The 72,089-nt window shown below is 35.5% G+C and overlaps 4 protein-coding genes and 2 pseudogenes across 6 annotated transcripts; 2 read left to right on the forward strand and 4 right to left on the reverse strand.

Moving 5' to 3' along the window:
• The first annotated feature begins 2,433 nt into the window (after positions 1-2,433).
• LOC309605389 (olfactory receptor 10AG1-like) lies at positions 2,434-20,919 on the forward strand. The gene is made up of 3 exons (XM_082341237.1): positions 2,434-7,278; positions 10,496-10,671; positions 12,017-20,919. The coding sequence occupies exon 3, from the start codon at positions 12,017-12,019 to the stop codon at positions 12,953-12,955; it is 939 nt and encodes a 312-aa protein (XP_082197363.1). The 5' UTR covers positions 2,434-7,278; positions 10,496-10,671; the 3' UTR covers positions 12,956-20,919.
• A 1,107-nt stretch (positions 20,920-22,026) lies between these two features.
• On the forward strand, positions 22,027-27,601 carry LOC309605387 (olfactory receptor 10AG1-like; annotated as a pseudogene). The gene has a single exon. The product of its transcript is annotated as an olfactory receptor 10AG1-like (transcript).
• On the reverse strand, positions 27,595-36,147 carry LOC309605893 (olfactory receptor 5D13-like; annotated as a pseudogene). Its single transcript has 2 exons — positions 36,127-36,147; positions 27,595-34,991 (listed from the first exon to the last, which is right to left on the reverse strand). The product of its transcript is annotated as an olfactory receptor 5D13-like (transcript).
• On the reverse strand, positions 34,971-40,110 carry LOC309605439 (olfactory receptor 5D13-like). The gene is given in 2 exon segments (XM_082341309.1): positions 34,971-37,918; positions 37,922-40,110. Coding segments are annotated over 2 exon segments (735 nt in total). The 5' UTR covers positions 38,288-40,110; the 3' UTR covers positions 34,971-37,549.
• On the reverse strand, positions 40,102-53,416 carry LOC309605421 (olfactory receptor 1165-like). Its single transcript, XM_082341270.1, has one exon. The coding sequence runs from the start codon at positions 46,374-46,376 to the stop codon at positions 45,468-45,470; it is 909 nt and encodes a 302-aa protein (XP_082197396.1). The 5' UTR covers positions 46,377-53,416; the 3' UTR covers positions 40,102-45,467.
• Positions 53,417-57,286: 3,870 nt separating this feature from the next.
• On the reverse strand, positions 57,287-59,018 carry LOC309605403 (olfactory receptor 1165-like). The gene is given in 2 exon segments (XM_082341253.1): positions 57,287-58,270; positions 58,272-59,018. Coding segments are annotated over 2 exon segments (942 nt in total). The 5' UTR covers positions 58,301-59,018; the 3' UTR covers positions 57,287-57,357.
• Between the last annotated feature and the right edge of the window lie 13,071 nt (positions 59,019-72,089).

Genomic DNA, 72,089 nt, shown 5'->3' on the forward strand with positions numbered 1-72,089 from the left:
GTAGTTTTCTGGCAGCATCTTTAGGATTCTCTATGTATAGTATCATGCAAACAGTGACAGCTTTACTTCTTTTTTTCTAATTTGGATTCCTTTTATTTCTTTTTCTTCTCTGATTGCTGTGGCTGAAGCTTCCAAAACTATGTTGAATAATAGTGGTGAGAGTGGGCAACCTTGTCTTGTTCCTGATCTTAGAGGAAATTTTTTCAGTTTTTCACTATTGAGAGCGATGTTGGCTGTGGGTTTGTCATATATGGCCTTTATTATGTTGAGGTAAGTTCCCTCTATGCTTACTTTTTGGAGGGTTTTTATCATAAATGGATGTTAAATTTTGTCAAAAACTTTTTCCGCCTCTATTGAGATGATCATATCGTTTTTCTCCTTCAGTTTGTGGATATGGTGTATCACATTGGTTGATTTGCGTATATTGAAGAATCCTTGCATTCCTGGGATAAAACCCACTTGATCATGGTGTATCATCCTTTTAAAGCACTGTTGGATTCTGTTTGCTAGTATTTTGTTGAGGATTTTTGCATCTATGTTCATCAGTGATATTGGCCTGTAGTTTTCTTTCTTTGTGACATCTTTGTCTGGTTTTGGTATCAGGGTGATGGTGGCCTCGTAGAATGAGTTTGGGAGTGTTCCTCCCTTTGCTATATTTTGGAAGAGTTTGAGGATAGATGTTAGCACTTCTCTAAATGTTTGGCAGAATTCTCCCGTGAAGCCATCTGGTCCTGGGCTTTCGTTTGTTGGAAGATTTTTAATTACAGTTTCAATTTCAGTGCTTTTGATTGGTCTGTTTATATTTTCTATTTCTTCCTGCTTCAGTCTCAGAAGGTTGTGCTTTTCTAAGAACTTGTCCATTTCTTCCAGGTTGTCCGTTTTATTGGCATATAGTTGCTTGTAGTAATCTCTCATGATCCTTTGTATTTCTGCAGTGTCAGTTGTTACTTCTCCTTTTTCATTTCTAATTCTATTGATTTGAGTCTTCTCCCTTTTTTTCTTCTTGAGTCTGGCTAATGGTTTATCAATTTTATTTATCTCCTCAAAAACCAGCTTTTAGTTTTATTGATCTTTGCTATCATTCCCTTCATTTCTTTTTCATTTATTTCTTATCTGATCTTTATGATTTCTTTCCTTCTGCTAACTTTGCGGGTTTTTTGTTCTTTCTCTAATTGCTTTAGGTGTAAGGTTAAGTTGTTTATTTGAGATGTTTCTTGTTTCTTGAGGTAAGAATGTATTCCTATAAACTTCCCTCTTAGAACTGCTTTTGCTGAATCCCATAGGTTTTGGGTCGTCGTGTTTTCATTGTCATTTGTTTCTAGGTATTTTTTGATTTCCTCTTTGATTACTTCAGTGATCTCTTGGTTATTAAGTAGTGTATTGTTTAGCCTCTATGTGTTTGTATTTTTTACAGGTTTTTTCCTGTAATTGATATCTAGTCTCATAGCATTGCTGTCGGAAAATATACTTGATACAGTTTCAATTTTCTTAAATTTACCAAGGCTTGATTTGTGACCCAAGGTAGGATCTACCCTGGAGAATGTTCCATGAGACCTTGAGAAGAAAGTGTATTCTGTTGTTTTTGGATGGAATGCCTTATAAATATCAATTAAGTCCTTCTTGTTTAATGTATCATTTAAAGCTTGTGTTTCTTTATTTATTGTCATTTTGGATGATCTGTCCATTGGTGAAAGTGGGGTGTTAAAGTCACCTACTATTATTGTGTTACTGTCAATTTCACCTTTTATGGCTCCTTTCATTTGCCTTATGTATTGAGGTGCTCCTATGTTGGGCGCATAAATATTTACAATTGTTATATCTTCTTCTTGGATTGATCCCTTCATCATTATGTAGTGTCCTTCTTTGTGTCTTGTAACTTTATTTTAAGGTCTATTTTGTCTGATATGAGAATTGCTACTCCAGTTTTCTTTTGATTTCCATTTGCATGGAATATCTCTTTCCATCACCTCACTTTCAGTCTGTATGTGTCCCTAGGTCTGAAGTGTGTCTCTTGTACACAGCATATATACAGGTCTTGTTTGTGTATCCATTCAGCCAGTCTATGTCTTTTGGTTGGAGCATTTCATCCATTTACATTTAAGATAATTATCGACATGTATGTTCCTATTACCATTTTCTTAATTGTTGTGGGTTTGTTATTGTAGCCCTTTTCCTTCTCTTGTGTTTCCTGACTAGAGAAGTTCCTTTGTCGTATAGCTGGTTTGGTGGTGTTGAATTCTCTTTGCTTTTGCTTATCTGTAAAGGTTTTAATTTCTCCATCAAACGGAATGAGATCCTTGCTGGGTAGAGTAATCTTGGTTGTAAGTTTTTAACTTTCATCACTTTAAATATGTCTTGCCTCTCCCTTCTGGCTTGCAGAGTTTCTGCTGAAAGATCAGCTGTTAACCTTATGGGTTTTCCCTTGTATGTTATTTGTTGCTTTTCCCTTGCTACTTTTAATATTTTTTCTTTGTATTTTATTTTTGATAGTTTGATTAATATGTGTCTTGGCACGTTTCTCCTTGGATTTATCCTGTATGGGACTTTCTGCACTTCCTGGACTTGCTTGACTATTTCCTTTCCCATATTAAGGAAGTTTTCAACTATAATCTCTTCAAATATTTTCTCAGTCCCTTTCTTTTTCTCTTCTTCTTCTGGGACCCCTATCATTCGAATGTTGGTGTGTTTAATGTTGTCCCAGAAGTCTCTGAGACTGTCCTCAATTCTTTTCATTCTTTTTTCTTTATTCTGCTCTGCAGTAGTTATTTCCACTATTTTATCTTCCAGGTCACTTATCCGTTCTTCTGCTTCAGTTATTCTGCTATTGATTCCTTCTAGAGAATTTTAAATTTCATTTATTGTGTTGTTCATCATTGTTGGTTTGCTCTTTAGTTCTTCTAGGTCCTTGCTAAACGTTTCTTATATTTTCTCCATTCTATTTCCAGGATTTTGGATCATCTTCACTATCATTTCTCTGAATTCTTTTTCTGGTAGACTGCTTATTTCCTCTTCAGTTGTTTGGTCTGGTGGGTTTTTACCTTGCTCCTTCATCTGCTGTGTGTTTCTGTGTCTTCTCATTTTGCTTAACTTACTGTGTTTGGGGTCTCCTTTTCACAGGCTGCAAGTTTGTAGTTCCCGCTTTTTTTGGTGTCTGCCCCCAGTGGCTAAGGTTGGTTCAGTGAGTTGTGTAGGCTTCCTGGTGCAGGGGACTAGTGCTGTTTTCTGATGGATGAGGCTGCATCTTGTCTTTCTGGCGGGCAAGACCGCATCCAGTGGTGTGTTTTGGGGTGTCTGTGACCTTATTATGATTTTAGGCAACCTCTCTGCTAATGGTAGGGGTTGTGTTCCTGTCTTGCTAGTTGTTTGGCATAGGATGTCCAGCACTGTAGCTTACTGGTTTTTGAGTGGAGCTGGGTCTTAGCGTTGAGATGGAGATCTCTGGGATACCTTTCGCCATTTGATATTATGTGGAGCCGGGAGGTCTCTGGTGGACCAAGGTCCTGAACTCAGCTCTCCCATGTCAGAGGCACAGGCCTGACACCCGGCTGGAGCACCAAGACCCTGTCAGCCACATGGCTCAGAAGAAAAGGAGAAAAAAAGAAAGAAAGAAAGAAAGAAAGAAAGAAAGAAAGAAAGAAAATAAAAAGAAATAATGTGGGGCTTCCCTGGTGGCGCAGTGGTTGAGGGTCTGCCTGCCAATGCAGGGGACACGGGTTCGGGCCCTGGTCTGGGAGGATCCCACATGCTGTGGAGTGACTGGGCCCATGGGCCACAACTACTGAGCCTGCACGTCTGGAGCCTGTGCTCTGCAACAAGAGAGGCCGCGATAATGAGAGGCCCGCACACCGCGATGAAGAGTGGCCCCCACTTGCCACAACTAGAGAAAGCCCTCACACAGAAACGAAGACCCAACACAGCCAAAAATAAATAAATAAATAAATAAATAAATAAATAAATAAATAAATAAATAAAATTAAAAGAAAAAGAAATAGTTATTAAAGTAAAAAAAATTATTAAAAATAAAAAATTTAAATAGTAATAAAAAGAAAGAAAGAAAGAAAGAAGAGAGTACCCCAACCAGAAAACAAATCCACCAATGATAACAAGCACTAAAAACTATACTGAAAATAAATAACTAAATAACGGACACACAGAACCCAGGACAAATGGTAAAAGTAAAACTATACAGACAAAATCACGCAAAGAATCATACACATACACACTCACAAAAAGAGAAAAAAGAAATATATATATATATATATATATATATATATAAGGAAGGGAGCAACCAAATCGATAAACAAATCTACCAATGATAATAAACTCTAAATACTAAACTAATATAAACTTAGAACCAGATCCAGTCAGTCGCATCCAGCAAACCTCAAGTCTACACCTGCTCCCAAAGTCCACCACCTCAATTTTGGGATGATTCGTTGTCTATTCAGGTATTCCACAGATTCCGGGTACTTCAAGTTGATTGTGGAGATTAACCCACTGCTCCTGAGGCTGCTGGGAGAAATTCCTCTTTCTCTTCTTTGTTCACACAGCTCCTGGAGTTCAGCTTTGGATTAGTCCTGCCTCTGTGTGTAGGTCGCCTGAGGGCATCTTTTCCTTTTGGGAAGTCTGAGGTCTTCTGCCAGCGTTCAGTAGGTGTTCTGTAGGAGTTGTTCCACATGTAGATGTATTTCTGATGTATTTGTGGAGAGGAAGGTGATCTCCACATCTTACTCCTCTGCCATCTTGAAGGTCTCCACCATAAACTTTTCTATAGGACATAATATTTGAATCAAACAAAACTATGCCTAAAAAAGATGAAAGAAATATATCAAAATGTCACACTTGAGAGAAAGATTTGTTGTTTTCGTTTTCCCTCTACTGTCTAAATTTTCTTTAATGAATACACCATATTTATAATGAAACCAAAAACCTAATGCTCTTTCTTTTGATGACATGCTTCTATTTTAGCCTGCAGCCAAATTGGTCAAATCAATTGCCCTTTTCTTCAAAACAAACAAACAGATAATCGACTAATAAAATCCATTTGCCAGCACTGGCGATGCTGTTGATAAATAAATGAAACCTTTTATAAATGGAGATATTTAAAAATAAGCTGAATATAATTAGGAACATTAAAAATATCAAGAAATAACTTCCATTTCTGGTTGTGATGTACAGGGTCACAGCAAGCCAGTCTACCTTCTGAAACCACTAGACAAATTTGGCTAAATTATAAAACTCCTATTTTGAAGGAATCAGATAACTGTGGGAGAAAAATAAAAAGTAGATGACAACATCAAAATGAAGGCTCATTAAGTCAGAGAGAGAGATGGTCCACATGATCATTCACACATGGGTGACATCACCTTTCAGAAGTACAAACAATGCTGACAAATGTGAAACTGCATAAAATCATACCCATGCATGTTTATTGATTCAAGGAATAGGTGAAGGTGCCCAATTCTTCTCCATGGGTTTGGGCATTTGCATTCTCACAAGTGTATAAAATGTGTTTTCGTAAGAGATTGCTTGAGAAAGTGTCTTAGACTGTTTTACAAACTACATCCATGCTGTACAAATTTTCATTCCTTTTTCTTGAATGTAACTGAGTGTTCCTCCATATGTTTAAAGGATGATTTTCCTCCCTTTCCTGTGAACTGTTCCTTAATCTGTTTGTCTCATTTTTCTAATTTTATTTTAGATTTTCCTTCATAGTTAAAAAACATCTTATTCATAATGTAAAATAACAGGTTAGCTGAGATATGACATATTTTTTCCAGCTTCATCAATGCTAGTTTAACTTTACCTTTTATGCATGTTCACTAAGTAGAATTACCTATTTTTATGTAGTTGATTTTTTTAATTTTTGTATCCTCAATTCTAATTTTGAGGCAAAGTTAATCTTTCCTTGTTTCAAAATTATACAAACTAATTTAGAATGCTTTCATTATTTCACTTTGAATACAATATTTAAACCTATGCATCATTTGAAATTTTCCTGTTTTAGTGTGAAATGAAATATTAATAGAAATATATAATTTTTACTCAAAGGGTACTGTGCAATGCCAATAACAATAATTTAAAGTCTATGTTTTGCAAACTTGTTATGCTATCTTGGTATTGGATGATACATTTGAGTCTTTTTTTCTGAATTTTCTATCCTATGGTATCAGAATATCTCTCTATTCATGCATAATACTACACTGGGCTAATTATGAGGCTTTAGAACTCCTTCCCAGCATAGCTACATTTTGGATGTGCATCTGCAGTAGCTCAGGCCTGGCGGGCTTCTCTCATGACCCACTCCTCACTCACCTTCCATGATCTCTGCCATGTGTCCCCTGATACTTTGTAATTACTTTGAGTCACTCTCTCTTATCACACTACCATCGGAGTTCCTTCTCTTGGAAATATTTTCTCTTTGTAATCATAAACCCTTAGAAGCCACTGTTTACAAAATAACAGGAAGCAAATCCTATTTTTGACAGAAGGAACTGGATCTAAGCCAACATTCTTAAACTAAATGCTGGAAATAATTGTCTTTCCCAGAATTGAAGCCCAGAAGACACAGACTATGTTGCTGGCATCTTTCCCATTATCTCATTTGGGAAATTCAAGTATTTTATTTTGTTCTACATGAAGTTTGATATTATTTTCTCTTAACACTGCATACACACTAGAAATGAAATTGAGAAAAGGTAATAAAATCCTGCATTAAAAAGAAAACTCTTTCTCCTATTAATATTAACAGGGGTTCTAAAATTAATTTTTTATTTCCCTGGTGCCCATATAGGAATCAATAACATAAGATTTAGAGATTAAAATTGTACTTATTATCAGGGCATTTACAACTATTACATGTGCAGAACACTGAATACTGATTAAGAAATCTATTTTAGAGGAGAATATAAGAAAAGCATGCTCAGGAAATTGTGATGCAAGCTCAGTTTAATTGAATAGAGGCTCACTATGGTGTGTTCATAATAGAACATGAATTGGGTGTGTGTCAGTTTTGGATGATCTCCAGTTATGTTGCTCAGCGTCCTATTCAAGTCTAAGAAATAAAAATGTGCTGTGCACTCTATCCATGGAGAGGCTGAAGTGAAAGTATTATAGGTAGAGTGAGAGCTAGCTGGGAAAAATAAAATAAAACAAACCATAGAGTGCCAAATGATGCTTTTAATTGGAAATGCAATGTTATCTGGTCGAAGAGATCCCATGGTGTAGAGAAACTATAAAGGAGCCCTTCATTTCTGGAAAGAACAGACTATTTTAAAGGTAAGTTGAATGTCTTTGATTAAATAAGTGATTTCAGCTAAAGTATTATAAATATTTAAACCCTCTTCAGTGAGAAAATAATCAGCATGAACTCAAATAAGTATGGTAAATATGAACTATTTTATACTCTTATAAGCTTCAGTTCATTAATTTTTATTAAAATTAGTATTTAATATATAATAGCAAATGTGTCATGTTAAAGCATCTCCATATATTTCTGATTCAATTAAATATAATTTATATTTAAATAAAATATTAAATAATGATATTAAATTATTTTGAAATACAAAAACTTGAATCTGATATATTTTGTGTAAGTATAATAAATAATAATGGAGATAAGCTTGGTTTTGAGCCAAGATATTATAAAGAGCATTTTTAAATTAATTATAGCCCTGATGATATTTTTAAAAATAGATTTAATATAAAATGATCTAGTTAATACAATTCCAACTTTTGGGGAATTCAAGGAACATTTATTTTAAAGGTAAAAATAAATGTTTTTAAATTTAAAATGTATGAAATAATGAAATAATTTTCAGTTCAATAGTGATTTCTAAATTAATTACAGAGTTTAATTTGCTAATTTATACTAAATATACAGACATAGCTGAAATACATAGAGCTGTTGATATGACCAACATCAAACTGATTTGGAATATTTTCATATATCCCCTTAATCATTTGGATTTTTCCAGGGAATGGAGACTTGAGTTTAAAAATAGCAATATTAGAACACTAAGATTTATTTTCTTTAATTAATAAGTACTTAAACATTTATAAGAAAGATGTATAATAAAGACAATTTAGTGAGAGCACAGAGTAAATATTTGCCTTTTCTACTTTGTCCGCTACTGAGAATAACATACACAAATCTTACGTGTTTCATGGTGTACGTTGATAATTTAAGTATCAAAAAGTTGGACTTGTACAATTAGAAATTATAATTTATTTAGCACTGTAAGCGAGTATACTCATGTAATAAGAACAAAATTATTTAAATTAAATGTAGCCATTCTTAAAAGTGATACATAAAGATTGGATTTTTTTATTCTCTCATGTATTAATTCTTTTCTCCCTTTTAAGAGTGATGATTTCATTTAAACACTGTCTACTGCTTTAGTTCTTCAAAGCATCAAATACTAAGTACCATATTAAGTGTACCGTAATTTTCTTGGGTCTATATTGATCCCAAATAGGAAAATAGTCACTGCCCTTACCCCTCAAGTAACTTAGTGCCAGTAAAAAAAAAAAGTGAACAAAATGAATTGGCCAAATTGCAACACTAAAGCCTTAATGGTGATGCATACTATAGGTATTAGATTTCCGAGTAAAGATAATATTACAAAAAAATTTTTGTCAAAAAATTCATGGAGAATTTGCAACTTGAGAGTTGAATTGTTTGGGAATTTCATAACACTTGATGATTGCATTAAATCACACTCCATTCCCTAGTAATCACATGATACAAAGAAAAGCTAATTACAGAGTATTGTTTCAAGTTGTGTAGAACTCTGATTAAAATTCAGAAGAATAAAACTTAGTTTTTCATTGTAATAATAATAACTAGCACTTCCATAGACCTTTATAAGTGCCAGAGCTTCTACAAGTTGTTTCACATACATTAAATGATTTAGTTCACAGAAAAACCCGGGTGTTGGAACAACAGCTGGCTCATGTTTAGCTGCGAGGACTGTGGTCCTGAGAGATTGTGTACCTTGCAGGAACTCACACAACTAGCAGATGATAATTCAAGTCAGTCCATCCAGGGGAGACTGTGCTCCTTACTCATGATTCTCTACCTATGCTAAATTTGGTGGACAATGTGCATTCCCACCAGGATGCAGAGATAAAGACAGGCTGGGGCAAGTGGTAAGACAAGAGATGCCCAGGGTGAAATACGGAAGGGAAGACCCACATGAAAATCCGTGCAAGTGCAGGATCAGCCCTGAGTAGGACTGAGAGCCTCTGAAATTTTCCTAAGAGCTTCACTCTCCTAACTCTAGACCTGGCCCTGATGAAAGGGAAGAATGGAAAATAATGACTACCAACATGTGACCCAATAATCCTATTAAATACAGTTTTGCTAGGTTATGTGCTATAAACCTGGAGAGTACAAAGAATGTAATATAATTGTAGTTATAATTATATAACCTAACTAATAAATAATGTTTAAATTTGATAGGTCCTACTTTTATCAATATTATCTCATTCAATGCTCACAAATGAGCAAGTAACTCTAATTGCTTAATATCACATGAATAAACTATCAAGGAAATAGAATTTGAACCTAAGGGGAAAAAAAGCCCTGGCTTCCAATCACAAAACTATGTGCAATTGGTCAAATTATCCACCTTCAGTGAGTCTCAATATCCTTATCTCTAAAGACGAGTGAGGTTAGAAATGGTTAATAAAGAATCTTTTTTTGAGGATCAACAAATGTAGTGGTGGTGCACACAGCACACAGGGTAATACGAAATAGCCAGCATCTTTTGTCCCTCTGTCCACACACACACAAAGGTAATGAACACCTTCCATGCTGTCCCTATTTCCCCAGGTTTAAACACTTTTAGTGTTTCTATCTGTGTCTATGTTCTCATGTTAATTTTTCTGAATAAAACCCTCTTATGCTTTCCACTTATTACTCTATCAAAATATATTTAATTCTCAAGAGGACAATAATCATACTAACAATATTTTAACTGTCTAATAGTATGAACTGAAAAATAGGAACACGTATGCTCAAGATCAAGTGATGAGAGGAGAATGAAGGATTCAAGTAGGTAGTTGAAAACGTGTGAGAAAAGACACTTTATGATATAGAGATACTGAGTGGGAAATGTATAGAGAAGTATGATAGGATTGTCTAGAAGTGAAATTAATTAAATGTATGATCATAAGGCAAAGCTCTGGGTCTTCTTCACATTTGTCAATGATGTTCTAGTGACTGTGCTGAGTAGGGAAAAAATTGTTTATCCTGGGCTGTATTCAGAAAGTATGTGGAATGGCTCTAAAGGAAATTTCAGTGGAGATTTTACAGTGATAACGTATGGGGTCTAAACTGGAAGGTGGGAAATACATATATAGTAACATTCTTAAATCAGAAATAATTGCAGTGATCATGAAAGCCAGTCTAGTCATCCTGAGACAAACTGAAGAACAAGAAATGTTGGGGAAGGAAAAGTGAAAGCACAGGCTAAATTTCCTCTTTCTACAGATAAAGCACCAAAAAAAAAAAAAAAAAAAGCAAGAAAGAAAGAAAAAAGAAAACAACAGCAACAACAACAAAAACACCAGAAGAAAATCTAACTGGATTGATGGAATTTCTTCTCTTGGACTTTGCTGATGTTCCGCATCTCCAGTGGTTTCTATTTGGATTGTCCTTAGTCACAGGTATCATTATGCTGATGGGCAATAGCACCATAATTCTAATAACAAAAGTGGGTCTTGACCCCCAGATCCCCATGTATTCTTTCCTTGGCAATTTTTCCCTCTGGGAAATCACTATGGATTCGTTACCTTTCTCACAATGCTCATGAATCCTGGGAGTCAAAGCAAACTTTTTTTCTTTTTTTTAGTTTAGTCATGTAAACCTTTGAACCCTAGTTTCTTCATCTATAATATAGCATGAGGACATCAACACAATTCAAGAATATGTTATTGCAAGCAGTTTACTAACACAAGTGTAGCTTGGTTAGAATGATTTTTGTTTTCCATTTCCCCAGATATTATTTAAAGCTGTAATATGCTAATCACCTTTCTTTTTAAATTCCAATAGTTTCCAAGTATATCTCAATACAGGAGAAAGTTGAGTCTCTGTATGTCTCATTAATTACAGACTAAAATGTACTTGCTTACATGCCCTCTAGCTAAAATATATATTCTCTGCTTTTGATATTTTTGACAACTGTCTATTAACCATATTTTAAATAATTTATAGTTTTCAATTTTGATTTTCATGTGTTTCAATTTAGATATATTATTAAATTAATAATTTTTAAATGCAAATGACCAATGGCACATAGCAAGACATTTGAGAATAGATTTACTTGGCAGAGTTTCAGAAATCATATCATCAATGTATTTCCTTCAAGTTTGTCATTATTAATTAAACAACCAATAGGTCAAAAAACATTGTCAAACCTAAGTTTCAAGTTTGCATAAGATAAATAAAAGTTCGTATTTTATAATGCCTGATGGCCATGATGTTTATTTTGATAGATAAATGCAATCAGAATGGTCTCAAATAAAGTGTATGCACAAACAGTTAAGAATTATAGCTGCATGATATGGAAGGGAAGGCATGCTTTTTTCTTGGGAAAGGTCTAATGGAAGAGTTGAGAAATTCCTGAAAACTACATTACAGAGTTTGGCGGTGCCCTACCACTGAGAAAGTGGGATGCAAATGTTTCTGCCTCAGAATTCTGTTTGTTAATATGAGGAGTAAAATGGATTGATTTTGTTCTGCCCACAAGCAGATCAAAAATGAAAACGCATAATTCTCAAACACATCACTTTCATTTAAAGTTAAACCTAGAATTAGATATTATGTTTTTATATTTAGAATTTAGCGTACATATTCTCCATTAGACTTCAGTTGTGTTGAGTCCAGTATATAAAATGCTAAACATTAATAGAGAATAGAAATCTTATGTACTACTTCCCCCAAATCCCTTTAACTAATAGAATTACAAAACAAGCCCCAAAACAGAAATGTCTAATTGTACTATTTTCACAGATGGAACCCCCAAAAGACCAAGTGGATGTGAATTTCACTTCAGTGATGGAGTTTGTTCTTTTGGGATTTTCTGATTTTCCCAATCTCCAGATGTTTCTTTTTGTGATGTTTCTGTTTATCTATGTGGTAACTCTGATGGGAAATGGCATCATCATTCTCATAACCAGGACCGACCAGACTCTCCAGACTCCCATGTATTTTTTCCTCAGTAATTTTTCCTTCTTGGAAATCTGTTATGTGTCTGTCACTCTTCCTAGAATGCTCATAAACCTTTGGACTCAGAAAAGGCACATTTCCTTGTCTGCTTGTGCAACACAAATGAGTTGTGCCCTTATGTTTGGAAACATAGAGTGCCTGCTTCTTACAGTGATGGCCTATGACCGCTACATGGCCATTTGTAACCCTCTGCACTATCCTCTAGTCATGAACTACAAGGTATGTGTCCAGCTGGTGTCTGCCTGCTGGGTCACTGGAGTTCCAGTTGAGATAGGGCAAACGTGCCAGATTTTCTCTCTGCCCTTTTGTAGGTCCAACCAGATCAATCACTACTTCTGTGACATCCCCCCAATACTAAAGCTGGCCTGTGGGGACATTTTTCTGAATGAGATGATGGTCTTCACCGTTGCTGTGCTGTTTGTCATGATCCCTTTTCTGTTGATTCTTGGCTCCTACATTAAAATCACCTCCACCATCCTGAAGTTGCCACTGGCAACAGGAAGAGCAAAGGCCTTCTCCACCTGCTCCTCTCATGTCATGGTTGTGACTTTATTTTTTGGATCTGGAATCATTACATATTTACGACCTAAATCCAAAAATTCCTCCAGAACAGACAAGTTTTTCTCTCTTTTCTATACCATTGTCACCCCGATGTTTAACCCCCTGATATACACTCTGAGGAATAAGGATGTCCTGATGGCGTTGAGAAAATTGTTACCTTGAGGTAAAGCATTAGCTGCTTGATTTGAACTCATTTACTGTTTTCCTATTTAATTCTGCCATTGTATAATCAGATATGAATGTTTAGTTTGTTTTTTCTACATTACTATAGATTTATTATATTTATTCATACCTGAGCTTATTGTTTTATGCTGGATTTTCTGATGTCAGGAAATCCACAGGGTGTCTTGCTGATAAGAAACTATGTATTTAGCCAATCTCATATTCAGTTCAAAAATTTACTGGAGATTTGAGACTTTTTATGGGAAAATACATCATCACTTACCTAGTAATTGATATAATATACCTTTTCTCCTCAACCCATAATGAATATTTTTTTTACTTTCCTCTTTAGATAACTGTCATTCACTTTTTTTTCTTTTCATAATGTATTTAGATAATAAAGATGGTAAGCCTTTGGAGACCTTTTGTTAAATATCTCTGTGCTTATAATTTTAGATATTTTACCTTTCAGCAAACTCAATTTGATTCTTTATGAGTTACAGAACACCTAAGTAAAGATTAGAAACAGAAATTCTGCATAACAACACTTCAAATTTGGCTGTGTGGCAATAAATTTTTTACCCTCTGCTTCTCTCTGAATTATTCTTTGTAGACATGCTTTGTTGATATAACCAAATCATGCTACTGGCATCTCAATAATTTGTTACTTTAGTCTTTACTAATGTGAAAAATATGAATTCATGTTTGCTTTTCAGAGATACAATATGTATGGGATTGAACTATTTTGTCCCCATATAGATTCACCCATTCTTTAAGATTTCTTGACTTATTTTTTATTCTTTTGGTTTGAGCATGTAGTTGAAATTAAAATTAAAATGCTTGGGGTATTTATTTGCCCAAGTTTTCCTGGTTATAAAGGATGATACCTGAGAAGACAGACTCATTCTATTAAATGAAAAAAAGTTATTATTAAAAAAACAAGAGCCTTCTATTTCTTCCGAAGTTTCCAAATAAAATACAGGCAATCCTTCATATTCACAGGGAGATTCTGGTGCCCCAGGTGTTAAAGGCTACCGGCCTTCATCACAGCCCCCTCCCCAAGGCTGATTTTAGCCCAGGGGTCTGGGCCAGAAAAAACTCTACATGTCAGAACTTTGTGATGCACTTGATGGTCCCTCTCTCTAATCCTGAGTGTTCTCTCCAACTGAGTTACGTGCCTGCCTCATCTGCCCCCAGGAAGGGCTCCTTCTCCAGCCCCATCCATTCTTAGGGGGCTATCAGGTGGTCTTCACTCCTTATGGTCATGGCTGCGGGGTCAGGCTCTGTGAGTTTCATTGTCATCCATTCTGGGAGGTTCCTTGGTCCCACATGTACATAAACCCCTCTGAGTCTATTCCATCAGCTGTCCAGATATCTCTGGACATGACTGAATTTGCAACGAGGACCTAACTTAGTCCTGGACTCTGAGATTCCCCTCCAGCGGGTCCCCAGTGCTCATAGAATCAGGCCCAGAGTCCTCAGTGTCACATTCCAGGCATCTACAGTGGGTGGCAGCTAGTCTCCTGGCATTGTGCCTGTACACTTCCTGGCACTGGGCCTGTGTCCAGCACACCCAACCTCTGATTCTTCCTCAGATGTGATGTGCTTTCAAGCCTTCAGACCTTTGCCTCCAAAATCATCTGGCTCCTCCTTCTGGAATAAATGTGCCTTTGCTGCCTGTCCCAGCTCAAACACCATCTTCTGCATAAGCTGTCCATAGATTCTTACCAGCCTGGGTTTTGAAGTCAGAGAGACTTGCGTTCAAATTCCAGATCTGCCTCTTCCTTACCATGTGACCTTGCATTTCTCATTTAACCCTTCTGTGGTTTAACCCTTTCCCATCTGCAAAACAGGGCAATGCTTCCTACCTTGGAAGGAAGTTGTCAAAAATCAAGGCAATGGTGTCTTCAGGTCAAGTGCTTTGCACAGATAATCTGCCTAATGCATCACTCCCCCACCTCCGCTCCTTCCTTTCTCTGATTCCTTCAGCATGCTGATTTTACTTCTGTATTGGCTCTAATTTAATTTTTATTGATATGCAAATTCATCTTCTGCATTAAGCTGTGAAGTTTATAAGATCAGGAAACAAGTTTCTTCATCTCCTGATTCCCCTCTGTGCCTGGTTTAGAGCAGGTGCTCGGTAGATATCTGTTTAGAGAAACTGGAATTTCTCTTGTGATATTTTTTATGTATATTATATATGTGTGTCTTTTATGAATTCACCTTGGAAAGCAATAAACATGAATACAGAAGAGGGAGTTGCTGTTTCAGTTAAAGGCATGATATAGCTAGTATCACAAGCTCTAACTTTTTAAGTGTGCATGGCACCATGTAGGGAAAGAGGAAGTGAAACCGCTTCCTGCCCCACAGGAGCAAAACCGAAAATGAGGCGGCAAGATGGACAGGGCACGCTGGAGGAAAAAAAGCATGTTCTTCAGAAACCTCGCACCTCAAACTATCTCTGCAAAATATCAGCGCTGCTCTGGGCAAGGAAAAGACAAGGGTGCCAAGTGGAAACACCACTCTTGCAAGCTTATCTCAGATATTAGAGGGTCTCAAGGAAAACACACACACACACACACACACACAACTACTGTTCTCTCTTGCAAGACTAGCGACGCTTTGCCCAATGCCTGATTTCCCCAACCATGCTCCTGCGCAATGATCCTCGGCCACACACAAGACTGTCACTGTATATTCATTCATGAGAGATAATGATTTTGAGTTTGTGTACCCATTGACCTGTGGACAGATGGCTAGCATGAATGCCACATTTACCTGGACACCGGCTCAGCTCCAGCAGTCCTCCGACCGGTCCGATCACCCAGTGGCCGCTGAATCGCCAGCCTCCTCTTTTCTCCTCTCCTCCAGGGGGGCTGCTTGACGGGGTTGTCCCAAGTGATAAACTTATGCAGAAACGGGCCTTTTAGTCACGACCGATTTTGCTTTCTTTTCATAACCACCCGATAAATGTCAGGACTGCTTAGAGCTAATCATTTCAGATTGGAATAAAAACAATTTGAAGTTCTAAATAAATAAATAAATAAAATACAGGCACTCCACTGGATCCATTTTCAGTCAGACTGGTTGGGAAATGATGCAATCTGGGTAAGGTTTTTTTTCTTTTAATTTTTTTAAAATCTATATTTCCTTTACCATAATACGTGTTTAAATAATTTATTTTCCATAAAGCCATAATTTATCCACCAGCGAATTCTCTTGTTTAAGTAGGTATCATGGTAGCAGGAAAGACATCTAAAAAACACACAAAAAATTAAGGCAATCATTTCAGAGGAGATAATGTTCAGATGACAGTGACAGATGACAGTTGTGTCTGTAGCATATTATCCGTCTAGAGGAATCATGGAAGAAAGGTAAGGAAGTTGGTTTTGTAACCATTTTGAAGTGCCCTGTGTCAGTTTTCCGGTGCTCGCTAACAAATTATATCCAATGTTTGTGGCTTAGTACAACACTTCTTTATCACATCCCATACACTGTTAGGGATTGAGGCAGGGATCAACTGCATGATTACTCTCTTCCATGTAGCATTGACTATAGTCACTAAAGAGTATTGATGTGGTGACTGGTTTGGTTTTAATGTCTAAAATAGTTTTGTATTACTATATCATGTAGTTACAGTGATGCATTACAGAGAAGAAAAATCCAGTTCTCATGTAATTTGCATACTCTTGGGGGGAAAACTGTTAAATTACTAGATAGATAAATTAATAAAGTAGTTTAGCATAAAATTATAAAATAAATCATATACAGTAAAGTGATCCACATTGAATTTGTAATACTAGAATGGTGCTTAAGTTAGTTTGGGTAATAAGAGGTTAAAGAACATTTTCTGTCAAGGATGACACTAAAGTACCTTCTTTATCTCACCAATATGGCTAATAAATATAATCAAGTTAAAAAACGTTGAAACATGTCTTCTGCAATTTGGACCAAGGAAAGGCTTGTCTCTCTTAGAATTTTTATTCAATATTTTACAAGTGATACTAGTCTATGCGGTGAAAAAAGAGAAAACAGTACATATTTGAGCATCGGAAAGGTAGATATTAATCTGAATATTGGCAGACGTTATAAATGTATACATGGAAAATATTTCATGATCTACAATGAAATTATTAGATGTAATACATTAATTCAACATGTGTGCTGGATACAGTGGCAACAAACAAAATCAATTTATTTTCATATAAAAAACCAAAAATAAGTGGGCATTAAAGACACTATTCAAGTAGGAACAAACATATCAAAACCTTAAAAGTAATTCTAATAGAAAACCTGTAAGAAGTCTATTCAGCAAAACTAGAAAATAATTTGAGAGAAATTTAAGATAAGGAACTAAATGCATTGCTATAACATGTTCATGTACTGCATATTACATGAACGTATTAAATGAATTTGCCAAGGAAGTCTCATTCCTAAGTGAGGATAAAAAGTACTATTTAGACCAAAAGGAGAAGAAGGCCATTGCACAATTATATATATTATTTCCACTATATTTTATGCATATATATATGTATACATGAAATATATGTATATGAATTATATAATTACTACAGGTCATCATATATAATGCAATGCTACAACATATATCACTATGCAAAATTTAGTGCCTATTTTGACATTATGGTGAATTTGTATTTTGACAGGACTCATTCCATGAAGATACCACTCAAATGCTAAGTCTACTTGAAAACATTTTCCTGTTCACGTTGAATGGCTTTTTTTGCTAGTGTAAAGAAGTAGTCAAATATTTGACAGGGTGCCTTGATTGTCATAAATTATTGCTTGCTTCTTACCCACTAAGATGAGTGGGTCCCATTTACTGTTTCAGTATAGACCTAGTGTATCTTCAACTCATATGTCTGTCCTAGTTACCAGGAGTTGTGAGTGTGTGAGGGAGGTGGTGTCCTTATGTCACTAAGGACCAGTGGATTAGACAAGAGAAGATGGTCCTCTTCAAATTCCCAAGCCCATGAAACAAACAATTATATGAAATTTTATGTTATTTTCCCATCTGAATCCTAAATGCTATGAATGAACTCTGTCTCTACTCCAAACTCTACCTCTAAGTCCTGTCTGAGAATGTTTGATATATAAGTATGTACCTGATACAAACATTTTTACTTTGGTCTTCTTCCACTTTTGAAAAATCTTTATTCAATAATTTTTCAATGAAAATATAATTATGGTGATAAAAATCAGAACAACAATCTGAAACAACACTTAAAACAATCATTTTGCAAGTAAATCCAGGCTAGAATTTCTTCATATTTAAATGACAAAATCCTCTCTGTCCTAGATATACAATTTCTTTTCACTCAAATCCAAGGACCAAGTGTCACCTTAAACCTGACAAGAGAAATCATATGGCAAGCAATATCATGAGGTTGACTAAGACTCAGTAGAGAGAGGTGACTCTAAGATGTTACAGTTCAAGTGTTTTTCTTTTTTTTTTTTATTGACAGAAGGGAGGTTACCAGGTATAACATTTTGTCTCATGAATGGAAATTATCAAGGTCTTTACCAGATGGCCAAAGACAAATTTGTTAGGGTTAGCTATGAGGATGGTAAAATTTCTTAGTATACAACAAATTATGCAAGGTGTCACGTCACTAAACAAACTTTATTGCTAAGGGCAGTGTCTAGAGTTACGCCATGAGGATGGCAAGTGAGAAGTTAAAGGTATTATGCCTATCTAAGTATACCATTAGCTATACCAATATAAACACACATCTAAATTAGTGACCTGGTCAGCTGGACATAAGTCAATGTCTTGAGTGCTTGGAAAAGTCAGAGGGAATGTGTTCTTGGTGCTCATATCCTGATATAGGAACTTTAAAATTAATATGTAAAATCTACCAATTAACATGAATGAAGTAGAGTTTGACTCCTAAGTTACTTAACCAGCTTTATCCTGGGATGCAACGTTATATGATGCATCGTTGAATAATTTATGGCAATTAGGGAGCCAATCAAATGAAGATCACAGAAACCAATCAACCTATTTCACTGGGAGACTGTGACAGACATCTCTCCCTGAGAGACGAACCAGAAACCCTGGAAACTGTAAATATTCTACATTACTTGACAAAATGGACTTTACAGACATGATTAATGTCGCAAATCATTGAGAAAGGGAGATTATCCGGATACATCCAATCTGATCACATAAGCACTAAAAAGAGGAAGAGAAAGAAAGAATGGTATTCCAAAGATATGTTATGACAGATGAAGCAGGGAAAAGGAGGGCTCATTTTGTCATTGTTGGCTCTAAACTCTATTGGGTCCAAGAGCCAAGGACTGTTATGATCTCTAGAAGCTGAGAATGACATTTGGCTGGCTGCCAGCAAGGAATCAGTCTTTAGTCTGACAACCTCAAGGAACTAAATTCTGTCAGTAATCTAACTGAACAAGAATAACTGAATCCCCACTAGAGGATACAGAAAGAAATGCAGTCCTGCCAACACTTTGATTTTTGGTCAGTGAGACCCATTTTGGACCTGTGATGTATAGTGCTGTAAGGTAATACACATGTGCTGCTTTAAGCCATTCAATTTGTGGTAATTTACTACAACAGCAAGAGAAAACTATACAGAGATTCACATAAAGTGATGTAGGAGATGTTGTACACCTGCTCAGGATTTACCAATCTAAATCTTCTATCCCGCAACCAGTTTAACTGGAGAGTTTGGGGTTTGAAAGATTCAGTATCCCAGCGTCCTTTCCAGCTGAGTATGAGGAGGTGACTCAGTTCCTGCTAATGAGATGAATGTAGACATCAAGTGCTCTGTCCTTTGCTTCCACTTCCTTTTGTTCCTGGAAGTTTGCAGCAGTCATATCTAGGAATGGAAGAGCAGGAAGATGTAAGAAACCTGGCCATCTGATGTCTTTATTTTAAAAGCACAGGACTATTCACACCATCCCACCAGAAATTTTGCTGTGTGAAGTCAATAAATGTGTTTTATTGCACAGGCTTGTATATGATTCAAAAGGAGAGAATAACAATATATTAATGTTTCACAATGTTTGGTGGTGATGGATAATACCTCTTTAGTGTCTTTTCAGCTGGTGCAGAAGTTCTTTTGCAGTAGGAAATGATTCTGAGTAATGCAAGTTTTGGTATTTTAATGAGTATGTTATGACTGAACACTTTGGGCGTTCCAAGGGTGCTTTCCTTTGCTATGCATGCACTCAACACACTTTCATCTGATGTATGAACTTCTGTGGGTATAGACAGCTGTGAATACAGACACATTTCATTAGCTCTTTTCAAGAATTTGATATACTCCAAGTGTCAATGGGAACGTAGTAAGAAGGGTCTTAGAATGACCTATTGATATTTCAAAGAAAAGAGTTGCATGTTTCTGTAGGTGTGGCTTTCATAATTATGATATACCACAGCTAGACATTTGATGATCTGAAAGCAGTTTTTATACAATTATATTACATGCTAAGTAACATTTCACTTTGTCATTAACTTTGCTGCTGCTGCTGTATAATTCTGACAATAAAAAGCACTGTTAACTCTGCAGGCTTTGCAGATTTCCTTATAACTTGACTTACAAAGAATATGACCCCTATATATACCCTAATATGTATAAAATAGATAACTAATAAGAACCTGCCATATAAAAATAAATTAATTAAATTAAATTTTTAGAAAAAGAATATGATCCCTTCACCATTATTTGAAATAGCATCCCAAAGATGAAAATGATTTCAAGAGATATGATTAATAATACCTGTATCTGTACTACTGATCTGTGCTTATGTTTCAATCTATTTTTCCTTTGAACATTCATACAGTCATAATAATAAGTTCCTACAACTAAAATTTTATCATTAAAATAAAGTCAGCAAAATATTTACAAATGGTCTCTAAAGGAAGAATAAGTTGTCCTAATTGTCTTGACAAATATAAAATACAAGACAAAAGGGGAAATATTTTGAAAATCACAAATATTTGAAAATATTTCCAAAAAAGAAATATATTTATATATATATATATATATATATATACACACACTATACAAAGAACTCCTGAAAATCAACAGGAAGAAAAGAAATCACCTAATTATCAAATGCATAAAACTTTTAATTAGATACTTTACTAAAGCATATAAACAGAAGTCAAATAATCACATAAAAGGTGGTCACTATCATTAGCCATTATCAAAATGCAAATTTAAACAAAAATGAGATCATGCTACACATAATGGTTTCAATGGTTAGAATTAAAATAAAATAAATCACGAAATAATAAAATAAATAAATAAAATAAAATAGATCACAAAATTGGTGCATAAATATATAACCCTTGAATAGTTTTCAATGCATGGGCATAATGTTTCTAAAATATGTTTTTCTCTCTCTTTAATTATTAATCTTTATAAAAGTATAAATCGATTCATGCTTCCTATAGTTAAATCTAATATTCTCCTCCATTGTATTTTGTGAGTGTGTGTCTATGTGTGTTTGTGTGTAGGGGGTGTTACAGAAAAATTCTTCTATTTATAGTCACTACACTGAGAGGAGCCGCAATTAACCTGAGGACATCCTTGGCTGGGAAATCAATACAGTAACTACTTGGAATGTCAGGTTGTGACAATGGAGGGTAGTTAATGGTAGAAATAGGGGGTCTTAGCTGGTCACATGGCAGTACAGCTAGAAATATTTCCATCCTCTCTTCTAGCTTGGTGTGATCTTATAACTAATGTTGTCATGAGAGATATGCCTAGAAATTGCTGTTTGCAGTTTGTACATCTAAAAAAGAGCAAGTGCGTGCTCTCCTTTTCCCCCACCCCCTTTCTGTAGTCTGGAAGGTGGTGAGGACTACTTAGCTCCTGTGGAGGTGAAGATGGAAGAGTTACGCTGAAGGTGACAGAACTGCCCCCCACAGTCCTAGATTTCTTACTACAGAATATTTAATGACAGAAAAATAAACTTCTCTTTAATTTAAGACATTGTATGTACAATTTGCATCTTCTTTAGAACATCTTTACTTTATAAAATTAATATGTAATCATAAATTTCTGATTTTACAACGCTTATATTTCTTTTTTTTTTTTTTTTTTTTGGGCTGTGTTGGGTCTTCGTTTCTGTGCGAGGGCTTTCTCTAGTTGTGGCAAGCAGGGGCCACTCTTCATCGCGGTGCGCGGACCTCTCACTGTCGCGGCCTCTGTTGTTGAGGAGCACAGGCTCCAGACGCGCAGGCTCAGTAGCTGTGGCTCACAGGCCTAGTTGCTCCGCGGCATGTGGGATCTTCCCAGACCAGGGCTCGAACCTGTGTCCCCTGCATTGGCAGGCAGATTCTCAACCACTGCGCCACCAGGGAAGCCCGCTTATATTTCTTAATAATCACAAAATACAGTGAGAGAGGTAGAGAATTTAGAGAAGGAATGGTATGGCCAGATATGTTTTTGTTTGTTGTACCAGACTCCTTGAGTGGCAGGCAGAAGGGTTTAGTTCAATTAGAAAGTGACCTGGGGAATGAGTTGACCCCGAGGGTAAGAATATTTCCTATTTAAGGATCACTATTTGTTATGAAGATAGTAGATATTTTAGAGGGTGGTTAAACTTTGTATCAAATAAAAGTGAATTTCCTAACTGCCCAAAAAAAATAATTTTCTTATCCTCTGTTTTTCGACTCAATCAATAAAGGTAAGTATTATATTTAACTTTAATCCAAACAGGTAAACATGAATCATTTTTGTCCAATGCCAAATTTAGTTTTAAATGTATCTATTTATATTTAGCATCAGCCAAAGAACACTCATTTCAGAAAATTTAAAAAGGAATCCTTTATTGTTATTTTTGTTTAATTTCAAAACACTTATTCAGGTAGCCTTTTTACTTTTCTGACTCTCATTATTATATTATCAAATGACAAATTACAAAGTACTTTGTAATATAATGGGCCAATATACCAAAGATTACCAACCTCTGCAACCTCACTATCATAATCATTTTAAATACTAACATTTATTAAGTGGTTACTATGTGTCAAGCATGTATTTAAGTTGTTTGCATGTATTAAATCTGGGGATATCTCATAAAAATTAATTGTATATAACTAAGTAGTAAGATGGTAAATGGACTTTATTAAAAGGGTTTTGCATCCTACTAATACCAAATGGATCCCTTGTTTGTTAAAATTAAGTTCTATGGTAAATGAATCTGAAAATACTAAAGAGGTATTGGTATGTTTTCATTTTAATCTTTAAAGACTTCTCATAAAGAAATTAGGCTTCTGAATTGGAGTCACCAATTATAGATTTTTATTTCCTATCTCCAGTTTGATTTTATACACTTGCTCTCAATAATACTAGGTACATTTTGATGGAAGATGGTGTACATGTTTATCATAATCCTCACACCAAAGAAAAGTGGAAAGACCAGAAAAATAAACATGAATTACTTGGGTAAAAAAAAAAAGTGGCTACATAAGCTGAATTATTTAGTGGTTTTCTTTCTGAGTGTATAATTAGAAGTATCTAAAGTTTTCCAGAAGTCAGAAACCAGCAGCAGTGTTGCAAGATTTGCGAAAATTGTCTCTGGTGAGATTGAGCTTAGAAGATTAAATATAGTTTGGGTAGGATTTGAATAATTTTAATATTTCTTATTTTACATATGATTTTGCATTGATAATTCCATTTAATATTCATAAAATCCTGCTCCATTTGACAAATAAAAAGTTGAGGATAAAAAAGATTTCAGTAAATGTAGAACACTATATTTTTGGTTGCAACTTCTGTTGTTCAACTTTTTCTGGCTATCTTTGTACCTGAGTTTCAGTATGCTTTTCAAATGTACTACCCTACTTGAACAGTAAGGAATAATTTAGAGAGAGGATCAAAAAATGAGAAAAGAGCTTACATAAAGAGAAGATACACTAAAAAGAATAAAGCTATTGGCAGTTTCTGAAGGCAATGGTTAACTCATCAAAGGTAAGTGCATTATGCTTACTAGTCTAAAAAGATTGATGAGTCATTCAACAAACAATTTTAATCAGTGTCCAACTACTACACTCTACATTGAATTAAATAGGTGAATAAAACATGGTTAAAGGTGTCAGGATAAGGTAGCAAAAAAAAATAGGCACTGTTGTGTATGTAGTCTTATACACATGAAATCATATCTTAGTAATGTCTCCTATTAGCCACTAGTTTCTGACCATTTTAAAGACTCAATTAAAGCATTTTTACATTTCTTAAAATCACATTTTCCTTGGGAGAATTACACAATAATAGGGTACGTTTAAATACCTTTGTACCTTAAAATATAATCTAGAATATTGTGGATGGGAAAAAAAATTATGATTTAACTTTTTTTTTCTTACTCAGAGAATTCCTCAGGATGCCCAAGTTTTGGATAGATTGTTGCTTCTGTCCCATGTGTGTCTATCTATACCTTGGTAGCTGAAATGTTGACCCTTGTCCTCAATTAACACCCTTAGAATATGGACATAGGTGTGTCTCTTCTTTGCAGTGACTTAGTCTCTGTGGACTCTCAAATCAGTTAACACATAAAATGAAAGTTATGTACCACGAACGGAAAATAATGAAGTAATTTGCTACTTCTGCAAGAGTGAGTGACAAGAATATAATTTCTAACACACTCCCCCACACACATGCCACAGAAGGCATGCTTGAAGTATACTAGGAGGGAGAGAGTTTGCTCTGACTTTTGGGTAGGAACCCTTGCTTACACCCTTGGAGTCTATTGCAAAGAAGCAGTCAAGTTGACTCTTTATAATTTATTCAAGAAGTTAGTAATCACTTTTGTGGAAAAAATATACTATGTGTTGCATAGAAAGATGTATAGAATATCAAAAGAACCTTAAAATCTAGCTATAGCAAAGAAAAAAGTACTTTACAAAGATGGACAACCTCAACCCAAAACATTCACATGCATGAATGAACACACATGTATGCAAAACAAAGAATGATTGAATTAAATGGGGTCAGCAGAACAACAGCAAATATTGAAAACGTGGGTAATTTAGGAAGATCTCAGAGATGAGTTATGGCTGATGTCTCTTTCATACAATAAGTGTGTGAGGGGTATACATTCTAGTTAGAATAGCTTGCTTCAACATCAGTGCTAGATATACCTGCCTCGTACCTCTCGTGTGGTCCGGGACAGGAAGATCAACTTAAAGTTCCTTTTCTCCAAGCTGAAAAATCTGAAGAAAAATTATGACTGCTGATTTTATAAACTGTGAAATACACAGTTTTAACAATTAAATAACATCCCATAATACTGAGTAGTCAGCTCATCAATTTTATTTGTAAGAAAAAAGCCTAAATGTGCAGAATGTCAAGTCAAACAAGACTTTGGAAATACCACAAGAAAACCATCGTATTTGAAAATTAACTGTATTTGTCCCCAAAACTATTTCAGATGGCTTACAAAATATTTACAAGAGCAATAAAATTAATTTTGAATTGATAATAATGAAAAATAGAATCAAGAGGTGAGGAGAATATCACGTCCGTTGAAAACATGAAATTGTTGTCACAACTGAACATAAATTCAGATTTTGCATTTTGAGTGTTCAGATGAAGAGCAAAATTATAATCACATGTCTTCAGAACCAAATATATAGCAGAAAAAACAGACTGCAGGAGTGTTTTTTCTTATAGATAGATTTAATAATAAAGAAAAATATACTTCACTGTACTTTTAGAGCACCTGGAATTATAGGTTTGGTTTTTATAGGGAAATGAACATCAGAAGGCATACCATCCTGTTTATACACAAGAAAGCAAGAGCCAGTGAAAGTGAAATAACGGCACCTCTGAATGAATCATTCCCGCAGATGCAATATGAAGAGATGAAAGCAGAAGACAACGTTTCCACAGTGATGCAATTTGTACTCCTGGCATTTTCTGACCTTCCGAACCCCCAAGGATTACTCTTTGGGGTGTTCTCCATCATTTACATCATTATCTTAACCAGAAATAGCCTCATAATAGTAATAACTAGGCTTGACCCTGCACTACAGAAAACCATGTATTTTTTCCTGGCAAATTTTTCCTCCTTGGAAATCTGTTACGTGTCTGTCACTCTCCCTAGGATTCTGGTGAACCTTTGGACTCAGGATAGAAGCATTTCTATGCTGGACTGTGCCACCCAAATGTCCTTCTTCCTTATGCTGGGAACCACTGAAGGTTTCCTCCCGGCCATGATGGCCTACGACCACCTGTGGCCATTTGTAAGCCTCTGCACTATCCCCTAGTCATGAACCAAAAGATGTGCATCCAGCTGGCTGTTGGCTCCTGGATCAGTGGAATCCCAGTGCAGATAGGGCAAACATCAGATTTTCTCTCTGCATTTCTGTAATTCTGACCAAATTAACCACTTCTGTGACATACCCCCCATTTGGAAGCTGGCTTGAGACACTTCTGTGCATGAGCTGTGAGTCTATGTAGTAGCTCTGTTGTTTGTTGCCGGCCCTTTTATGTTGATACTTGCCTCCTACAGCAAAATCGTTTGCACTATTCTGAGGTTGCCAACAGCCAGAGGAAGAACCAAGGCCTTCTCCACATGTTCTTCTCACCTGCTGGTTGTGCTTTTATTCTTTGGATCTGCTACCATTACCTACTTAAGGCCCAAATCCAGTCATTCTGCAGGAACTGACAAACTGCTCTCTCTGTTCTACACCATAGTGCTTCCCATGTTCAATCCCATGATATACAGCCTTCAGAACAAGGATGTGATTGCTGCACTGAGAAAATTATTACTTAAAAAGTAGTATGAGGAGTTTATTTATAAATGTTTTAACTGTTTGCCAGTTATCAGAGAAACTTTTTAAATCTCTGCATTCCCCCATTAAGAAGTTAACCACTTCTAGTTTATACTGTACTTCTTGATACTTTTTAAATACTAACCCGCAATTTACTGTGCTTAAATACGTATGAGTCAAAGTATCTTCTATACGTTATGCCTAAAGAATAATCCTGTCTTATGAATAAAAGAGTAATGTGCATCACATATTTCATTAAAAAATTCCATCTGTTAAGATTTTTGGTTTGAATATACTGAAAAATATGCAAGATTAGTTACCTAAATAATTGTTTATATCTCCACACTTGTATTTTTGGCATTCTTTGATTCTATAGCACAGAAGGTGGCCCATAGCAGTTAAATAATGAATGTTTGAAGGAGGGATTGAACGAGTAAAAGGACAAATGAATATTGCCATGCCCTACCCAGACTCCTGGCAAAATCTAGAGATTTCAGGGAACCAATAACTTTGGGAGCATATTTATCTACCCACTACACACTCATGTGAAATTACTCCAATCATAATACCAAGAGACAAACTTTAATGCATTTAGTTTTCTTTATAAATGCATGTTATACCAGAATCTTCCTACTTGCCTCAACCCATTTACTTTGCATATGTTTCTATGTTCAACTTTGCAGTTTTGGCCCCAAAGTAATTTACCTTGAATTATTTCATCTTTTTCATCACTGCCCTCCAAACAGCTAATCCTATGCCAATTTATATATTTAAAATGAAATATCTATTAATTTTAAAATGTAGAAAAGTGTTAGGTTATTTTTAGAATTACCCAACTTACACAATTGCATTGCATTAGTGTACCTTGCCTAATCTTCCATATCTTTAACCCCTTCAATAGGGTTTGAAATTTTTAAACCATTGAACTGATGTTATCAAGGAAAGTGAAACCATTGAACTGATGTTATCAAGGAAAGTGAGCATCTATCAATAGAATCGTTAATGACCATCCTCCCAATTTCATTCTCAAATGAGCAACTCACATTAAGATACTTGGTACATCTGTCTCTGAGAACTTCTGCTGCAGTTCTTTTGACAATTATGCCATTCTGTAATTTTAGTTATAATTATACTCATGTGTATAAGACAATGCTAGCTCCGGTTCTATAGGGAGTTATATTTTACTTTATAAACCCATTTGTATCCTCTACCATCTAACATGAGGTAATACATTTATCTGTTTATTTTATTCACGAAGTATATACGTATATATCCCTTCTCATTTAATGTTTTATATAAGAATTTTATACACAGTCTGTAATGGAGACCAGGATGATGATGATATACTGATGACAAAGATGATGATTATGATGGAGGCATCAGTGGTGGTAGTTTTTGTTTCTGAAAATTAGTAAAGCAGGTTTCATAAAATCATGGGAACAGTGCTGTCCCAGGAGTTCGGAGCACTGATTTTTAATCTTCTCTTTACCAAACTAAGACGGTAAGAAAATACTCTTTCCTATTAACTCCCAGGATTATTACAAGGCTCACTTATCCACCTAGCATGGAAAGTCATTTGGAAAAGCTTAAAGTACCAAAAATGGAGGTGTTGGCTGTATTTAGGTATAATCCCTAATCAAATCACTACATCTGTTGTATTTTATATTCAAATTTATGGAGATAATCGTAGTACCGCTATTTCTGAGGAAAAGGACATTCCACATGTCAACCACCTAGGGAAGAAAACCTACGTGTTTATGCATTGGAATTATTTCCTTTTATTAATGTACATGTTGAGTTTTTTTCTTAAATGTGCTAGTCAAACATTTGCTCACCTTAACCGTGAATATGGAACACAGCTAAATTTTCATTAATATTCAAATAAAATGTTAATTAACCTTTTTATCATTTTAAATTCAGGACCAATGAACAAGTATAGGTTTATGAGTTCCTTCATACTTTTACAAAATTCCTTGAGACCTTTGCATTTTCTCTTGTTATTTCTCTACCCCTTGTCTCCCAAATCTGTTAATTCACAATGAGACAGCCTATAGAGATCACTTTTTGGAGATATAATTATTTATATGCTATCCATTTCCAGGTACAATAATTGAGCCTGACTGGAAAGAAATTTATTACATAGTTTATAAAAAGAGTCATGTGGGAATTCCCTCACGGTCCAGTGGTTAGGACCTGGCGCTTTCACTGCAGGGGCCCGGGTTCAATCCATGGTCTGGGAACTAAGATCCCGCGAGCCTCACATCACAACCAAAAACAAACAAAAACAAAAACAAAAACAAAAGTCATGTGACTTTACATATAATTACTTGACTAGCCCATGATTGCTACCTAGGGCTCCATTTATTTCTTGAAGTAAAGAGCAAGAAATTATTCTCACGTATCTTGCTTTTTTGTACTTTTCAATTATATCAGTTTTCTGAATAGCAGCATTTACTGACCTCTGGCCACCAAATATATGAGTGATGCAATATATAACTTGGTGAACTATTTCCTGAAGACTTAGATTCTCTGTTATGCTAAAATAGTGTCTTCAATAGATATATCATTATAAATATATATATTTAATGAGAAAGGAAACGTACATTTCTGTATGGATTCATTTTGGATGAATGTTGTTATATGTTGAAGATTGCTTCTTCACAAGGACATTTTACACATTGTTTCCTTAGCAATAGTAATACTTTAGACATAATGTCCCTCTAAAAAATACTGGTGAAAACCAAGCATTATTACTCATAAGAATGTAGTAACAATTATAATTTACAAAAGCTTCTTTCATCAAAGAAATTTTATGACATGTGAGGAATATGTGTCCTTAGACAAAAGATTTTAACATGGTGACTTGAAGCCATAAAATAGTATGTGGCCTGTGTTCTCTGAACTACAATCCCCAACAACCTCTATACCTTGATTGTCTCAATATATCAATCTCTTCCAAGAGTGTAGTAAATTTTAGTAATAAAATTTAAAGTTGTGATAAATCTATTCACATTTCTTTTTAGTCTCCTTACTCTCTGGCTCCTTGGAAGAGAGCCACATTAAATGCAGTTGACAAGGAAAGCTCGTTCTTAACAGGATAAAAAGTATTTAGACTAAAAAGTGAAAATAATCGCTGCTTTAGATGCACAATTTTATATATATATATATATAATTTACATTACATTATATAATTTAGTGCTATTTTAACATTTTAGTAAATTTGCTTTTAGTGACTAGACTTATTCTACAACCATACCACTCAAATGCTAAGACTGGTTGAAACCATTTCCTTGTTCACGTTGAATGGCTTTTTTTTGCTAGTGTGAAGAAGTAGTTGGATATTTGTCATTATGACTTGGTTCCTAATTTCATAGGAATATATTTACTAATATTGGACTGAGCACTAACATATTCTGGAGCCTATTAACTTCATCACAGGACCTTTCATGTTTCTGTATTTCAAGCTATATGTCAGTGAGTTTAGCCTGGGGATTAGCATGGTATAAAAACAGACCCTACCTGAACAATTACCTGTGAACATTTGGAGTTGAGCACACTGTAGAAAGAAAGGATGATCGTGTGGTGGAAGGCAAAGATGGAGAAGACGCTGATGCCCACAGGTAGAAAGTATCTTTAGGACAGTGACGAAAATGAAAGTTAGGAAGTGATGACTACGAGCTTTCTCAATTCATCGAAATTGGCTAAAGTAAAACACACTATTTGGATAAAGTGAACAGGATCCAAGAGGGCAACAGAATATTCATACAAATATATTAACTATGATGGACTCACAGTAGGCAATACAACTGAGAGGATGAGTGTAGGGAACAGTCTATGCCCAGATGTGGCGTCCAGCCAGAAGGATGGGACGCAGCTTCCGAGACAGGGTAACTGTGTAAAGCAGAGGCTTACGAACAGCCAGGAAGCAGTTATAGACCAGCGCTGCTAAAAATGAGATTTTTTTTTTTAAAGAATTGTGGGTGGTTTAGAAGGAAAAAGAGAGAAACAGAATTCATCATCTTTTGTACACTGCGTAGGCCTCTAAACAAGCTTCCAACGTCTACCCTTTTTCTTCTTTCGCAGTTTGTTCTCAACATCAGACGTAGTTTTCCTTTTAAAATTTAGGCTAGATCATATCATTTCTTCTAAAACCCTGCAGTGTTTCCCCATTTCACTCAAAGTAAAAGCCAACATTCTTAAAATATACTACAAAGCCCTCCTTGATTATGTTTCTCTTCTTTCTGACTTCCCAACATACAACTCTTCACCTGAATCACTCTTGTAGAAACTTTGCAGATTTACACCATCAAAGAAATTAATAGAGAGTATACTAAGACCACAAATATTATGAAAATGTTATTTCTCTAACTTAAATGTTTCATATTTTAAAAGCATGCTTGTTATAAAGTTTGTGAAAGTATCGAAATTTCATAATTAAAATTGTTTTATTTAAATCAGAATTAAAATTAGCTTAATTCTTATTCAGATTGTTGCCAATGGAAGATAGGAGAAATAAGGAGTTCATTTTAAGGGGCCTCTGATGACTTGGTACACAACTGGACATGAGTCTACACCAGCTGAATTTTATCCAAAATAAAAATGTTTGTTTAGATTCTTGCTACGCAGAGTCTGGTCCAACGGCCAGTAACACCAGCATTACTTGGAAGTCTGTTAGAAATGCAGAATCTTGGGCCCTACCACAGGCCACTGCACCAATATCTGCATTGTACATGTTGGGTTGCACCCTGCAGGCCTACGAGGCCTGCACTTGCCCAGCTCTAAGACTGAAGAAAGAGCAGAGAGTCAGCAACAGAGACATCAGTGGTTTGATGGATGGGGGATCTTAATGTCTGAAGCAAGGTCCTGGAGCAACACCCCACGGTGTGCAGTGGATGGGGGGTAGGACATGGTGGCGGTCTTTGCTCCCAGGGCAAAAGGGAAGATTGCCAGTTATAGGGGGAATTACATCAGGTTGGCTCATTAGTTACCAGGGAAGCTAGCAGAGGGTCATGTCCCTCACCACCCCTTTGATAAGAACAATCACTAGCTGGGGCCTGGGGCAAGTGGGTAGGAAGGCCAGTCATGTGCATAGGGTATAGGGGAAGCGGGCACTGGTTGGGCAGGGGATGGACATAGAGCAAGAGAACCGCCATCTTGAGTGGCCTGGCCATACAATACAGCAGCCCCAGATGAGTTGTATGAGTAATAAAGTATGAAAATCACTGGTTCTGATTACTTTTGGTTTGATGGTAATTTTGGTGATTTGGCAAAATAAAAATACAAGAACATACTCAGGTGTTTTTCCCTGCCTTTTTCTATGTTGTCATTTATCATCTTTTTTCCTCTTTTATTCACAAATCCAAGTCCAGAGAGAATTCATCTTTTCTCCATATACAAGTCAATGTACCATGAAGTATGCAATAAAATGATTCATTCCGAAGGGTAATGATTGATAATACTCACTTTGTCATAAGTGTGTTGGAAAAGGGCCTGTATATGTGTGTTGCATCCCAATAACAAGTTACTACACACACGTGCACACACACAAACACAGAAATATTAAATCCTCCCTGATGGAATTAAAACTGACAATTTTCATTTCATTACCCAGAGTGAAGAACAGCCCTTGAGTAGAATTATTTGGAAAATGCACAATAGAGTATATTAGTAACTGGCCAGAATATTATGCTAGCCATGTGGGACCCCTGGTTTATAACTAAGAAAAATTAAAAGTAAAATGTTTGGTTTTTTATGTTTTATGGTTGCCTACCTACCCACACATATAAGACCAATTTTGGTGGCATACCTTTATAGTATAAGGTGAAGTTAAATGTTTTATTTGAGATCAGCACACTTATTTTGGACATGTGAATATTATTTAATCACTAAGGTGATGTAGAGGAACAATATTGCACATCTGCATAGTGCATATCCTGGGGAATCTTGTGTGCTACAAACCATGATCAGCGAGAGATAAACGGAGATAATATTTTGAATTTTTTTCTAACTCAATCACTCACTGGGCAAAGACCAGAAATGAATAATCACTTTAGGATACATTTCAGTCTAAAACAATTGCAACAATGCCATATTTGCCTGGCAGATGACTCTATACCATGCAGGTAAATGTGTAATTAACTAAAAATTAACCTTTCAAAACAAAACAATATTTATACAAACTATTTTTTTATTGAAGTATAGTTGATTTATAATGTTATGTTAGTGTCTGGTGCACAGCAAAGTGATTCAGTTATACATGTATATATTCTTTTTCATATTCTTTTCCATTATGATTTATTATAGGATATTGAGTATAGTTTCCTGTGCTATACAGTAGGACCTTGTTGTTTATCCATCCTATATATAATACTTTGCTTCTACTAACCCCAAACTCCCGATCCAACCCTCCCCCACTCCTCCTCCACCTTGGCAACTACAAGTCTGTCCTCTATGTCTGTGAGTCTGTATACAAACTATTTTTGAAATGTTTTATGACATCCACTGCATTAGTAAATAGAATTTACAATATCAAGTTCAACACATCAGACTGTGAGACATGTGAGACTAGTAACAATTTTTCATTTTTGGTCTGGTTCCCTTGTTAATCCTTTGGATATAAAATCAACACTTATACTTGAAATTCAGTCATCATGTCTAACATCACTTCCTATATTATAATAAAAGTACAGGAGGCCCTTGAGCAGAAAGGAGCAAAGAGCTTGGCCTGATTTTAGAGACAATGCCTCCAAGCTCTCATTGCTAATTCTTTCATATCCACATTCCGAGTTAGCTACAGCTTTTCAGAATTCCTCTATAGCCCTGATATTCCTATTGCTTAGATGAAATGGAATAATGTTTTAAACAATGATTTATTATGCCGATGTATGAGTCAGGATTTTATGGTCTGGTATTTACTGTTAAATAAGACTCCTAGTGTTGCTGCAGTAAATCACCACAGACTTAGTTGTTTAAAACAATGGAAACTTATTTCCTCGCAGTTCTCCACACCAGAAGCCTGAAATCGAGGTGCAGGAAGGCCATGCTCCCTCTGAAGATGCTAGGGGAGAATCCTTCCACACATCGTCCAGATTCTGGTGGCTCCTGGAGCCCCCTGGTGGGCAGCAGTAAAACGACAATCTTCCCTGTGTGTCTCTGGGTGTCCTTTTTTGTCTCTTGTAAGGACACACTCATTGGATTTAGGGTTCACTTTAATCTCATTTTGATTCTTACCTTAATTACATCTGCAGAGATCCTATTTCCAAACAAGGTTTCTGAGCTTCTGGGTGGACGTGGATATTTGGGGGACACCATTCACCCAACACAAATTATTTCACATATGGTTTACAGCTATTTTATTAGACATTGAATAAAACCAAAAGATCAGATAACGGGTTTATGACTCTAAATTGAAAAATCTAGTGAGTTGACTACATAATTTTAATCATCATCTCTACTAGAAGCATTGAACAACACTGTAATAGATCAAATTTCTTTTGGAGACACAAATCTTCAACAAAATTGTATTCAGCGATTCATTAATTTCCTGGCACTCTCTTTCACATCTTTGTTCCTGAGGCTGTAGATCAAAGGGTTCAGCATGGGAATCACCACTGTATAAAATACAGAACCTACTTTGACTATGAGCCATGAGTTTTTGGTGCTGGGTACACAATAAAGGAAAAGGACAGTCCCATGGAGAATGGTGATGGCAGTCAGATGGGAGGCACAGGTGGAGAAGGCTTTTTGGCGCCCACCAGCAGAAGGCATTTTTATGATAGTGACAAAAATGGACATATACGTAGTGAGGATAATTACCAAGCTGCTCACCTCATTGAATATGGCGATGACAAAACAAAGCGCTCAGCTGATGTAGGGATCCGAACAGGAGATGAAGACAATGACAGTGCTCACAGATAAAATTATTTGTGACGTTAGGCTCACAGAAGGATAATGCCAGTAGAAAACAGGTGAGTGTTAAGGAAGAGACTACACCCCACGTGTAGGGCCCAGCCACTAACGATACACAGAGCTCTAGGGACGTGACCTACTGTGTAGAGTAGAGGCTTACACACTGCCACTAATCGCTCATAGGCCATCACTGCCAAATGAATGTTTCTGCACTGCAACTAAACAAGCCAAGAAGAATTGCATGATGCATCCTGGGAAAGAGATGGTTCTGTCTCGCACAACCAAGTTCTCCAAGAGTTTGGGTGGAAAAACTGGGAGAAATGAAGGGTGGGAGAAAGAGAGAGAGAGATTTGGAAGTGGAATCTGATTCCAATGAACAAAATGTAGGGCTTATGTATGTGTCCATGGCCTTGGGGATTTAGACCCCAGAGAATATTTACTGAACATTTCTTTTTATGTCACAAACTCAGAAATTAGCTTGAATGTTTTTCTATGTGGAAATTTACAAGAAGGTAGTTTCTTCTAAATCACTGGAGACAGCGCCTCATCTAGCCTACCCCCATGAATTTCTTTTTAAAAATTAATTACAGAAAAATATACGAACTGAATTAGAAAATATGGTGACTACAGTAAAACCCAAAGTGAAAGATAAATCAGCTAAAATGCAACTATTCAGAGATAACTGCTATTACATTTACTGTGTGATTTTTTTTGTCCTTTTCTGTGTATAAAGCACATGTGCTTTGAGGTGTATAAACAACATAACTTGGAATCTGGTTTTATTGCTTAACATAAGTATTATTATTTTCAGAAACAGTGATGTACTTTATCGAAACTAAATTGTGTTTTCTTCTAAATATGGCCAATCCACACTTCCAAGCTTACATTAATACAGTTAAATAATATAATCTCTTAAAAGTGACAAATGCATTTTGGAAACATGTTTAAGTCTCTAAAACCACTGGGTGTCAACCAATCCAGTGGTTCCGCTAAACCAAAATACCACACAATTAGATCCACCTGTGCTTTCCCTAGGCCCATGACAACCTGACTAACCCTTGCCAGACTTTAAGGAATCCATAGCACAAAAGAGGCAATTTCTCACCAGGCATAGAATTATTTGTTGTACATAGTATGGCCTTGATCCAGAATCCCGCGGGTCTGTGTGGTTATTCTTTCAATGGGATAGGCTTGAGTTCCACAGTGCATCTTCTCTCCATCACTGACACCTGGACCAGCTCTGGAGCCAATTTCTGCACCCAAATCACCCAAATCTAGCAAACTTCTTGTATATTAATTTTCTTTGCTGCACAACCAACTTAGAGGGTTAAACGCATACACGTTTTTATATCGGTTTCTGCAGCATAGTAGTTTGGGCCTTGTATAGGAAGAAGTGTTTGCATAACTTCATAAGATAGTGCTAAACTGTTTTCAAAGTCATTTAACCTTTCACTCTACTCTGAAATGCATAAACATTCAACTTGCTCCACATCTTCACCAATATTTGAAACTCGTTCATTTTAGCTTTGCTAATGGGAGTGCAGAAGTATCTCACTGTGATTTTAGTTTTAGTTTTAATGAGAATTTCATTGATGACTAATTATGCTTAGTATCTTTTCATGTGTTTACAGACGATTTGTATATTTTGTTTTGTCAAAATGTCTGCTCAAATATTTCACCAACTCTTTAACTAGATCATTTTTCTTCTTGTTTTGAGTATGAAGATTTCGCTTTATATTCTGCACACAAATCCTTTATCAAACAAATATATTGCAAATATTTACTCACAATCTGTGGCTTATATTTTCATTTTATTAATGATAAGTTTATTAATAAGTTTTGAAAGATATTTTTTTGGTTTCATGCTAAAATTTTTTAGTTTTAATTTTTATGTTTACATCTATGATCCATTTCATTTCGTTCATGTTAATGGTTGCATATGTTATGAAGTAAAAGTAAAGGCTCATTTATCCATATGGATAGCCAGTTATCTCAACATTGTTTGTTGAAAATTATCATTTCTCTATTGAATTATAATGGCATGTTTTTTGAAATTTAAATGGCCAGAGTTGCTTGAGTCCATTTTGGGACCCTCTTATTCTAATATCCCACTGCCTTGATTACACACACAGACAAAAAAAAAAACTTTTGGAATAAAATAGGGATATGAATTTAGGGAAAGCAGAACAATACTTTAGTTAATTTTGTTTGCTAGTCAGCAGGCTATATGTTTCATGAATAAAAATTAACTTCACCATTTATTATACAATGATTAGCAAAGGATTCATTACAAGCTACAGTAAACTGAAACATTTGTTAAAGCAATCTCTGGAGTATGAGTTTCCTGATTACAATTCTAGGGACTCATCTTACACCCTCTCATATCTGATGAGCTGGGAATCAGTTTTACTTTGGAAACACACATATAAAATTATACTGTATATGGTAAAACATTTAAAAATAATTTACAAAACATTACAAAAGACAGTCAAATAATTTCTTTTCCAGTTTGCTTTACATGTTGTTTACAGCTATTTCACTAAATGTTAATGTATGCAACAATCAATAATCAACAATCAATAAAATGTTGTGCTGCCATAGGTATATTAATTAAAAGCCTATTGATTAAAAGATTTGAATCATCAATTGCACTGCAAGAGCTGAACAATCTGTAGTGCAGTAAATCAGTTTTTCAGAAATAAAATAATGAATCTAAAAATACTATATGGAGTGATAAAGCAAAACTAATTTTCTGAATGTGTTTTTTACATCTTTGTTCCTCAGGCTGTAGATCAAGGGGTTCAGCATGGGAATCACCACTGTGTAAAACACAGAAGCCACTTTAACTGCGAGCCAAGAAGTTTTAGGATTAGGGATACAGTTAAGGAAAAGGATGGTTCCATGGAAAATGGTGATGGCTGTCAGGTGGGAGGCACAGGTGGGGAAGGTTTTCCGGCACCGCTTGAAGAAGGCAACCTCATAAAAGTGACAAGAATGAGTATATAGGACATCAGAATAGCCACCAGCCTGCTCACCTCATTGAATATTGCAATAATAAAACATAGCATCTGGCTGATATAAGGGTCTGAGCTGGAGACAGAAACAGAGGGGTCACAGATAAAATTATTTATGATGCTAGACTCACAATAGGATAATGCATGAAGAAAATATGTGAGTGTCAGGGAACACACTATACCCCAGGAGTAAGACCCAGCCACCAACAGAGCACAAAGCTTCTGAGACATAGCAGTGCTATAGAGCAAGGGGTTACAGACTGCCACAAAACAGTCCTAGGCCATTGTTGTTAACGTGAAAGTTTCTGTTACTCCAAATATGCAAGCAAAACAAAATTGCATAATGCAACCAGAGAAAGAGATGGTTCTGTCCTCCACAATCAAGTTCTCCAACAATTTAGGTGTCACTACAGTAGAATAACAGAAATTGACAAAGGACAAGTGACTAATGAAAAAGTACATGATCGTGTGGAGTTTTGAATTGATCTTGATGATTATCAAGATCATGCCCAAATTCCCCACCACAGTGACTGTGTAGGTAGACGAGAAAGCCAGGAAGAGTCGAACCTGGGGTTCTGGATATTCTGAAAAGCCCAGGAGAATAAATGTGGGTATGATACTCTGATTTCCTTCTGATAACATCATGATTCCTGTTGAATAAAGAACCAAAACTTATTCCCCAAAAGTAGAAATGAATAGAAAAGAGAAACAGAGAAGAAAGAAGCTTCATATGTCTCTGTAGAGTTGATATAGATTCCCCAGGTATGGTCCTCAAACCAGCAGCAGCAGGAGCACCTGAGAATTTGTTTAGGATGCAAATTCTCTAGCCCCATCTCCAACTTCCTGAATCAAAACCTCTAGAATGGAGCCTGCAATTTGTGATTTAACCAGCCCTCCAGGTGATTTTTGATACATGCTAAATTATGACAACCACTAAAATAGACTCATCATCCTATTGTTTAAAATTTAGCCCTTGTTAGTATTTTTAATATAGAACTGAAATATAAATTTTGAGCACAAAAGAAATTGTAAAACAGAAGCAAGAGAGGTAAAACAGAAGCAGAGTACCTTGTTATGGTTCTAAGAATTATGCTAAGGATCAAGGAGATGACATGACATGCAAATGGTGCCACATAAATCTTAGTATTAATTGTTTTTACATTTTTCATTTTTAGGCATAATAAAAATTAAGCACCCATAGCATTTATGAGTTGGAATAAATCTTAAATTGTAGCTAGTTTATACCTTCCTTAATTTTAGTGCCTAGAATTTTATTACAGAATCTTATTCATAAAATGATCATGTAGGAACCATAAAATCCTCCATTAATGGTACACTGCCTCCTGGGGTAAGTGGGTCTTATTTATTGATATTTGCTTAACCTTTATTATTCTATTAATTAAAGTTAATTAATTAAATTGTATTAATTGTTAATGTGCCTTTAGGTCATCTATTCTGAAATATATTTTAAAATTATAAATATGTGATTAAATATATAATAAAAAATATAGTTTTTTGAGAAACAGAAGTGTATTATATTCACCAATAATAATTTCATACAAAATATGTGCTAAGATACAATGAAAATTACACATTTTCTCAACCAGTAAGATGCAAGCTCTCTGTTATGATGAGGCACCTTGGGGAAGATAGGGAAGTGAGAGCAGTAAGACCATAAAATGAATGACCCCAAGTTATAGACATAAAGCTGCAGCAAAATTAGATGGATGATCTGTTCTGTCTTTTTAGCTTTGTCTGGATAAAGTTTTAGGCTCCAGACTCAGCTCCATGAATGCCTACTTGACATGAACTACAAACAACCCTAGACATAAAACATGTGTGATCAGCGTATTCTTTCCAATAGCCAGTGAGACTGGGCAGATACAATGCAAATATCCATTATGGTTCAGACTAAATTAATAACAAAAGATACTCAGAAACAGACTTGGTGTTTAACTCTAGCAATTTCAAATGATTTGGAGAAAATCAGTGGATTAGGATTAGGTTTGTACTCAAATTGAAACTAGGCCTATGGAATTTCAAAAACAACAAATATGCTATGAATCTTTTGCAACTTCCCCATTGCTCACTGCTGCCAGTTTCTGTAATACAAAATTTAATTATTAGAAACACTTCATGCCCTGTTAGTGAAAATTAAAATGTCTCTGATCATAGAAAGGGGCCATCTATAGTTTTTGGAATAATCTATATGAGCTGGAGCTCCATCTTTTCCATGTAAATTGAAGGATACCAAAAGAGACATGAATTGACCTGAAACCAGAAGTTCTTGATTAATTTACTGAGGATTTCTTTTTATGATTAATGAACCTCACATATATTTCTTCTCAGTAATCAAACATTCTTTAAGATATCAACAGGCTTTCGGCTTGCAACGAAAGTGGTAGTATATTTCAATGAGTATGCCAATAAAATGGCATTTTATTTCCAGGACATAAGAAATATTAAAGAATACAAAGAAAAAGCCAGAAGTTGAATTCACAGTCTAAACTCTGTCAAACTCTGGCTTTTGTATTTCCCTCCATGACAATGAAGTTATAAAGTACAGAGAATTATAATAGGAGTATTACTCAGTGGACCACAAACCCATGTAATAGGGACATACATATTGATAATTACCTTAAATGTAAATGGATTAAATGCCCCAACCAAAAGACACAGACTGCCTGAACGGATACAAAAGCAAGACCCGTATATATGCTGTTTACAAGAGACCCACTTCAGAGCTAGGGACACATACAGATTGAAAGTGAAGGGATGGAAAAAGATATAATAATTGATATTTATAGGAAATTCCATCTGAAAACAACAGAATACACTTTCTTCTCAAGTGCTCATGGAACATTCTCCAGGATAGAGCATATCTTGGGTCACAAATCAAGCCTTGGTAAATTTAAGAAAATTGAAATCGTATCAGGTATCTTTTCTGACCACAATGCTATGAGACTAGATATCAATTACAGGGAAAAAAATCTGTAAAAAATACAAACACATGCAGGCTTAACAATAAGCTACTAAATAACCGAGAGATCACTGAGGAAATCAAAGAGGAAATCAAAATATACCTAGAGATAAATGACAATGAAAACACGATGATCCAAAACCTATGGGATGCAGCAAAAGCAGTTCTAAGAGGGAAGTTTATAGGAATACAATCCTACCTCAAGAAACAAGAAAAATCTCAAATACACAACCTAACCTTACACCTAAAGCAATTAGAGAAAGAAGAACAAAAAACATCTAAAGTTAGGAGAAGGAAGGAAATCATAAAAATCACATCAGAAATAAATGAAAAAGAAATGAAGGAAACAATAGCAAAGATCAATAAAACTAAAGTTGGTTCTTTGAGAAGATAAACAAAATTGATAAACCAATAGCCAGATTCATCTAGAAAAAAATGGAGAAGACTCAAAAAACAGAATTAGAAATGAAAAAGAAGTAACAACTGACACTGCAGAAATACAAAGTATCATAAGAGACTACTACAAGCAACTATATGCCAATAAAACAGACAACCTGAAAGAAATGGACAAACTCCTAGGAAAGTACAACTTTCCAAGACTGAACCAGAAAGAAATAGAAAATATGAACCGAACAATGACAAACGCTGAAATTGAAACTGTGATTAAAAATCTTCCAACAAACAAAAGCCCAGGACCAGACGGCTTCACAGGTTAATTCTATCAAAACTTTATAGAAGAGCTAACACCTATCCTTCTCAAACTCTTCCAAAATATAGCAGAGGGAGGAACACTCCCAAACTCATTCTACGAGGCCACCATCACCCTGATACTAAAACCAGACAAAGATGTCACAAAAAAAGAAAACTACAGGCCAATATCACTGATGAATACAGATGCAAAATTCCTCAACAAAATGCTAGCAAAAAGAATCCAACAGCACATTAAAAGGACCATACACCAGGATCAAGTGGGGTTTATCCCAGGAATGCAAGGATTCTTCAATATATGCAAATCAATCAAGGTGACACACCATATTAACAAACTGAAGGATAAAAACCATATGATAATCTCGATAGATAGAAAAAGCTTTCGAAAAAATCAACACCCATTTATGATAAAAACTCTCTGGAAAGTAGACATAGAGGGAACCTACCTCAACATAATAAAGGCCATATATGACAAACCCACTGCCAACATCATTCTCAATGGCGAAAAACTGAAACCATTTCCTCTAAGAACAGGAACAAGACAAGGCTGCCCACTCTCACTGCTATTATTCAACATAGTTTTGGAAGTTTTAGCCACAGCAATCATAGAAGAAAAAGAAATAAAAGGAATCCAAATTGGTAAAAAAGAAGTAAGAAGACAGCCTCTTCAATAAGTGGTGCTGGGAAAACTGGACAGCTACATGTAAAAGAATGAAATTAGAACACTCCCTAACACCATACACAAAAATAAACTCAAAATGGATTAAAGACCTAAGTGTAAGGCCAGACACTATCAAACTCTTAGAGGAAAACATAGGCAGAACACTCTATGACATAAATCACAGCAAGATCCTTTTTGACCCACTTCCTAGAGTAAGGGAAATAAAAACAAAAATAAACAAATGGGACCTAATGAAACTTAGAAGCTTTTGCACAGCAAAGGAAACCATAAACAAGACAAAAAGACAACCCTCAGAATGGGAGAAAATATTTACAAATGAAGCAACTGACAAAGGATTAATCTCCAAAATATACAAGCAGCTCATGCAAATCAATACCACAAAAACAAACCACCCAATCCAAAAATGGGTGGAAGACCTAAATAGACATTTCTCCAAAGAAGACATACAGACAGCCAACAAATGCATGAAAAGATGCTCAACGTCACTAATCATCAGAGAAATGCAAATCAAAACCAGAATGAGGTATCACCTCACACCGGTCAGAATGACCATCATCAAAATATCTACAAACTATAAATGCTGGAGAGAGTGTGGAGAAAAGGGAACCCTCTTACACTGTTGGTGGGAATATAAATTGATACAGCCACTACAGAGAGCAGTATGAATGTTCCTTAAAAAACTAAAAATAGAACTACCATATGACCCAGCAATCCCACTACTGGCCATATACCCTAAGAAAATCATAATTCAGAAAGAGCCATGTACCACAATGTTCATTGCAGTACTATTTACAATAGTCAGGACATGGAAGCAACCTAAGTATCCATTGAGAGATGGATGGATAAAGAAGATGTGGCACGTATGTACAATGGAATATTACTCAGCCATAAAAAGAAAAGAAAATGAGTTATTTGTAGTGAGGTGGATGGACCTTGAGTCTGTCATACAGAGTGAAGTAAGTCAGAAAGAGAAAAACAAATATTGTATGCTAATACATATATATGGAACCTAAAGAAAAAGAAGTGGTTCTGATGAACCTAGGGGCAGGACAGCAATAAAGATGCAGAGGTAGAGAATGGACTTGAGAACACAGGGAGGGGGATGGGTAAGCTGGAACGAAGTGAAAGAGTAGCATTGACATATATACACTACCAAATGTAAAATAGAAAGCTAGTGGGAAGCAGCTGCATAGTACAGGGAGATCAGCTCGATGCTTTGTGACCACCTAGAGGGGTGGGATAGAGAGAGTGGGAGGGAGGCACAAGAGGGAGGGGATATGGGGATATATGTATACGTATAGCTGATTCACTTTGTTATACAGCAGAAACTAACACAATATTGCAGAGCAATTATACTCCAATAAAGATGTTTTAAAAAAAGAGTGCATAGACAAGCCACAATGTAGGAGAACATATTCACAATACATGTATCAAAAGACTTTTACTTAGAATGTATAATGAACTACATATTTCATAATAAAATATAAACAACCTAATAAAAAAAATGGACAATAAAACCTGAATAGGCACTTCACAAGAAAGAATAGCCAAATGACTAATAACTGAAGTAAAGCAATTCAACTACATTAATAATGAGGAATTTAAATTATAACCAAAATGAAGTACCACTACTCACCCACCAACTTGAAATTATTAAAATGTCTAGTATGACAATATTAAATGTTGGCAAGAATGGGCAATAATTAGAACCCACATACTATATGGGTGGAATGTAAACTAATAGATCTACTTTGGAAAATTGTTTGATGGTATCTTGTAAAAGATAAGAAACAAGCTCCCTTTGACCTAGAACTTTCAGACATAGGGCATATCTCATAGAACGAGTGCTTATGTGCAATGCAACACATACTTGTACAAGATGTTCATAGCAACAATTAGAGACAAAAAGAGGAAATAACCAGGAGTGGAATTGCTGGATCATATGGTAGTTCTACTTTTAGTTTTTTGGGGAAACTCCATACTGTTTTCCATACAGTATGTAATTGGCTGCACCAATTTCCATTCCCACCAACAATATAAAAGTGTTCCATTTTCTCTACATTCCCTCCAGCATTTGTTATTTGTAGACTTTGTAGAGGAAAGGGGTAGGGGCAATTTATGGGTATTGGATTAAGATATACAAAATACCCTGTATACAATAGATAAGCAAAAAGGATACATTGTATAGCACAGGAAATTATACCCATCTTCTTGTAATAACTTTTAATGGAGTATAATCTATAAAAGTACTGAATCATTTTGCTGTGCCCCTAAAGCTATTATAATATTGTATACTTCAGTAAAGAAGAGGAAATAGCAGAAGTCCATTAGCAGTAGGATGAATAAGGATATTATCATATATTTATTTTATGGAACACTTGTCCGCAATAAAAAATGAACTACTCTTACAGTTAATAACTTAAATATTCTTTTAAAACAAAATGCTGAACCAAAGAAGCCAGACAAAAGGGAATACACTCTAAGATTTTATTTATTCAAATTTCAAAAGGAGGCAAAGTTAACTTTTATATTCTCATAACCTATTCTCAGGTTGAAAAGAAAAAGTTCTGAATGCCACAATGGAGTTGGCTCCTAGTGGTGTTAGAGAGGCATAGTGACTAGAAAAGTGCTTATGGAAATGCTGTAAAGTGCTGACAATGTTCTGCCTTTAATTTCTTGGAGAAAGTAACATACAGGATGGTTATTCAGAATTGCTTGTCTACCTGTTTGTCACATTTCATGATTTGAGAGAGAGGAAAAGAAAGGAAGGGAACAGAAAGGAAGGGGAGAAAACATGGAAGGGTAATAATTTACAGATTCTGTAAATTAGGGATGAGGATGTGGACAGCTTGAGAGCACCGTTATTTAGCCTATTACATTCTGGGAGTGAGACATAAACAGAATTTTATTTCTCTTTTTCTTTCAAACTGAAGGTGATTAATTTAAAAGCACAGTGTGATTTAATAATCACATGCATACATATATATAAATTATCTAATTAATTTTCTCAATAAATTTTATCCTATTATTTGAAGAAAAATTTAATAACCATCAATGAATGTATAAAGCACATTTAAGAAAATAAGTCCTGGGACTTCCCTGGTGGTGCAGCGGTTAAGACTCCTCACTCCCAATGCAAGGGGCCCAGGTTTGATCCCTGGTCAGGGAATAAGATCTCACATACATGCCGCAACTAAGAGTCTGAATCCTGCAACTAAGGAGCTGCATGCAACAACTAAGGAGCCCTCGAGCCATAACTAAGGAGCCGGCAAGCCGCAACTAAGACCAGGTGTAATCAAATAAATAAAAAAACAAAAAAGAAAAGAAAATACCTTTCTCTCCCTCTCTCTCTCTCTCTCATCTATCTATCTATCATCTATCTATCTCTCTATATATATGTATATTTCTCTCTTCTCACCCAAAATTACATTGAGTGAGAAAACAGTTTGGTGTGATTAACTTTCTGTCTCCTTCACATCATTATTTCTAAGACTGTAGATAAGGGGCTTTAGCATAGGGATCACAAGTATGTAAGACACAGTGGCTACTTTAATGAAGAGTCGTGAGCTTTTGGAGGTGGGCACAGAGTAGAGAAAAAGGATGGTCCCATGGAAAATGGTGACGGCAGTCAGGCGGGAAGCACAGGCGGAGAAGGCTTTTTGGAGTCCATCAGCAGAAGACATCTTGATGATTGTGACAATTATGAAAACATAGGAGGTGAGAATAATCAGGACGCTACATGCCTCATTGAGTGTAGAAATGATGAAACATGTCATCTGCCTGAAGTAGGGATCAGAACAGGAGGCAGAGATGATGGCAGAATACTCACAAGCAAAGTCATGTATGAGTTTAGAACCACAGAAGGATAGCTCCAAAAGAGAATATGTGATTGTCAAGGAACATATTCCACCCCATATGTAGGTTCCAGCTACCAGGAGGGTACAGAGCTTAGGAGACACAGCAACTGTGCAGAGCAGGGGGTTACAAACAGCCACAAACCGGTCACAGGCCATCACTGCTAACATGAACATTTCTGTAATCACAAGTGTGCAGGCAAAGAAAAATTGCATCATGCAACCCACATAGGAGATAGTCCTTATGTCCACAACCAAGATCTCTAATAGTATGTGTGTAAGTACAGAAGAGTAACAGAAATCAACAAAGGAGAGATGGCTGAGAAAAAAGTACATGGGGGTGTGAAGTTTGGGATTGATTCTGATGATTACAATTATACCCAGGTTACCCACCACAGAAACTGTATAGATGGCCAAGAAGACCAAGAAGAACAGCACCTGGAGGTATGGGTATTCTGAGAAGCCCAAGAGGACAAAGGTGACTCCAGCACTCTGGTTTATCTCATCCATCACTATGGTTCCTGCCGGAGAAAATCAGAGAGTTCATTCTGAGCAACCAAATATGACAGAAATTGGGGGTATTTTTTTTTTTCCAGGCTGGGCAGGGCACTGGTCCTGGTGGGTGGAGTCTGGTGTTTCCCAGGAATACAAACGGGGCTCAGCTGGAGCCTGAAGGGTGCATCATGTGTCTTCATGTGTGTGGGTGAAAGTTCGAGTCCTGATGGAGGGGCGTGGGGAGGATGGACCGGGATGAACTGAGAATCAGGGGTGGCTCAGAGAATGGCCCCGTTTGAACCTTCTCATCTATCTCAGCTATCTCACTTCTGTCACATGAATGCTTCCTTTAATTAACTCTATTTAATTGGAATTGTTATTTACACATGCAAATTCTTATGTTTGCTCAGGCCATTCTAATTGCCCGGAATGTCTTTTGTTTTTCTCTCACTTTTCCTTAGCACCGTCCTACCATCAGACAAGCCCCAGTTTTACATACCTGTAATGATTTCACCAACTGACAAAACCTTGTAATAGGTCATTTATTGTATATTCTAGAGAATATGAATGACATCTTGTAAAGAACCTAGACTTTGTAATTAGGTCAACCTGTGTTCAGATTTGGCCTCAGCCACTTAAATGTGTCTCTGACAAGTTGTTTAAGCTCTCTGCAGCTCCTTTCCATATCTATAGAAATAATATTATAAGCATTTATTTATTATTATTATCATACAATTATGTATAAGGTATAACTTAAATTAGATAATTATTTTTCTAAAACATCTAAGACTAAATTTCACTTGTAATAAATGTCTCTAGAAATTTAGTTTCTTCTCTTCTTATATTTCTAATGCTGTTTTGTTTGTTTTTTTTCCAAATTATTATTTATTTATTTATTTATTTATGGCTGTGTTGGGTCTTCGTTTCTGTGCGAGGGCTTTCTCTAGCTGCGGCGAGCGGGGGCCACTCTTCATCGCGATGCGCGGGCCTCTCACTATCGCGGCCTCTCTTGTTGCGGAGCACAGGCTCCAGACGCGCAGGCTCAGTAACTGTGGCTCACAGGCCCAGTTGCTCTGCGGCATGTGGGATCTTCCCAGACCAGGGCTCGAACCCGTGTCCCCTGCATTGGCAGGCAGACTCTCAACCACTGCGCCACCAGGGAAGCCCTCTAACGCTGTTTTTAATGTTTACTTTGAATTTGAAATATATGACTGCAAATATCCTACAATGTAGCACCAGCTATAATCTTAGGAAGTATGAAGTGATGCAAACAGAGACTAGGAAGTAGAAAAAAATGTTGCAGAGACATGGAGGAAACAGTTTTCTTGCCTGATTCTTTTCTAATGTTTCCCATTAGATTCTAAGCATTACTACCTTTAATATCAAATTCCAGGCAACACACTTCCAGACAACGTTGGTGATTAATCCAGAACTCAAACTTACCTTACTGCTCTGACTTGCTTCCATCTACATGGTTTTAAACTCAAAATTTTAATGCAAAGTCTGGCATATTTCTCTACAGTGTTATAGGTTTCTTTTGAATATTTCCCTAAAACATTTTTTAATTGAGAACAAATAATATTCCTTGAATGTTTACCAAGTTGACTAAGACATCATTAAGCTACCTAAGCAAAGTTTAAAGACTAACGCATTCCAAGAATCTTAAAGATGTAAGAAATAGAGTTCAGTAACTTGTATTCTTTTTCTCAACTGAATTAGATAGATACCATTGCACTGCCACTAGGGTTGCATAGGTGTTTCTCTGCCAAAAATATTGCTGATTTCAGAGTTTCCCACATCAGAATTAAAGTATAACACTTAGTTTAACAACTCACCAGAAGCCAGATATTCTTTATAGATTTATTTACTGAGGTCTTCTTTGATTTAAATAAGATTCTTGAAAATTATTTCACAAAAACATAACTTTTATAAAAAATGTTGTAACTTGTAATTAGGGTATGGAAACTTCTTCCAAAGTATATTCCTGTAAAGTCATCAAGAAAATTAATTTTTCTCATTAAAAAAATCAGAGACAAATAGAGAACCTCTTGAGAGTGAGCCAGACTTGGAAACTAAATTTAGGGATCATGCTGTGTACTTACATCTACTTGAGTGACTTTGGGGAATCACACCCCAGAGAATTTTGACAGGGGTGTTTGCCATGAGCTACAAACAAGACAATTTAAAGAAAATCCTGCATTCCTAGTTTAGAATATAATTTGTTTTAAATCATTAAATCATATAGGAAGGTTGAACATGTGTACCTTCTGATCTTAGAAAAGTAACAGTAGCAATCAACCTATTGTTTGATATATTGTGTACTCACCATGGAAAATATGACTTCCAAAATTCACAAAGAGAAAATCACAAACATAGCCCAATAAACCAGACATAATATAGTTAGTGTGTTATGTTTCATTTCAGTCTTTCCTCTTAGTTTTCTTATTTGGACTTTTTTTTTTTTTTTAAGTAGCACTTTCAGTATCACATTGAATATAGATCTGATATTATGGCCTTTGCGTTTAACATTGTATCCCAATGTTTTCCTCTTTTATTAAAAATCATATTGAATATACACTTTTCATTAAGGCAATTGATAGGTTTCCTGAATAATATGGTGTATTAATGTTCTGTTTCATCATAATAAACTGCTGCAAATTCAGTGGCTTAACCAACACCCATTTATTAGTTCACAGTTCTGTGTGTGTCTGAAGTCAGGCACAACACACCTGGTCCATCTATTCAAGTTATCCCAAGGCTGAAATCAAGGTGTCATCAGGTTTCTCATCCAGAATTTGGTTCTCTTCCAAGTTCATTCATGTTGTTGGCAGAATTCAGTTCCTTAAAGCTGTAGGAATAAGGTCTTGCTTTCTTGACATCTATCTTGGGGTTATTCCCAGTTCCTAAAATCCACTTCTAGGTCTCAGCTACGTTTTCTCCTCTCAAGTCACTCTCACACTTCAAATCTCTCTTTCAAGATCCTGTTATACTTCTCATGTGTCTTTAAAGAGGGACCCAGGCCTTTTAAACAAATCACCTGATTATATCAGGCCCACCAATCATGGTAATCTTCTTTTCTTATGGTCAACTGATTTAAAACCTAACTATAATTGCAAAATTCCTTCCCAGGGGCACCTAGATTAATGTTTAATTGAATGGCTAGTTGAAGGTATGTGTATACCAAATGGTGGGAAGTCTTGAGGGCTAGCTTACAGTTTTACTTATCACTCATGAGATCAACATTTTTGTCCTGTATTTATACCTCATTCTCTTCGAAATAACATCTACTTCCATGAATGTTTTATTTGAGAAGAAACTCAATGATCTATGATTCCATCTTAAGAAGATAAAAAAGCAAACACAATTTTGTCTCCCAATAGTTAGAAGGAGGAAAAGATAAGAGTGGTAATCAATATAATAGAAAATGGGCAGTGAAATAAAAATAGGGAATTGAGAAAAACTAAAATTTTTATCTTTAAAATAACACATAAAATCAATCACAACCTTAGATAAACTGATTAAAAATAACAGATCAAAACACAATTGCTAATATCAAGGGAAAAAAAGGAACTTCATTGCAGATGCTGTCAATATAGGAGGATAATTAGTTAGTATTATGAATAATATTATTCCAATAAATTTGACAAGTGAAATGAAATGGAAAAATCACTTGAACTTACAAATAAAAAACTTACAAAAGATGAAATATAAAATATGAATAGCCTCTACCTTCTTATAAAATTGAATTTTTAGTTAAAAATCTTCCCACAAGGAAAACCCCAGGCCCATATGGCCTAAATGGTAAATTCTGTCAAACATTTAAGTAATAAATAACAAAAACATACACAAACATTTGAATAAGCAGAGCAATATGGAATATATGCAACATTTTTTCTTGAGCTGATTACAATAGCAAATACCAAAACCAGAAAAAGATGTTGTAAGAAAAAAATATAGATCAAGATATCTAATGTATTTCATCACAGAAATACTTAATAACACACAAGAAAATATAATATCGCAGTATATGACAGGAAAATAAATCACTACTCAGAAAAAAAAGATAAGATTATCTGCATATCAGCAAACAAGATATATTGGGTTAGCCAAAAAGTTCTTTCGGTTTTTTCCGTAAGATGGCTCTAGTAGCACTAGCTGTCTTTAACTTCATTTGAAACAATTTTGTTAGATTGTATGTGACAGCTGTCATATCAGCGTGCATTTAAAAAAAAGGTTTATCAAAATTGGTGAATTCTTAGGTAGCCATTTTAATATTGAAGTTGGAAGAAAAAAAGCAATATTTTCGGCATATTATGATTTATTATTTCAAGAAAGGTAAAAATGCAACTGAAACACAAAAAAAGATTTGTGCTGTGTATGGAGAAGGTGCTGTGACTGACAGAATATGTCAAAAGTGGTTTGCGAAGTTTCATGCTGCAGATTTCTCGCTGGACGATGCTCCATGGTCAGGTGGACCAGTTGAAGTTGTTAGCGATCAAATCGAGACATAATTGAGAACAATCAATGTTATATCACACAGGAGATAGCCGACATACTCAAAATATCCAAATCAAGTGTGGAAAATCATTTGCACCAGCTTGTTTATGTTAATCACTTTTATGTTTGGGTTCCACATAGTTAAGCGAAAAAAACCTTCTTGACAGTATTTCCGCATGCGATTCTCTACTGAAACATAATGAAAACGTTCCATTTTAAAAACAAATTGTGACGAGAGATGAAAAGTGGATACTGTACAATAATGTGGAACAGAAGAGATTGTGGGGCAAGCGAAATGAACCACCACCAACCACATCAAAGGCAGGTCTTCATCCAAAGAAGGTGAGGTTGTGTATATGGTGGGATTGGAAGGGAGTTCTCTATTATGAGCTCCTTCCAGAAAACCAAATGATTAATTCCAATAAGTACTGCTCCCGATTAGACCAACTGAAAGCAGCACTCGACGAAAAGCGTTCAGAATTAGCCAACAGAATACGCATAATCTTCCATCAGGACAACACAAGACCGTATGTTTCTTTGATGACCAGGCAAAAATTGTTACAGCTTGGCTGGGAAGTTCTGATTCATCCGCCGAATTCACCAGACATTGCACCTTCAGGTTTCCATTTATTTCGGTCTTTACAAAATTGTCTTAATGGAAAAAATTTCAATTCCCTGGAAGACTGTAAAAGGCACCTGGAACAGTTCTTTGCTCAAAAAGATAAAAAGTTTTGGGAAGATGGAATTATGAAGTTGCCTGAAAAATGGCAGAAGGTAGTGGAACAAAAGGGTGAATACGTTGTTCAATAAAGTTCTTGGTGAAAATGAAAAATGTGTCTTTTAATTTTACTTAAAAACTGAAGGCACTCTTTTTGGCCAACCCAATAGAAGAAAATTCCTTCAACGTGATAAGGGTCATCTACAAAAAAACCTTCAGCTAACATTATGTTTAATGTAAAAGAAAAAACAAAAAATCCTACATAAAATAAAATAACTTGGATTATTTTCTCCTAAATCTGGGTACAACAACAACAACAACAAAAACCCAAAAGAAGAAAGAATGTCGGTTCTCACCACTTTTATTCAAAATGATATTTTAGATCTTTGTTGAATAAGGAAAGAAAATTATAATTATTGAAAAGTAAAAATAAACCTCTTTATTTGCCGACTAGATTCTGTATATAGAAAATCCTAAGGAATTTACAAGAAAAATATGAGAAAACAATAACTGAATGCAGTATTATTGCATAAATGAGTGTATATAAAAATATCAATTGTATCGTTATAGTCTAACGATGAACAAATATAAATGACTTTTTAAAAGTATAATTTGCAAGCCTTGTTCATGCAAGCGCAAGGATTGTCAATATACTATTGATAGATAAGTCACAATCCCTGGATTGTGACCTTAATTACATCTAATGAAAGCCATTTCTAGTATTCATTATACTAGTCAACATGTCATATTTTTCACAATGATAACCTATTTCTGACATTCTACACTCTAAACAGGAAAAGGATAATTTCTGTTCAAGATGCAGATGCTAGAAACTTTTGTCACAGCCATCTGGGGAGTATGAACTTTTTAATTAAAACTCTAGGGGACCGCTTTAGGACTTGTACATTCTTGAGAGATGCTAGCTTAGAGATTAATTTAGGTATATACATAACATTACAGCCAAAGCATTTTAAAGTTAATCACAGTAATTCCCATAGTCAATATGAGGATTATTTATTTTACATTTCTTGTAGCTAATAACAATTTTACTAAGCATGAGTTGAGAAAAATCAGAGTGGAATGAGTTTTGTATTTAACCAAATCATTTTTCTGGAACTGTATTTTGCATAAATTCTATTTCTTCCTTTTTATTTTAATATGTTGACTTGTATTTATTAATTTATGACTGTTAAACCACCCTTCAGTTTCTGGAATAAAATCCAGTTTGTTAATATTTTGTTTTGAATATTCATTATCTATGCTCATGAGAAAGATTGGCCTATAAATCTATTTCTCGTAATAGCCTTGTTCTAATTGATTGTTAAAATTTGACTAAGTAAATAGAATGTCCTATTAAGTATCCCTTCTGAATTTGTTCTCTAGAAAGATTTATATGCAATTGGCAATAATTATTTCTTAAATGTTTGGAGGAATTCACCAACATAGTAAACAGGGCATAGAATTGCTCTGTGAGGCAGTTTTTGGAAACAAATTCCATTACTTTAATATATAAGATTTTACTTAGATTTTTTGTTTTTATTGTATAAAATTGAATGATATGTTTTTCAAAGAATGTGTTTATTTCACTAAGATTTGTAATTTATTAACATAGGTTCTTCACAATATAGTCTTATTTGTCATGCCTGTAGGGTTCTACCTATGTCCATTTTTCCCCTCACCAGTAAAGAGAGAGGTAAAGAGTGGATTATTTTTAACTCAATTTGTCAAAATCAATATATAATATGTCCTTGTTGCCTCTCTCCTCCCTCAGAAACCAAATCAATAATAGTAATTATTATGAGAAATAAATCAAATAACAAAGTCACATCAATAAAAACAATGGTAATTGTAATGATTAAGGAGGAGTATAGACTAAAAAAGCAGAGAAGGCATAGCTACAGCCAAGAATGATTTAAAGTGCAGATCTAAAGAACAAGTGACATAAATTTTAAAGCCCCAGAGAGTCTCAGGCTTCAAAAGCAAGCAGTAAATGAACAAAATAAATCCTGAAGTTTTTATGAAGATGAAAAGGGACAAGGATAACCAGGACCCACCCACGGGGAAGAAAAATATGACAGAAATTACTCTAATGGATATTGAGATTTATTTCAAAGCTATAATAATAATATGTGGTAATGGCAAATATTTCAGGAATATAAAGACTTAGGAAACTGTCTGAGGTGAATTAGTGAGTGGGTCCAATTATTCAGCATCTCCTTTCATTCATAAATTTTTCATCTTTCATTATTGGTGGAGTGCATTTCTTCTCCTTTGGATTATGAGTCCAATCCTGTGACATGTCCAATAACATGTCAGCAGAAGAGAAAATATAGCAGTTCTTAGCTTAGGCTTTCAGAGACCTTGTATATTTTCTCTTGGTCTATTGCTTTTCTGACATTTCCATAAGACAGATAGCCAACTAGTCTAAAGATGATGGAAGAAACATGTCTTCAGACACATTTATCAGACACATGGCTGATTCACTTTGCTGTACAGTAGGAACTAACACAACATTGTAAAGCAACTATACTCCAATAAAAATTAATTTTAAAAAAAGACACACGGAGCAATCTATACTCACTGAACTGTCATATAAAGCAAAACATATCTAGTATCACAGAAGCAGAGCCACGGGAAGCAGAGCCACTTCGGGTGACCTCCGGTTCTTGGAAAATAAATAATAATTGTGACTTTTAAGCCATTGATTGCTGGATTTTTTTTTTTCAAGAGCTATTCTGGCAATAGGAAACAATCATATGGATAAACACACATATAGACATTTTATGACAAGACTGACATTGCAGAGCAGCAAGTAGAGAATGGATTGTTTTCAGTAAATAGCATGTGACAATGGTATATTCATATGGGTACAAATGAAGTAGTAACATGGATGTTGGTGACTGTAGGTCAGACATGCTGTATTTGGCGAAGTGTGGCTCAAATTCCCATGTTTTCTCATTTGAGGAACCCAGGCGGAAGGAACACTATTTGTGCTGTGCTCTTCTCTAGGTTGAATGCATGAGATCAAAGAGGAAAGATTCAAACCTTGCAGGGGCTTTTAAAGCTTCTTTCATGATGTAACTTACAACACATTCACTCATTTTTTTGGTCCCAAATAAATTGCATGGGACTTTTCCTACTTATAGAGAAGCATGACAAAGATGAAAAGACACCAAATAATGTTGAACAATAAAACAATTTATCATAGACCCAAACCTCACACCAACCACAAGAATGAGTTACAGGTGATCATAGGACAAAACATGAAGAACGACAAGCATTCCTGAATATAATACAGACAAAGGTCTTCCTGACCTAAAGCATAGATAAATATAATCTTAAACAATTATAAAAACATTACAAAAGTTATATATTTAACTAAGTTAAAGTTCAAACTTGTTCTTTATGAAATGACATTAAAAGGGTAAAAAGTAAAGCCAAAATGCAAAAATATTTTCAAAATATTTAACTGACCAAGAGATTATGTTCATTATATAAAAGAAATTTTCAAATAAATTTAAAAAGATAAATAATTTAAAAGAATATTGGTAAAATGCCATACGAACACACTTTAAAGAAGAAAAAAAATCCATAAACATATTAAAATGTGCCTCACTTCAATAATCACAATTATTCAAATTTAAACTACAAATTAAATATTCTACATCAAGTAAATGGGTAAAAATCATAAAGTCTGATAATACTGAACACTGGTGAAGAAGTAGATCATAACTTCAGAACTTTCAAACATAACATTTAAGGAGTCTAAATTGATACAACCACTTTGAAAAATTGAGAATTAAATAATTGCTTAATACTTCTGGTATAAACTCCATTCTAATGAGTACATATGTGCAGTCTAATAGTATACATGCCCCAAAATTGAAACACCCCAAATGTCCATCATAGTAGAGTACATTAAAGAAAAAATATAAAATATTTATACTATGAAATATTTAAGTGAATCAAAATTGATCAGACAATAGGTATATGCAACAGCATGAATTATTTGTAAAGACAGAGTGTTCATTAATAAAAGATACATGGAATACATAAAGCACGATTTCTTTTACATAAAGTTTACAAAGAGGGATTTTTTTTAAAGAGGGAATATTAATCTGTATTTTTTGAGAGACATAGATATTGAATATGAATAGAAAAGCAAGTACATCATTATGATAAAAGTCACCCTTTTGGCTATTGCCAATGGTGGGAGAAAAAAAAGGTCTGGGGTATGGACAATGTTCTATGCAATGCTCTACTTGGGAGTTCCATGGGTGTTTGTTTAAAAAGTATTTTTCAGTGTAGTTTAAATTTAAAATGGTGAAGTCAGAGAATTAGGCAGATGCTACATTTTGCAAAGATTTAGATTTTCATCATAAATGTAATAAAAAAATATTGCACAACTCTAAGCTGGAGAGTGAAATAAATTGATTTTAATCACAATGGATAATCTGGGATTCATGCCTTATATCAGGGTAAAAAATATGGGAAATATGAATATTTTGGCATTAACTGTTAAAAACCAATTGAGTGACAATGATGGCTCAGAAAGCAGAGACATGGAGACATAGCTTTATTTTGGAGATAAAACAACATGACACATAAATATTTGAGTGAGGCTATGGAGAAATAAATAATAATGTTTTCTCCTTTGCTTTGTTTGAGCAACTAAGCAGATGTGGATGTCGTTTACTGATATGGAGAAAACCCATAGGTGGGAAAGTTTATTGGTGAGAATGGGTGATGGAAAAGTACATTTTATGAATCTTGGTCTTTGTATCACTGAGTAATCATTATGTCTCCCTGGAAATAAATTTAACTTTTTCTTAGTGTTCAGTATTATTTTCAACACCTTTTATTGAACTGTATTACACTGATACTCAAAAAATGAGTGATGCATATGGAAACTAGCTCATATTTTCAGGATCTTCTTGCTTAAAGTCAGATAATACTTTTCATAATCCAAACTCAAGGGTCCTCATTTGACCTGGAGTAAAATAAAGCTTTAAGGGGCTTCCCTGGTGGCGCAGTGGTTAAGAATCCGCCTGCCAATGCATGGGACATGGGTTCGAGCCCTGGTCTGGGAAGATCCCACATGCCGCGGAGCAACTAAGCCCGTGAGCCACAACTACTGAGCCTGTGCTCCGCAACGGGAGAGGCCGCGACAGTGATAGGCCCGTGCACCGCGATGAAGAGTGGCCCCCGCTCGCCGTAACTAGAGAAAGCCCTCGCACAGAAACGAAGACCCAACACCTCGCACAGAAACGAAGACCCAACACAGTCAAAAATAAATAAATAAATAAATTTATAAATAAAAATAAAAATAAAAAAAATAAAGCTTTAAGAAAAACAAAAATTCCATTTTATAGGACTATTTGAGTCAAAAGAGTTAGTTACGAGAACCTGAGTGCAAATTTAGTAAACACAGTTACTATCTGTGTTTGCAGCACTGTTACAAATCACAATGTAAACTATAACATAAGCAATTAGCCTCTAACTATATATATCCCCTTTTCATCACCCAGACTTCCAGAATGTATTATTTCTGTATTAACCCAGAAATAATTGTAACTCATCCTGACCCCTGAAAAATATGGAAAGTGCAATATAGAATTTATTTAAAACATAACCATGTATTTATTAAAATAAAGGCAACTAGCATAAGAAATATATATGATAAATTATTGGACATAATTTGAATATAAACACATATTTATTTGAATTATATACAGGTCGACTTTAGTTCAAGTGGTTACTCCATCCCATTGGACTTCTGAATTATATCGAGTGAGAAAGCAGTTTGGTATTTATTAAACTCCTGACTGTCTCTTTCACATCTTTATTCCTAAGGCTATAGATAAGGGGGTTCAGCATGGGAATAAGAACAATGAAAAACACAGTGGCCACTTTGACCAGGAGCCAGGAGCTTTTGGAGTTGGATACACAATAAAGGAATAGGACAGTCCCATGGAAAATGGTGGTGGCGGTCAGATGGGAGGCACAGGTGGAGAAGGCTTTTTGGAGTCCACCAGCAGAAGGCATCCTGATGACTGTGACAACTATGAAAACATAGGAGGCGAGAATAATCAGGAGGCTGCATGCCTCATTGAGTGTAGAAATGATGAAACATGTCCTCTGACTGAAGTAGGGGTCAGAACAAGAAGCAGAGATGATGGCAGGATACTCACAGCCAAAGTGATGTATGAGGTTAGGACCACAGAAGGATAGCTCCAAAAGAGAATATGTGATTGTCAAGGAACATATTCCACCCCATATGTAAGTTCCAGCTACCAGGAGGATACAGAGCTTAGGAGACATAGCAACTGTGCAGAGCAGGGGGTTACAAACAGCCACAAACCGGTCACAGGCCATCACTGCTAACATGGACGTTTCTGTAATCACAAATGCACAGCCAAAGAAAAATTGTGCCATGCATCCTTTGAAAGAGATAGCTCTATCATCCACAACCAAGATTTCTAGGAGTTTGGGTGTAAATACACTGGAAGAACAAATATCCAAAAAGGATAGATGGCTGAGGAAAAAGTACATGGGTGTGTGGAGTTTGGGATTGGTCCTTACGACCACAGTTATGCCCAGGTTCCCCACCAGAGTGACTGTGTAAATGGTCAAGAACACCAGGAAGAGGGGTGCCTGGAGGTGTGGATATTTTGAGAAGCCCAAGAGGATGAACAGAGCTCTGATTTCCCTCATTCAGTACCATGGCTCTTGATTTAAAAAGTAAACAAATAATCAAAAAGAATTAAATTTGAGCAGCAGAACTTGAGAAGTTGGAGTGAGAGGAACTCAGGACAGCTCAACCTAAACTAGTGAAGGCAATGTGGTCATTGTGTACCCAGGACTGTTCCGAAGCTTCAGTTTGGAGTCTTACTTGATAACTTAACTGAATTTGATTATGAGAAATTAGCTTTATCCTTCAGAACTTTAGTTTCCTCATCTGGAAAACAAGAAAAAAAATAGTACTTATCAATAGTCTTATTTATATAAATGATTCCTAAATGCATGTGATACTTCAAACATTGAATAGCCCCATGATAAAATATAATTATATCAGAACAAAGGAGACATAGAAGGAAATCAGAAAAAAAAAAAAATCATTGAGTGGATTATGGTAGTCATATGATAATGGCAGAAGTGGCCTTGGAAAGATTAAACACTTTTAATACATAAAGAAAAACATAATAGTTAAATTTCTTTGGGGTAAAATGTATCATCATACATTCACATTGGTCCTGGGAATAATGAAAGTAGAATTTAGCCTGTTGAATATAAACCATGAACTAAGTAAATATTGCTGTTATTCAGCTCACATAGATTGCTCCTGCCAAAAATCGGCTGGATTCCAATATCCCTCAGATCAGAATGAAAAGATGATCCTAGGTTGAATCAGCACATCAACAGCCAGATTTTCCTGATTTTTTTTTTTTTTAGATTAATAGCTACTCTATTTATTTATTTATTCATTTATTTTTAGCTGTGTTGGGTCTTCGTTTCGTGCGAGGGCTTTCTCTAGTTGCGGCAAGCGGGGGCCACTCTTCATCGTGGTGCGGGGCCCACTCTTCATCGCGGTGTGCGGGCCTGTCACTATCGCGGCCTCTCTTGTTGCGGAGCACAGACTCCAGACGCGCAGGCTCAGCAGTTGTGGCTCACGGGCCCAGCTGCTCCGCGGCATGTGGGATCTTCCCAGACCAGGGCTCGAACCCGTGTTCCCTGCATTGGCAGGCAGATTCTCAACCACTGCGCCACCAGGGAAGCCCCTGATGTATTTTTATTGACAGCTTCCTTGCTAGGATTAATAAACTGCATATACATTCTGTCTCAAAATTGAAATTTTTGTTTAAATGTGTCCAGTCCTTTAACCAGAAAGTTGATGATTCTTGCAAACTATAATTAATAAAGATAGCAAGACATGTTATTTTTGCAACTGTCAAGAAATTGTGGAAGGAGAATGGACATGTCCTTGAGGAATAGACAGACCTAAAAATTATACTCCATGATTGTGTTATTTGTTTTACATCTACCTGCCTAACCTTGGGGACACAAACCCTGGAGAATCCTGACAGTTTATTGTCATGAGCTACAAACAAAACAATTAAAGGAAACTTCATCTTCTGCAACTTACATGGTCATGCTCTAGTTGTCAGCCCTCAAAAAATAACAATTTCATCCATATCTGTAACCTAATATATATTTTACTTGTTTTTTGTCATTTATCCTTTTAGATAATTCTTCCAATGCCCTATGGGCTTAGTTTCTTGATCTCCTCCAATAATTTTATCTCTACTTGACTTATGGCCATGGTCATACTCTAGTTGTCGGCCCTCAAAACATAACAATTTCATCCATATCTGTAACCTAATATATATTTTACTTGTTTTTTGTCATTTATCATTTTATCATTGTTTGTTCCACAGTTAAAATAAAATTCATGAAAACAAAAATGGATACTAGGCTGAAGTAGGCACTCAACAACATTTATTGTATAAATGAACATATGAGTATGTGAATGACTAGATTCTTGACATATAATATACATATTGGGGTAAAAGAAGTTATTCTTGCCTATTAAGTTAGCACCACACTGTATACTCACGATGCACTGAGCCACATCTTGAGTCCTGTGAAACAAGGAGCTATAATGAAACCCCATGGGACCTAAGCTTCTTGAATTAGCATACAATAAGAATACTTATGGGGAAAAAGAGTGCATTGAATTCTTTTTAAAAAATATCCTGTATTCCTCCAAAATGCCTCAACTGTCTTTTTCTGTCATTATAATTTGTTCTTCTCAAAGCCACTTCTAACCTCTTACTGAAACCTAAAACAGCAACAACTAAAGGAAAGTTCATTCCACATAGAATTCTGTAAAAATTCTGTCTTATTAGGAGCCGAAATTAAACACTCTGTTGTTTTTAGTCAGTTATTGTGACTTTATCCTCCAAGACTGTATGGAGCACTTAAAGGTTTCCTGCACATATATAACTATATTATTCACATATCCCTGCTCTTTTTCTTCTTCAATTGTTCCTTTAGATTCCTTTGATTTGATACATGTGATTAATTCCCTCATCACATTTATGATTTCCTGAGAGTATTTTTCAATTTAACATAAAACTCATTGAGTTCATATTCTATAACTGAAGATACTTTTTTCCAAAATCAGTATCTGTTCCCTATGGCTATGGTAACAAAGTCTGAGAAGCCCAGGTTTGAAAGGGAAATCATCACCAAAGATAAATACAATATCTGATATATATTTGCTCCTTCTTACCCACACATCTTCTCCACACCTGTAACTTTTCACATCACCTCCCGCACTCTGTGTTTATCAACAGGCTTGGGTCCAGCATTCACAGTCACCCATTTGGCCCCAGGAAGTGCCAGCCATGTTCAGCTGTGACACAGGTGTTGTTACACTGTTTCCCTCCTTTCCAGTGCCTCTATCCTGGAATAATTTTCCCATTGAAGACCCATTGTATATTCAGAACTGTCACAGGCATTTAGAAACTATAAAATTATAAAATGTGAGTCTCATCCTCATTTGTTTTTCCTTAGAGAATTATTCCAGGAAATAATGCACACAAGCACAAATGATACATGACAACTTATAATTCTTGTTTGTTATTAAAATTTGTGTGTATAAAGAGAATGAGAATATTGTGATCCAGAAAAACTGAATATATTTCCTAGTGATGTAGCCTGGGGAATAATAATAAATGTGCTGAAAAATAAGGGATCAAATACTTTTAGTTAGCTAAACTAAATAGGTAACATGACAGATTTACACATGTGTTTGCCTCATGCTAAGATCATTGGAACATATTATTTTCCTTTTAAAGTGAAATAAGGATTGAATCAACTCACCTGAGTGCAGAAGAATTTGACTTATTCATTTAGTGAAGTTTCTTTGCTAAGATTAATGGATTCCAGGAAAATTCCTGCTGAGAATTCAACTTTTTTTTTTAATATAGTAATAAGCCTGAAATAATAGTAACAGGAATCTAGAGTGTATTGCAATGAATATTTCAGGAAAATGGCTTTTTCTTCTAATCTATTAAAAATAAATTCAGAGATGACAAAGAGAAAAGGAGACCAAAAATCTGAACCCTAACACCAAACTGTCCCATATATATGCCACCAAAACCCTAGGGAGGTTAACCCTGGAGAATATTGTTGAACTATTGCCTTGGAGACCACAAATGGGGCAATTAAATGAAGTAATGCCCATGTGATATTTTGGTTGTATATGATTTTTTATAAAGTTTAAGGAATAATTTCATCATGAACTCTAGTCCATTGATCTTTTAGAAACGTTGAACCAGACAATATATTTTTTCTTTAAATACTTATAAAATACAGAAATGTACAAAAGCAAAACCAGCTTGTCAACTACCAATTGGCACTTGTCATCTGCCTCTACAAGGATTAAATCATGTGCTGCTGCAGTTGCTGATTTTCAACACCCCCTGAAAGGAGTTCTGGATGGAGAGCAGAGATGAGGCCCTCTGTGCTCTGGCAAAAACTGGCAGAACAGGTCTTCAGATAGTTAGATATTTTCAGGAGTCGATTTTATGACCCCAATTCTTGTATCTCCTTGTATGTAGAAAAACACTAGAATCCTTCATGGTGACGTCTGCTCCTCGGGACTAGGAGCAACTTTCACGAGACTAGCAGAAACCTTCTGTAAAAACATGTGCTGGATTGCATGTACTCCTCCTTCACCAAAATCACATTTATACTGACCTTCCCCCCTACCTCTTTGGAGCAGTTTCTCAGAGCTATCTGAGATGCTGTCTTCCAGGCTATAGTCTTCATTTTGCCCCAAATAAAACTTAACTCACAACTCTCATGTTGTGCATATTTTTTAAGTTGACAAGCTATTGGGCAACAATCCAAAGATTCTTAATCTTTGTTGAATTTCTGGTTTCCCCTCTCTATGTGAATATATATCTATCAATGTGTATTTGGATGTAAAACTTATACAATATGAATCATATTATAGTTATAGTGTTTATTACCCTTTCTTTAATTTAACATTGTATTGTGAGCTTCATTTTCCATGAAAATCATTGGTTTTCTTAAGATAATACACTTGCATTACTAATCCAAATATGAGCACAATTCTATTTAATTCTTACATTTATTATTGAAATTGAAAAATAACCCTGGTACTCTATTTTTCAGTTTATAGTCTAGGTTTATGGGAAGTATAATATATTTATTACATAAGAAGCTGCCATATCTTAACATATAAACATCTCAACTCCAGTGACTTAATTTAATAGAACAGGTATCAGCAAACTTTTTCTGGAAAAAGCTGTACAGTTAATAGTTTAGCTTTTGTGGGCCATATAGTCTCAGTTTCAACTATTCACTTCTGCATCTTGTAGCATGGATGCAGCCATGGGCAATACGTAAATCAATAGGCATGGCTCTATTCCAATAAAGTTTTATTTATAAAAGACAGTAGGCCACATTTGGTTTGCAGGTCACAGTTCGTCAACCCATGCAGTAGAATGTATTTCTTGATTGTTCAAGGTCCAAAATTATCTCTAGAGCAGTAGGCAGGTGTCCTCTGAATGGTGGTGCAGGGATCTAGTCTTTTTCCAAATTGTGGTTTATAATAATGTGATTATTCTCATGTAATTATAATGTAGTGAGAGAAACAATAATTTGCTTTAAGCAATACTGCACTTTTCTGCATTGTCACTGTGCATAATATTTTTTGTTTTGTTTATTTTTCTTTAAGCTTTTGTTAAGTGTATTAAGAGTGCTCTTCACATGTTGAGATACTTGAATAACATCCAAGATATTTCCTGGTTAACAAAATCACAATAGGATTTTGAACTTTGAGTTGAACTATAATGTTAAGTTAGAATTGAAGGGATAAGAAAGAAAACCAAAAGACATTTTAAGCAGAGAAGACATTCTGAGCCAAGTTCAAGTTTTTATCAATTAGAAGTAGAGTTTATGCAGGTACCGGTACAAGATAAGATCAGAGGACAAGAGGATCCAAACTGTGTAAAGAATGCAGTTAGGGTTAGTGCTGGTTGTTGAACCTTGTAATAGAGCTCCATGCCAACAGGACAAGTACGTAATAATAAAGAGGTTATGGTTGTAAAAAGTTGTAGACATGGGAATGAAATATTATAATCATGGCATTCAATTAGGTTTCATTAGTAGCTGATGTAAACAGAAAGAAGTAACTTCCATTTTCATTTTAGTTCAGAAGCGAGCATTATGTTCTTGACAGCATCTCACTGCAGGTAAAACAATGGTTCCCAGTAACTATTAATAATTGTAGGGGCTTCCCTGGTGGCGCAGTGGTTGAGAATCTGCCTGCCAATGCAGGGAACACGGGTTCGAGCCCTGGTCTGGGAAGATCCCACATGCCGCGGAGCAACTAGGCCCGTGCGCCACAACTACTGAGCCTGCGCGTCTGGAGCCTGTGCTCCGCAACAAGAGAGGCCGCAACGGTGAGAGGCCCGCGCACCGCGATGAGGAGTGGCCCCCGCTTGCCACAACTAGAGAAAGCCCTCGCACAGAAACGAAGACCCAACACAGCCATAAATAAATAAATAAAAATAAAAAATAAATAAAAATAATAATAATTGTATAGGCGCCTGCAATGTGAAGTAATTAACAGTGAGATGTATATATGGGAACTAGAGCATCTAATAAACCAATCAAGGGTCTGAAGATTTCTGGAATACAGAAGAAAAACAAAAGGAGACTCTTACCAGTGTTTTCAAATATCCCAAGGCTAAAATGTGAAAGAAACACTGGCCTCTTTTCTGTGTCTTCAAGAGAGAAACTTAACTTTAAATGAATTAATTTACAAACCACAGGAAAACCAGTTTCAGAACAACAACAACCAAAAAGGACTTTCTCTCCAGAGTGTCTAGAAACAGAATAGTATGAATGACTCAGAGTCTCTGGGTTGTTCAGTTTCACTAAAAGATATAAGAAGGGGCTATAGAGATATAAACTTTAATGTAAATAAAGGGAAGGGGGTGGCTCTTCAGGAAGAATGCAGACAGAAAATAAAACTTCACAATGTCTCTCTGCATTTCCCATATTCTGAGTCTAGTCCTTACATTGGTCTAAAGCTTTCACTAAGATCACTTTATGTTTGGTGTCCTCAAAATACTCTATTGTTTTTAAATTATATGTACAATTCTCAAAACCCATAATTTATACATATCTAACATGTTGGTTTAACTGCCCATCTAATAAAATACCTATTACAGTAATTAAATAGTATACTATAACCATCTTAACAAATAAGGATTCAGTTCAATGCAAGCTTTATGAATCCTTGCCTATAATTGAGGAGACCATTCCTGTAAGCGTATGTAAGTACAGCATACTTTTAAAAAATAAGAAATTCAATTCAAAATAGCCTCCCAAATCCAGTATTATGCATAAATACATAGTTATAGATAGATACGGGTATTTAGACATAGATACTCCTGAGAATGGAAAGTATGAAGTGTAGCCCATCATTAGGGCTCTGGTTTCTAGGATAACTCAGTGTGATTATAGGCAATTTTCTTTATCTTTCTTTGGTTTAATCTGGGTCTCCAGTCTGACACATATTTCAGAAAAGATTAAAGAGTTACAGTAAATATGATAATGAATCTCTTAAATCTCAGTCCAGTATTATTTCCTATTACACAAGAAGCAATTTCTTTCTTTCTTTTTTCCTTAAGTTTATCCTAGCTTGACATAATGAGAAAGAAATGTTGATTTTCCCCCAACATTCCCAATTTGACTCTCTATTGTCTATTTTTGATCTCATTCTCAGCAAAAGTACATAGTAATTGGTAGAATTTTTTTCACAGGGTCTAGTAGTATAAAATCCCTCCGCAAATTAGTAGCAGAGTATGAACTTGTCTTTCCCTTACAAGTGATAAAATAGAATATCCACTAGATGGCAGGGTGATACCATAATTTAAATCAAGGCACGAATAATGTACATTAATTGCTTTAGAGAGAATAACAGAAACAAACAGAAAACAAGATGTTCATGGTTTATATACAACCTTGAAAATTTTTTATTCTGTGAAGGAAAAACGTTACCTGTCAAATCAACAAACAAAGGATGCTGAGGCCATCAAGCTATCAGCCACTACCCCCGCACCCCTACCTCCCACCCCGACAGGTGAGCCCTGAAGGAACTCAGGCTGGAGACAAACGTTGCACCCTGAGGGGACTCAGGATGGAAAAGTACAGGATACTGGCCCCAGTTAAGGCGCATATCAAAGGAATGATTTCAAGGAGCCCAGACTCTTGCGTCTTCCCATACACAGAAAAGCGCTAAATTCGTTAACTTGAGCTATCTGGTTTTCTTTAATTAATGGTAATCTTCTGATGTTCCAACTACCTGGTTTTTGTTGCAAAATGCATATATATCCTGGCTTCTCCCTGCCTCTTCAGAGCAGTCTCTTAGAACCAGCTGACAGGCTGTCTTCCAGGTTGAAGTCCATAGAATAAAAAATAATTCTCAACTTTTAGGTTGCGCAATTTTTTTTTTTTTTTTAGTTGACAATTTCATCTCTCAGGAATAAGGAAACACATGCTCAAAGATGCAAAATTACTCTACCACATTCAAGCATCAACTCACCTTTGATTTTTATCTTTGTTTTTCCAATTTTCAATTCTGAACTAGGAGTGATGTGTTGGCTTTCGGTCACTTACACAATTACACAGTTCAAGTAATAAATAGTATTAGTAGTTCATTTCAATCCATTTTATAATAAGTAAAAACACAAATAAAAAGGTGATTAATAACATGTACAGATATTAGTATAAATATTAAAATCCTTACAGAAATGCAAACCTTCCTAAAAGAGCAAACAAAACAAACAAAATGGTGAAAAGATATTTATCTATTAATACACACACGCATATATCCATACACATATGTATGAATGTATATGATGTAAAATATCATGTATATGACATAAAATATTACAGAACTGAACCAGAACATATTGATTAATTAACAGATTTAATGACAAAGTTAAACCCAACACTATCTTATATACATGAGAAACTCATAAACAAAGAGATTCCGTAAAATTAAAACTAAAGAATGAGTTAGCAATTCCTAAATTAATTTCATTTTCGTGAACAGAAACTATTCTGAATGATTTGAGTCCTTTGAATTTGCTGTGGCTTGCTTTATGATCCAGCAAATAATCAAATGTGATATATTTCTAATGTGCAGTGAAAAACACATGTATGCTACGTTTGTTGGTAGTCATATTCTATCAACATTAATTAGGTTAAATATGTTAATTATGTCATTTAAAACTTCTACAACCTTAGACATTGTATTGCTTGTTTACTCGTCAATTGAAAACACAGGTTACATACAGTCTCCTATGATGATACAGGACTTGTCTATTTCTTTTGTATCTCTGGAATTTTTCTTTACGTATTCTGAAGATCCAAATGTGCATTGACATTTGAATTGTAACCTCTTCTTAGAAGGTGAACATGTATGTCATTATGAAATTATCTTCAGTAATTTTATTTTATTTTAAACTTACAATGTCTCATATTGTTATAGATGCATGAGTTTTCATTAGAAAGACTTTGTTTTGTAATATATTTTTATTTTTACAATGTCTAAAGTAGATGAACACATGCTTAACTTGCTACTGAGAAACTTTACCCAGGTCTATACCACACAGAAACATTTATTTATGTTCACCAAAATATAACAGGAGTCTTCAAAATGCCGCTATTCATAATTTTTACTGAAAAGTAAAAAAATAAACAAAAACAAAAAGAAACTTAGAAAACCATCAACATTTTATGTATAAAATATGGGGTATATTGATACAGTGAAACTATACAGCAAAGAAATTTGCAAGCAACAAGATGAATAAATGTTATACCTATAATGATGATCAAAAGAAGCCAGATACCAAAAAAAATGTTATGTATAGTTTTATTTATATAAAGTTACGAACAGGTAAAACATTAGTATTACAAGTTTAAATAGTGTCAACAAAAAATTAATCAGTGGATCTAAGAATTGGAAAGTTTTATGTGAGCCAAATTTGAGGATTATAACCCAGGAAGAGCATCTCAGAAAGCTCTGAGAACCGTTCCACCAGTTAGAAATCAAGGCACAGTTATGTAAGTTTTTTGAGACAGATTGCTGTACATCAAATGACGTATTATTGACAGTTTACGTAATCTAGATCTAAGCTTCATCATGGTGGGTCATGTGACCCCTTACCAGATCAAGAAAGAATGTTGTCTTTTAAGGAGTTGTTTTGCTGATGCTGGGAGAATGTTTCTCTTTATGGTTGAGCATGTATTCCTGCTGATGGGGAGGTTTAGTCGATGCATAATGCAGATACACAATGCACAGTGGGGAAGAGAGGAGGCCGGAAGCCAAAGCCAGAGGAGGATTTTCTTATGTTTAAATTTTTCTTGTCTTGCCATAAGATATGAATTTCATTTCATAATAGTAATCTCTTGGTCTCCAAGCTCATTAAAAGGTGTGCTTACTTTGTGAAAACTTGTGGTGCTGTTCATGCACTTTCCTGTATGCATATTAAAACATATATATATATGTTTGAATATTAAAACATATATACATATATATAAGGATACATATATACCTTTATCATATATATGTGATAAAGATATTAGACAAAGGTAAATAAAAAGAAATAAGATGCCAAAATCATGACATGTTATAAAGGAGAATGCAGACTATAGAGCTTTAAATGTATTAAAAGAAACAAATACTATATTACAAAAAACAGGAATCCATAATGAAGTTATAACAGTTATTAATATGCATATATCCAACGACAAAGCAACAATATCTATAAACCATAGGAGAAACTATAGGAGATGAGAGGAGAAAAAACAAACACTCTCAATTCAAAGTAAAAAGCAACAACCACAAACATTTAGTAATAAAAGCTGTAATCCCAAATAACACAATCGTATGTATATCCCAGAACTCTACTAGCAAGGAATCGAATTTTTTTCAATTGTTCCTAAGCAGTTTTAGAAAGTGACTATATTTTAGGGCTTCCCTGGTGGCGCAGTGGTTAAGAATCCGCCTGCCAATGCAGGGGACATGGGTTCAAGCCCTGGTCCGGGAAGATCCCACATGCCTTGGATCCCACTGAGCCCGTGTGCCACAGCTACTGACACAGCTACTGAGCCTGCGCTCTAGAGCCCGTGCTCCGCAACGGGAGAAGCCACCCCAATGAGAAGCCCGTGCACCGTAGCCCCCGCTCGCCACAACTTAGAGAAAGCCCGCGTGCAGCAATGAGGACCCAACGCAGCCAAAAATAAATAAATAGATAAATTTATTTTTTTTTTAAATTGACTATATTTTAACCCATGAGTAAAACACAACAAATTTATCAATAATAAACATAATAGAAATGTGAATATCATTTATTGGTCACTAATAAATATAAGTATAAATAAGGCAGTCCATTTAAAAATGTAAAAGCATGCCATTAAAATATTATGAAGGAATAATATAGACCACAATAGCAAAATTACTATATGAGATATACTCTAGGTGATTGTCAAAATAAATTATATGGTATTGCATATTGATATCAATAAAATGAAAATAGATAAAACATTCCACTTGAAAGGTCTAGAAAAAGGCCTTTATATAGTGATAGCACCTAAAATTTAATCTTCCCACCCAACCTCCCTGAAACTTTTCAGACCAGGGAAATCAAATGAATAGCCCACACTTTTTGCATCACTGTGAGAAAGATAACCCCGTGAAGTGAAATTTGCCTGTAAGTAGAGAAATATTCATCAGAAGAGAAAAGGGTTATCTCTGGGCCTCAAATTACCATAATTCTATGTGTGTATAGTGAAGAAATCTGAAGAAACAGATTAGAAAAGACAAAAGAAATTGGAGATCTTATTAGTGGGACAACACAGGTAAAATCAATCATAAAGTTCCACTTACATAACCAATAATTGAAAACAGGTCAGAAGTCTGATAAGAAACAGCATTGGCTAAAGGAAAAAGGCTAGCAATTGTATAGGATTTGAGGTGAAAACTTTGGGGAAAATTCTTTCTAAGAGAAAGGAGAAAAGCAAAAAGATGACAGTACCCTTTAGAGTTGTAAATTTAAAGAGAAAGAAGATAAGTAAATTATGTGAAGGATCTTCCAGAAACAAGATGAAAGAAACATACACACACACAAACGATCATCAAGACCTCTCAGCAGCCAGGCATTTTACGTATACAGGGATTCATATATCGATATAGGTATATGCACACATATATGTGTAAGTATGTGAGTATACATGTGTGTGTATGTGTATGCACACACACTTCATTTCACTATACTACAGAAGAAAACAACCTAAAGCTAGAATTCTTGTAAGCCACACAAAACCCACAACTTAGTCCACTAAGTTATCAAAAAAATCTGTATCCATACAATTCGACTATAAGGGGAAAGGGGGAAAAACATAAAATGTGTCAAAACATTCCAAACAAAGAAAATGTCCCCAAAATAATACCACATACACACAGACACACACACACAGGAGAAGAAAACTAGAATACTCTAAATTGAACTAAATCTCCTTAAAAAAATCATTTGGAAATACTAAAAATATGTCATAAATATAAAATAAAACATGAATAGAAAAAAGAGATTATGCCCAAAAGAGTTGATTGGACTCAAGAAAGAAATCAAAGAAAAGGCTTTTTTGAGAAATCAAGATTAAATTACAAGATAAAAAAGGATAGGAGAAACAAATATTGTATGATTCTGTAACAGGGAAGAGCCAAATCTGACTGCATGTTGGATCGGTTTCTTTTACTTTAACCTTTGCTTTCCGCTGCTTTTGTTCATTAAAAGGACACTGTCTATACACAATGGTCTGCCTCAGGGAACCCTGCCCCTCTACCTGAATGTTAAACCGAAGTGCCTTTGCTCAGGGACGCATCCTGACCCTGTCCACCTGTGGATGGCTGCAAGAAAGAAGAAATTAACACATCCCCTCCCCGAGGCTGGCCATTCCAGGGGATATTTGCAAAACTTATAGCCTTTTTACTTTACTTCCTGATCTCCTCCCCCTCTCTGTGCTATAAAGGAAACTGGCTTCCAAACCCCGATAAGATGGTTTTTCAGTGACTCTAGTGTGCCACCTTCTCGGTCTGCCAGCTTTCTGAATAAGGTCGCTATTCCTTGCCTCAACACCTCGTCTCCTATTTATTGGCCTGTCGTGCAGCGGGCAGAACGAGCTTGGACTCGGTAACAATTCCACTTACATGAAATATAATAGGCAAATTCATAGAGACAGAGTAGATTAAAGGATATCAGTGGCAGAGGGAAAGGGGATGAGGAGTTATTACTTAATGGGTACATAGTTTCTGTTTGGGGTGATGAAAATGTTTTGGAAATATATAGTAGTGATGGTTGCACAACATTGTAAATGTAATTAATGCCACTGAGTTATGCACCTAAAGTTGTTAAAGTGCCATTTTTTAAAAATTTATTTATTTATTTATGGCTGTGTTGGGTCTTCGTTTCTGTGCGGGGGCTTTCTCCAGTTGCGGCAAGGGGGGGGCCACTCTTCATCGCGGTGCGCCGGCCTCTCACTATCGCGGCCTCTCTTGTTGCGGAGCACAGGCTCCAGGTGCGCAGGCTCAGTAATTGTGGCTCACGGGCCTAGTTGCTCCGTGGCATATGGGATCTTCCCAGACCAGGGCTTGAACCCGCGTCCCCTGCATTGGCAGGCAGATTCTCAACCACTGCGCCACCAGGGAAGCCCGAAGTGCCATTTTTTTTAATGTAAACACATTTGAGGAATGTTGTCTGTGGAGCTTGAATAAGATGCTGTCAGAGAAGAGAAAATACTGTCTCAGAATGTTACCAAGAAATAAGATAAACAAGTAATCACAAAAAGACTTGATATTACCTTCCATTACAGGGATGAGGTATATAAGGGGATTGTTTGGATGAATTGTTGACAGAAAAATCAATAGCCAAGGACATTGAGAGAGGAAAGACAACAGACTGTGGTAGCTTTTTTTTTTTTTTTTTAAGATTTTTTTTTTAAACATCTTTATTGAAGTATAATTGCTTTACAATGGTGTGTTAGCTTCTGCTTTATAACAAAGTGAATCAGTTATACATATACAAATGTTCCCATATCTCTTCCCTCTTGCATCTCCCTCCCTCCCACCCTCCCTATCCCACCCCTCTAGGTGGTCACAAAGCATCGAGCTGATCTCCCTGTGCTATGCAGCTGCTTCCCACTAGCTATCTATTTTACATTTGGTAGTGTATATATGTCCATGACACTCTCTCACCCTGTCACATCTCACCCCTCCCCCTCCCCATATCCTCAAGTCCATTCTCTAGTAGGTCTGTGTCTTTATTCCCGTCTTGCCACTAGGTTCTTCATGACCTCTTTTTTTTTTTTTTCCTTAGATTCCATATATATGTGTTAGCATACTGTAT

The sequence above is a fragment of the Balaenoptera borealis genome (assembly GCF_965194805.1).
Source record: "Balaenoptera borealis genome assembly, chromosome: 11".
Taxonomy (NCBI): Eukaryota; Metazoa; Chordata; class Mammalia; order Artiodactyla; family Balaenopteridae; genus Balaenoptera; species Balaenoptera borealis.

Excerpts from the sequence above, each read along its gene's own strand:
- LOC309605389 (XM_082341237.1), top strand. The coding sequence starts at position 12,017 with ATGGAACCCCCAAAAGACCAAGTGGATGTGAATTTCACTTCAGTGATG.
- LOC309605421 (XM_082341270.1), bottom strand. The coding sequence starts at position 46,376 with ATGGATGAGATAAACCAGAGTGCTGGAGTCACCTTTGTCCTCTTGGGC.